The sequence below is a fragment of the Leucoraja erinacea genome, chromosome 25 (genome assembly GCF_028641065.1).
Source record: "Leucoraja erinacea ecotype New England chromosome 25, Leri_hhj_1, whole genome shotgun sequence".
Taxonomy (NCBI): Eukaryota; Metazoa; Chordata; class Chondrichthyes; order Rajiformes; family Rajidae; genus Leucoraja; species Leucoraja erinaceus.
Window position 1 is genome coordinate 7,582,185 of NC_073401.1, and position 72,089 is coordinate 7,654,273.

The window sequence follows — 72,089 nt, forward strand, 5'->3', positions numbered from 1 at the left end:
TCACACTGCCACCAAGCTTTGTGTCATCAGCAAACGTGGAGATGTCACATTTAATTCCCTCATCTAAATAATTAATATATATTGCAACAGTATATAACTGGGTCCCCACTAGTCACTGCCTGCCATTCTGAAAAGGACCTGTTAATTCCTACTCTTTGCTTCCTTTCTGCCAACCAGTTCCCTATCCATGTCAATACCCTACCCCCAATACCACATGCTCTAATTGTGCACATTAATCTCTTGTGTTGGACCTTGTCAAAGGCTTTTTGAAAGTCCAGATACACCACATCCACTGGCTCTCTCTTATCCATTCTACTTGTTACATTTTCAAACATCAATTTGGCATCAGCTCTCCCAAGCTGAGTGAGGTGAAAGAGGTAGTGAAGAAGGCAAGAACAGCCTCTGCGCCAGGCCCTAATGGTATTCTGTATTGTGTCTACAAGAATGCCCTGTATGTTCTGAAATTCCTCTGGAGGAACATGAAGGTTGCGTGGGACAAACAAGTTAACTCCAAACCTTGGCGAAGAGCGGGGGGAGTGCTGATCCCAAAAGAAAAAAAATTGCCTACCATGGAACAGTTTCGGCAAATAAACCCTCTTAACATAGAAGGCAAGATCTTTTTCCGTGTATTGGCGAAAAGACTTACAAAGTATCTGAAACAAAACCATTTAATTGATATGTCAATCCAAAATGCTGGCATAGCAGGCTTCTCGGGGATGCCTTGAACATACCAGCGCCATATGGCATCAAATCCAGATTGCTAAGAAAGAACAAAATAATCTGCATGTCTTGTCCCTCGACCTGGCCAACGCCCATAGATTAGTTCCTCATTCGCTACTGTGTTCTGCTTTTGAATTCTTTCAGGTGCCTGCAACAATAACAAATCTGGTAAAAAACGACTTCCAGGATCTGCAATTTTGTCTCACAACATCAGACTTTACCTCAGCATGGCAATCACTGGAAGTAGGCATCATGTCGGGGTGCACCATCTCCCCATTGACCTTCACTAGGGCAATGGAGCTCATTATCAAAATGGGTTGTGGGAGAAAAATGGCTACAGTGTGGTCAGTGGTTACCACCTATACGAGCCTATATGGAGGGGGGGGGAAGGGAAGAGGAGGGGGGGGGGGGAAGAGGAGAGGGGGGGAAGAGGAGAGGGGGGGAAAAAAAAAAACAAAAACCCACAAAAACGAACACAAACCAAAAGAGAGGAGAGGGGGGGAAGAGGAGAGGGGGAGAAGAGGAGAGGGGGGGGAAGAGGAGAGGGGGGGAAGAGGAGAGGGGGGGGGAGGAGAGGAGGGGGGGGGGGGAGAGGAGGGGGGAGAGAAGAGGGGGGGGGAAAAAAAACACACAAAGAGGAGAGGGGGGGAGGAGGAGAGGGGGGGAAGAGGAGAGGGGGGAAGAGGAGGGGGGGAAAGAGGAGGGGGGGAAGAGGAAGAGGAGGAGAGGGAAGAGGAGAGAGGGAGGAAGAGGAGAGGGGGGGAGAGGAGAGGGGGAAGAGGAAGAGGGGGGAGAGGAGAGGGGGGAGAGAGGAGGGGGAGGGGGGGGGAAGAAGGAGAGGAGAGGACAAAAAACCAAAAAAAAAACAACAAAAAAAACAAAACAAACCCCAACACGGGAGAGGAAGAGGGGGAGAGAGGAGAGGGGGGGAGGAGAGGAGAGGGGGAGAGGAGAGGGGGGAGAGGAGAGGGGGGGAGGAGAGGAGAGGGGGGGGGAGAGGAGAGGGGGGAGAGGAGAGGGGGGGGGGGGGGGGAAGGAGAGGGGGGGGGAGAGGAGAGGGAGGCAGCGGGGGAGGAGAGGGGGGGAGAGGATTTGGTTGTTGGGTGTGGTTGGGGTGTGGGGTGGGTGGGGGGTTGTGTGTGGTGGGTGGTTGTGGGGGTGTGGTGGTTGTGTGTTTGTTGGGTTGGGTGAGAGAAGAGGGGGGAGAGGAGAGGGGGGGAGGAGAGGAGAGGGGGGAGAGGGAGAGGGGGGAGAGGAGAGGGGGGGAGAGAGAGAGGGGGAGGGAGGGGGGAAAGAGGGGGGGAGAGGGGAGGGGGGGGGGGGAGAGGGGGGGGGGGGGGGAGAGAGGTGGGGGGAGAGAGCGAAACCCAAACCCCCCAAAAACAGTGCGTTTTTCCTTCAAACTAACCATAACCATATTATCATTTTCAAACCAAATTAAGGGTACTTACTCACAGCTGTGTAGACATTTGTTCAGTCATTCAGAGCTCAGACCTCCATGTTGTAGAGACTGATTGGGGCACACCACTTCCTGGTTTTATAGTCCCTCCCCATCCCACCAGCAGGAGCAGCAGAGAGAATGGGGAATTTTGTAAAAACATTAATATCTCCGTCATATTTCATCGACGAGAAAAATCCTCGGCACATATGCGGCGGAGGGGGGCTCTGAGCGAGGTGGCCAAAAATGACGGCCGTAGGTGGCGGCGTTCTCTTGGAAATCACAGCACAGATCGCCAAATGCGGTCAAGAACAGAGTTTTAGTAATATAGATAAGCCCAGTCGACCCATTCTTTCATATCTTAGCCCTGCCATCCCTGGAATTAACCTGGTGAACCGACGCTGCACTCCCTGTCTTGTGATATTGATATATCTTTAGATATTATGAAGACATTTGGTAATTTTCATCTGCTTGTAAATGACATGAATGATGTTAAAGCCCATTTACAGATGATATCAAACCAATGAATGCATAATTTCAGTCATATATATTAGTTTGTAGGTGTTCTTATTGCAAAGACGCTTTCCCTTACGCATTTGGAAAACAGCAAAAGAACAGAACAAATGGTCTTGATGTGTCTAACTTCATCCACCCCCTCAACAATAGGGAATAGAGAGTAGAAAAAAATAAATCTGTCAAACTGCAGGATACAGAGAGGACTAGCAATATAAATTTATTTTAAGGGATTTATGTTTCACAAAGGAGTATTAAGTAAAATTATTTGCATCTTTTCTTAAAGTCAAGATTCACTCCCCAGCAATGTACAAAAAAGACCAGTAAGCCAAATCTAGAGATGTTAACGATGTGATGTTGGTTGGTTTTAAAAGCTTAGTGTTTAGATGGCTATGTGTTTATTGCGTTACTAGATTCCACATCAGGAAGCCTGGATATAATCTAGTTGAGTACAAAAGTTGGGACATCATGATGCAGCTGTACAAGTAGTTGGTGAAACAGTTTAACAATAAGGGGTAGACCATTTAGGACTGAGATGAGGAATAACTTTTGTTCACCCAGAGAGTTGTGAATTACAACTACGGGTGCTGCCTGTACAGTGTTTGTACTTTCTCCCCGTGACCGCGTGGGTTTTTTCCGAGATCTTCAGTTTTCTCCCACACCCCAAAGGCGTACAAGTTTCTAGGTTAATTGGTTTGGGTTGGTATACTTGGTATAAGTGTAAATTGTCCCTAGTGTGTGTAGGATGGGTTAATGTGTGGGGATTGCTGGTCGGTGCAGACTTGGTGGGACGAAGGGCCTGTTTTCACGCTCTATCCCTAAACTACAAAAACTAAACTCAACTAAAGTCTATCAGCCGATCTTGCTGGGTCAGGCTTATATGTAACTCCAATCCGACACAAACGTGTTGCTTCCTAATTATTCCCTGCAGCTCCTGAGAAACTTTTCCATGCTGCTTTCACCCTCTTCACATGGACTTTGCAGTTTGAAAAGCCTATGGCCACCTGCTCAGGGCAAGGGACCATCCAGAACACATCGACACCCAGAACAGTGAACAAGGACATTACTCCCAAATTCCAAATCAAATCGATTATTTCCTCTGCTTGCAAACAAAATGCATTCCTGAAAAAACATCTAGTTGAATTCAAATCAAAGTTGCCGAGTGAAATGTTCTTTGGGAATTTTGTTACAGTGGATGGATGAGAAATGGCATTCTAAATGGCTTGGATGGAAAGTGGCATTATAATGGAAAAATAGATTTGTAAATCTTGTTAAATATTACAGGCATTCCTCAATGTATTCAAATTTATCGAATTGCCATTTGATTTTTATAGCCTGAAGAATAAATGGCATTTTGATAAATGTGAATGCATTGAGGAATGCCTGTAATATTTAACAAGAAAGGCCTTCTGCTGTCTACAGTGATGTATTGCATCATCTTTTGTTTATCTTCTACAGTCAGAGTCCACAGGCACGGCATCGTGCAATAACACCTCATAAAATCTGGTTCATTTCAAAACCAGATTGTGATGTTAGACAATACTAAATTTAATTTATTTCTGCTAGTTTTCTATTTAATTCATTATATTAATTCTTTCTTTTTTTTTGTATTGATTCTTCATGGTATCTAGTAAGTAAGTGATTAAGGAATCTATTAATTTACCATGTTTGCTACTCTGAATTTATAATGTGATTGGATTGAGGTGACAGGGACTTCTGACCCAGGGACATTGATTTCCACAAGGCTTTAGGATAAGGCCAGGTGTGTGACCAGGTAAACCTTTTTGTCAGTAGTTTGAAAGTGCTGATTAGGTTCCTGGTTACTCTGATGACGAGAAAATTAATTTGTTGAGCCATCACACAAACCAACCTCCCTTCCATTGGCTCAATTTACACTCAACGCTGCCTCGGCAAGGCCACCAGCAGAATCAACTGTGATTCTCACCTCGGTCTTTCCCCCTTCCCCCCTCTCCCATCAAGTAAGAGGTACACAAGTGTGAAAACGCAAACCTCCTGATTCAGGGATAGTTTCTTCCCAGCTGGTAGCAGGCAACCAAACCATCTCACCAACAACTAGAGAGCGGTCCTGAGATGCTATCTACCTCATTGGAGACTGCCAAACTATCTTTAATTGGGATTTACTAGATTTATTCCCTTTATTATGTGACTGCACACTGCGGATGGCTCGATTGTAACCATGTATAGTCTTTCCGCTGACTGGTTAACACGTAAAAAAACCTTTTTACTGTACCTGTACACGTGACAATAAACTAAACTAAACTAAACTAATTTTCCTGGGTGGACCAGAATGGCTATTTTATTGATTGTTTGGAGAGAAATTACTTCAGAAGTATAATACCTCTTGGTGCGTTGTTCTTGGTTCTTGGTTCTTGGGTCCTCCAAAATATTCCAACTGGAATTTAAACTGGAGGTGGTGAAGGGAGGGATTAGGCCAGAGGAAACTCTGAGGATGGCCATGGGTGTCTCGAGGGTTGGAGGACACCAGTGCGTGACTTTGTTTAACGTGGGGAGACTGGTGCACAGACAGCCACCACACAGTCCTTGACAGATCTGGGTCAGGATCCAGTGGCATGGAGTCCAAGATGACAGGTGACCCTTTTCTGCTGCAGCCTTCATCTGCCTTTCCAGCCGTTGTGACGCTCCACTAAGGTCAGCCATTATTCGCCATCTGTTCCACCGTCGAGGTCTTGGTTGGATTGCTCTTTGTCAGAGACCTCCCCCTCAACTTTACAGCCATGGGTGGCCCTACCAGGAGCATAGCTCCAGACAGCATCGCTCTCAGGATCCATGTTTAATTGTAGGATTCAAAAAAAAAAAAATCACGAAATTGTAAAATTCTTAACATCCATTTTACATCTGGAAGAAGTTTAAAAGTCAAACTACATTTGATTTATTTAAATTACACAGGTCTTTCAGAGACTTCAACCAGTGGGCTGAAGAGTTTCTCCAAATGATTTATTTAAGGAAAAAAAAAACATGCTAAAAACTATGTTCTGTTTCAGATATAATATGGACAATAATACTGGGTTCTCACTGATGAAAAATTATCAAGGGAACTCCAGAGCACAATGCAATGTATTTCTAATACTGGACTTGATTATTGAAAGAAGACCTACCATTTTTCTGGGCTATTGCAGAAGAATCATGCCAGGAAGAAGTGATATTTTAGAAAAAAACAAATGTCAAAATGTCTTTAACCTGCTGCAATGAATGAAGATAGTTTGTTACCAGCTTTACGCAATGAGCAATCTTATAGATTACATACCTGAGCACTGCTGGAAAATATATCACAAAGCGATGTAAACAGCAGAACCAAAGTCCAAAGAGCATGGGGAGTGGAGAGGATATTTCCAGTAGAGGGAGAGACTAAGTCTAAAAGGACGTTCCTATAGAATGGTGAGGATGAATTTCTTTAGCCAGAGGGTGGTGAATCTGTGGAACTCATTGCCACAGACAGTTGTGGAAGCCAAGTCTTTGGGTATTTGTAAGGCAGAGATTGATAAATTCTTGATTAATAATGGTGTCAAAGATTATGGGGTTTAGAGGGAAAATAGATCGAATGGTGGAGCAGACTTGATGGGCCGAATGGTCTAACTCTCCTCCTATACCATATGGTCTTATGGATGCAGATTTTGTGATTATTTTTTCAAATGAAGGAATTTGGAGCAACTTGTGACTAGATTTCAATTATCATTTTCTTTTTCACTACCTCCCCACATAAGCTGGTGTGAACAGGTGATCTATGGTTGGCATGGACTCGGTGGGCTGAAGGGACTGCTTCCAAGCTGTGTTTATAAAGTGGACTAAACTAATAAGCATTAACTGATATTTGAATGTAGGTCCAAGCCTTTTCATGTTGTATGCTCACTTCTCCTGGAAGTGGTTTACATAGTCTGTGCACACATGAAAGAAAATAATTTTGTCTTTAGGAAGCTGGCAACAGGATAGAGTTAGAGTTACCCCCAATTCTTTCAAGGCCCCATATTCTGGAAACGCCCAATGCTAAATTATGTAAATAAAAAAAGTCACAAGATCTGTGTGTCTTTGGACTTTGGGAATTATGCAGTTTGTTGCCATTCTGTGGTATATTTGAGTTTGAATTGAGTTTAGTTGAGTTGAGTTTAGTTTATTGTTACATGTACAGAGGTACGGTGATAAGCTTTTGTTGTATGCTAACCAGTCAGCGGAAAGACGATACTTAATTACAATTGAGCCATCCACAGTGTATAGATACATGTTATTGGGAATAACCTGAAAACGTTTATTTCAAGATAAAGTTCAGTAAAATTTGATCAAAGACAGTCCGAGAATCTCTAATGAGGTAGATAGTAGCCCAGGACTGCTCTCTAGATGTTGGTAGGATGGTTCAGTTGCCAGATAACGGCTGGGAAGAAACTGTGGCTGAATCTAGAGATGGGTGTTTTCACACTTCTATACCTTTTGCCTGATAAGAGAGTGGAGAAGAGATAGTGGCTGGGGTACGACGTCATTGATTATGCCGCTGGCCTTGCCGAGGCAACGTGAGGTGTAAAATGAGTCAATTTCCCAACAAAGGGAGATAAGTAAATAATGAGACTGGTATATGATGCTGGTAAACAAACTAATTCTGTTGATTATACTGTTGTAAGTGAAAGGCATTGTGACATTTCTCAAGCATCCCTCAATTCTGCTGAGGGAATACTAATAGAAAGATTTCAAAACATTGTCTGTCCATTTTCCTCCACAGATGCTGCCTGACCTGCTAAGTTCTTCCAATTTTTTTTGCTCAGGTTTAATCATTTGTAGTTAAACTGATCACAAAGGCTTGAAGTACATGTGAAAGTTGGCCAAGGAAGCATCACACACATGTTCTTGGCTTCTCCCATCAGGACATCTTAGAGGAGAACATTTCAAACAAGACATCTAGCTGACCTTCTCGTTCAGAATCCAAAGCTGCACTTATAAGTTGCAGCATGGAATTACCCCTCCATTCCTCTTCCCCTGGTCCCCGGCATTGACAGGCAACACCTCCACATGCTGGTGTTGAGCCCCAACTCTTTGTAAAGAAGATCAAAACCAGGATATTCCCAATTTCTTTACTTTCTAGATCCATTTGTGCAGTTATATGGATGCTTTTGCAAAGTCACCCTAGTGAATTTTAGATTTAGCTTGATTGTTGTGATTAGAAGATTCTGCTTTATGTTATTCTATAAAATCTGCTTGCAAGATTATTTCCCACTGAAATTATGACTGGGATTTAAAGATCAAAACTCTGGGAACATAACTCATCGCCTATTGTGCATGCAAAGATCAACCTCCAGATCTGAACTTCAACATGTATAAGTTACTATATGACATGTCTAACAAATGCAACAGAGGATAAATTCCACTCCGTGGAACATCATTGCAGTTAGAATATTAAAGTAAATATAAAGGGCTACATGTATGTGAAATAAGACTTAGGAGCATAATTGAACATGATTTTACAAGACTGTATGATTGTGAGTACACCTATCCCATACTGCTTATTATCCTATGTCTCCGAATCAAGAAAGAAAATAATTCACTTTTTCTACCCAGGAGTTTATCAGGAATTTTGTAAGGATTTAATCAAGATCACCGGGGTCAATTTTGGGTCAGCCAGTTAGTCAGTAAGGAGCCAGGGAACAAGCAGAGCACTAAAAAAAATCTACTGGAAAACATACAGACAAAACCCCAAGTTATCTTGCTTAAGTATGTGAGTCTGGTTCACTACCTTTACCAGCTTACAGCTTATGTCCTTATCATGTAAATGCAGGTTTAACACCATTAAAAATATTTTCTCCCCTATGGGCTTTGATATTTGTAGTTTCATGGACTTAAACATTTATGTTTGCTTTCGATCTGCTGAAGTGTAACATTTTTATCAAGTTTCTTTGGCATGGGAGTCCTGCAGAATGTACAGGGAAAAAATGATTTACAAACAAAAAGGCAAACATGGCAAATGCATGCAGGGAATGCGAAATGAAAAATGTCTCTCCGTCACCCTGTACCTGAGTTATGGCTTACTCTTTAGAAGCACAGTAGCAGAAATAATTAAAGTCAGCTGACCCCATTGCTTCATTTCACCTCAGATTTGGGCGCCAGGACAATATCACTGAGAAAATGAGCAATTCTCCCAAAAGCTCAGTGGGATTTATGAGCGACCTGGTACCTCTCAAGCAGATTAAAGACAGGCTGAAGCAAAACCTTATGGCCTTCAAAAGGCAGTCTGTGGTTCTCTGAGATACGAGAAGCATGTTTCCCCTTTACATGCCGACTCCAGGTTGCATAGAATTAATTACAGCACAAAACAAGCCATTCAGCCCAACTAGGTTACATCAGTGGTTTTGCTTCTCAGGAACCTTCTTCCTCTGACCTCATCTTACTTAATTACAGCAACATCGGCTTCAATTCCTTTATCCATTTTATATTTCTGGCGCCAAACTTTTTTGCTACTTGCTTCAGTTTATCTCTGCCATATTCAGCAATAGTTGCACTTTGAAGATAAAAGTATAAAACAAGTATTGCGTTAATCTGGCCTCCTGCTCCAAAGTGAAACTATTTGACAGGAACGATGAAATATGTGCCATCTAGTAGAGCCGCTGCCACAATGCTAGAGACCCGGGTTTGATCCTGGCCTAGGGTGCAGTCTGGGTGGAGTTTTCAAGTTCTTTCTGTGACCGCGTGGGTTTTCTTCGAGTGCTCCGGTTTCCACTCAAATCCCAAAGATGTGCGGGTTTGTAGGTTAATTGGCCTCTGTACATTGGGAGTGGATGTAAAAGTGGAATAATTTAGAACTAGTGTGAACGGGTGATCAATGGATCACATGGACTCAGTGGCCAAAGGACCCGTTTGCATTCTGTATCTTTCAATCAATCAAACATGAGCAAGATCCTTCTCCAAATGTCACCAGACAGATTCTTGACCATCTTGAAATCAATACAATTTCATCAGTGTTGCTTCAGTATTAATCTATCATTTCACTTCTCAAATGTTCTTTTGTAGTCATTCAGCCAAGAGCATAATCCATCACAACACCCACTCAAGGAACTGAGACCTCTGCGACTACAGAGCTGTTTTACTGCATATCACAGCAAGATGTAAACATCAACGCCTATATTTTCAATGAAGTGTTCACAGGGACTGCTCAGTTCAATCTAAATCATCAGGAGAAATTTCATGTACTTGTGCCTTTATTTTAACATTCTTTTCAATTAATGTATTTAATGTTTGCTTGATGCACACTTAGTTTAATTTAGGTTAGAATTACAGCACAGAAACAGGCCCTTCGGCCCTTTGAATCCGCACTGACCAGCGATCACTGTACAGTAGAACTATCCTACACTCTAGGGACAATTTAAAATCTTTACAGAAGCCAATTAACCTACAAACCTGGACTTTTTTGGAGGATGGGAGGAAACCGGAGCACCCGGGGACAACCCACGAGGTCACGGGGAGAACATACAAACTCCTTACAGACAGCACCCACAGTTAGGATCGAACCCAGGCCTCTGGCGCTGTAAGGCAACAACTCTACCACTGCTCCACCATGCCGCCCAACTTTTTAATCGGTCAGATTTAAACACACAGTTTTGAAGGCATATGGTGTGCTTGCCTTCATTGGTCAGGATTTGAAGTCCAATTGCATCTTTATAGGACTTTGGTTTGACTACTTTTTTTGTATTGTGTGCAGTTCTGGCCGCCCCATTGCAGGAAGTCTGTGGAGGCTTTGGAGAGGCTGCATAATGTTGCCTGCATTAGAGGATATTACCTATAAGTAGGGGTTGGACAAACTTAGATTGTTTTCTTTGGAATGTCAGAGGCTGAGGGAGATCTTACAAGTATACAAGTATATAAAATGATGAAAGACATTGATAGAACAGATAGTCAGAACCTTTTTCACAGATTGAAAATGACAAAGGCTAGCGGGTGTGACTTTAAGCTGAGAGGGAAACAATTTAAAGGAGATGTGTGAAGATAGTTTTTTGCACAGCGAATGATGGGTGCTTGGAACCCACTGCCGGGAGTGGTGGTGGAATCAGATGCAATAGGCACAATTAACGGTCGAACAGCCTGTTCCTGTGCTGCACAGTTCTATGTTCTGTGATACCCTGAGTGGTGTAGTCAGGACACATATTACCTTGTTGTATGGACACAAAGGACAACGCAATGACCTGGATATTGCGTTATTGCTTTTAAAGCAATTTAAACATTGCTACTGTCCCATTAACTGCACGAATTTCAACTAAACAGTTTCCAGGTCGAGCAGCATCCGTAAAAACAAAGGAATAGTCGGCGCTTCAGGTCAAGACCCTGCATCAAGACTGAGAGTGCAGAGGAGAGATAGCCAGTATATAGACGTGAGATGAGTGTGAGACAGCGGCTGAAGGTGAGAAGTGGGGTGGAATGGTGGCACAAGATAGTTGCTGCTTATAGCGCCAGAAACCCGGGCTCGATCCTGACTACGGGTGCTGTATGTACAGAGTTTGTATGTTTTCCCTGTGACTGCATGAGTTTTCTCCGGGTGCTCTGGTTTTCTCTCACATTCAAAAGACGTACTGGTTTATTTTGATACAAATACATCGATAGATGCTCCTGAACACATCATCAGTGATGTAACCTGGGGTCATTGGGTGTTTCGGGTCTTTCAACATCAGACACCCTCACCCAGGCGACCCAGCCGTGGTTGATCAGACCACGACTTGTGTTCAGGTGACATTCGCTCCTCCCCATGGATCTCCTCTCCTGATCCAGAGCCATCTTGATGCCTTCTCCGCTGCCTCGGTGGTGTTCTTGATGGCCCTTCTCCTCGCCACTCCGTTGATGCCCAGTGCATTCAAGGCTTTGTAGAGCGATTGCCCTGCAAAACCTCTGCAGCCAACCTCGATGGGCATACACCTTGCCTTCCAGCCCTGCTTACGGCAGTCCATGACCAGCTCTTCATACTTGGCCATCTTCCTCTCGTGGGCCTCCTCCAGGCGGTCCTCCCACGGCACTGTCAAGTTAATTGGCTTAATTGAAAATTTTAAATTGACTCCTGTTTGCAGGATAGTGCTAGTGTACGGGGTGATCTCTGGTCAGCGTGGACTCGGTGTGCCGAAGGGCTTGTTTCGCCGCTGTATCTTTAAAGTTTAAAATAAAGTCTAAAGTCTAAAGATGGAACCAGACATAGGGTGGGGATGATGGACAGGTGGAGACAGGTGGGGCAGAGGAGTGGGAGAGTTGAGAGAAGCATGTGGGTGGAAATATAAGAAAATATGTTTTTTTAAATAGGCAAATGGAACCAGGCGGGGTGGGGGAAGAGGGAAGGATGGAAGCAGAGGCTGGTAAGTCATAGAGTCATAGTGATACAGTGTGGAAACAGGCCTTTTTGCCCAACTTCCCCACACAAGCCAACATGTCCCACTTGCCTGTGCTTGGTCCATATCCCTCCAAACCTGTCCTAGTCATGAACCTTTCTAACTGTTTTTTAAATGTTGGGATAGTCCAAGCCTCAACTACCTCATCTTGCAGCTTGTTCCATTCACCCACCACCATTTGTGTGAAAAAGATACCCCTCAGATTCATGTTAAATCTTTTCCCCTTCACCTTGAACCCATGTCCTCTGGCCCCAGATTCCCCTACTCTGGGCAAGAGACTCTGTACATCCATCCGATCTATTCCTCTCATGATTTTTTACACCTCTATAAGATCACCCCTCATCCTCCTGTACTCCACGGAATAGAGACCCAGCCTACTCAACCTCTCCCTATAGCTCACACTGTCTAGTCCTGCAACATCCTCATAAATCTTCTCTGAACCCTTTCAAGCTTGACAATATCTTTCCTATAACATGGTACCCAGAACTGAACACAATATTCTAAATGCGATCTCACCAACGTCTTATACAACTGACATTCAACATGACCTCCCAACTTCTTTACTCTATATTCTGACTGATGAAGGCCAATGTCCCAAAAGCCTTTTCAACCACCTTATCTACCTGCAACACGACCTTCAAGGAACCATGCACCTGTACTCTTAGATCCCTTTGCTCTACAACACTCCCACAGGACTACCCTTCACTGTTTAGATCCTGCCTTATTAGATATCCCAAAATGTAACACCTCACACTTCTCTGTATTAAATTCCATCAACCATGGCTCAGCCCACTTGGCCAATTGATCCAGATCTTGTTGCAATCTTTCACAACCATCTTCACTATCTGCAAAACCCCCCACTTTTGTATCATCAGCAAACTTGCTCATTTTCTCATCCAAATCATTGATGTAGATGACAAACAGTAACGGGCCCAGCACCGAATCCTGAGGCACACCACTAGTCACAGGCCTCCAGTCCATGAAGCAACCTTCCACCATCATCCTCTGCTTCCTTCCATGGAGCCAATTTGCTATCCAATCAGCTATCTCTCCTTGGATTCCATGCAATCTAACCTTCCAGAGCAGCCTACCATGCGGAACCTTGTCAAATGCCTTACTGAAATCCATGTACACAACATCTACAGCCTTGCCCTCACCCATCTTTTTGGTCACGTCTTCAAAAAACTCAATAAGATTTGTGAGACACGACCTTCCACGTACAAAGTCATGCTGACTGTCCCTTATCAGCCCTTGCCCGTCCAAATGCCTGTATAACCTATCCCTCAGAATACTCTCTAGTAACTTTCTAACTACAGATGTTAAACTCACCAGCCTATAGTTCCCAGGATTTCCCATGCAGCCCTTCTTGAAAAGAGGCACAACATTTGCCACCCTCCAGTCTTCTGGTACCTCTCCTGTATTTAAGACCAACTTGTAAATTTCAACCAGGGCTCCCTCAATTTCCTCTCTGGTTTCCCATAATGTCCTTGGATATATATGATCAGGCTCTGGAAATTTGTCTACCTACCACCACCCAAGTGATGGGTGGAATGAGATAAGGAAGGGATGAAGGATAAGTCTGCTGGAGCAGGGCATAAGAAAGGCGAGCCAAGGGAGAAGACATCCAGGTAGATAGGTGTGTGGGTGATGGGGCAGATAGAACCAATGGACGAAGATAGACACAAAAAGCTGGAATAACTCAAGTGGGTCAGACAGCAACTCTGGAGAAAAGGAATAGGTGACATTTTGGGTCGAGGCCCATATCCGACTGAGAGTCAAGGGAGAGGGAAATGAGCGATATGAAAAGGTACAGAGAACAAATAAATGAAAGGTATGCAAAAGTACAAATCAAAGCCAGCAACAATGATTAAGGAAATGTGAAGCCCACAATGGTCCATTGTTGGTTGTGGTGAAGGTGATAACGACTGATATAATAAGTGAAATTCAGCAGGATGACAGTGAAACTAGCACGACAAATATGGTGGGGGAGGGACGGAGACAGAGGGGATGCAAGGGATACTTGAAGTTAGAGAAATCAATATTGATACTGATGGGTTGTAAGTTGCCCAAGTGAAACATGAGGTGCTCTTCCTCCAATTTGCATTTGGCCTCACTCTGACAGTGGATGAGGCCCAGGACAGAAAGGTCAGTGTGGGAATGGGAAGGGGAGTTAAAGTGGTTGGCAACCAGGAGATCGCATAGGCCAAGGCGGGCTGAGCAAAAAAGAGGATGTTGAATCCAGGAAACCAGAGGTGGGAGAGGGATGGAAGAGGTGAACGGTGGGAGAGAGACCCTGGAGGGACTGATGAGAGTGGGAACTGAATAAGGGAGCTTTGGTTTACCTGAAATTTGAGTGTAAAGCTAGGTTAGTTCAACTGGAGTTCAATGAGTGAGTATTGTTTACTTAATACACTTATGGAGATTGTCTTATCAATTATAAGTTTCATTCATTGTGCTTATTGAAAATTCTGTAATCAATTTGTAGGAGCATTGCCCCAAGCCTCCCATCAATTCCTTGTGTTTAACTGGCTTCCTGTGAGACTCACACTGAAGTACAAGTGATTTACAGACAACTATATTCTGGTTCTGATGTACATACATATGCAATAATGAAGCTTGATGAGAGCTTTAGGGGTGTAAGTGGAATGTACGGTAATTATCGAAAACTGATTACACACTGGTGCCATTTGACTTCACATGGAGGGTGACTATCGTAAATGATTAATGTGGTTATATTAATCTGATATCAAAAACATGAAAATGCTGGATATACTCGGCAGGTCAGACATTACGTCTGGAGAAAGGGGCAAAAATAAAAACACAGAAAATAGGTTGGGCCTTGGTGTCAGAATTACAAACTAGATTGGGCTAGCAATTCATAGCTGTATTGCAAAAAATAGTCGTTATGAAAAATTGCAATATTTTTGGTTGTGTGGCAGTTATGTATAGCTAATGAAGAATAATTTGAACACGGGTTGAAGAATATAGTTCATAGTTACTCATCGGGCACATCGTACAGTATATGCAAGAAATTTAACAAGTGATAACGCATTTTTCCCTTGGGTTACTAATGTTGTTACATCTCAATCAATTCAATATTGTTTAAAGGTGTTGAAAATGTGATCTGTTACATTTATTGTGACACCAGATCCACTTGGGTAAAGGCTGATCTTGATTGATTCAGCAAAATGATCCAGTTTGCTTTCTAACTAATCGGTGATCTGGGGCGCCAGTTCCAAAATGGGACACAGATAATATAAAGTGGCCAAAATCAGACAAGTTTGAAATATATCTAATTAATTTGTTAAAATAAAACCTGGGGTAGCAGAAGATAAATGAAATAGGTCTGATTTAAGGATATTATAAAAATAGAACAAAAGTTAAAGGAAGACAGATTAGAAGGTAAAAATATAGACTCATACCTCCCACCAGCATAAGCCTGCAGAAATCAGGAATATAGAGAGTACCGCACAGGAGTAGGCCCTCGGCCAACTGTGTCCTGCGAACATGATGCCAAGATACTGTAACTAATCTCATGTGCCTGCAAATGATCCATATTCCACCATTCCCTGCATATCTACATGCCTATCTGAAGGCTTCTTAAACGCTACCATTGTATCTGCCTCCACCACCACCCGTGACCACACGAACAAATAACAGCCGAACTGACCACGTGCTTACATCTGATCATGCTCTTTCTGATTATTTGTGAATAGAACTGGGAATAAATAAAAGGGTTCTCCTTAAACTTTGTTTGAATTAAGGAGTCCAAATCTCATAATGTAACAGCAGCCTTAAATTAGAATAACTTACAGACCATTACAAGATTTGCCCCCAATTAAATTTCACAAACAGGAAACAGAATGACCATCTAACTTGTTTAAAATGAGGGAGTGATAGGTCAGCCAGTCTCTTGCCCTCTGACCTGGTTTAACGAAGAAAAGTAAAGAGTGAGATCAAAGTCAGGTCTGCTATTTGAATTTACTTTACACAATTCTGTTTGAGGCAAGACATTTCGAATATAAGCGACAAATTACGTGTTATATTGTTGCTCTGCACCAGATATGCATTTTGTATGAAGCCCATGTTAATTTACTTTTTATTTTGTTACAAATTAAAACCGTGTTAGATCCTTGACCAGTGTTCGATCCTTGCCATCCCCATCCCTGACTGAAGTGTTTCCCATATTTAACATTCGGAAGTTGTCCAACTATCAAAGACCAGTCATTTCCTTGATTAATACCTTTTGTCCTCACCTTTTTTGAGGTGGCTGACCAGAGCCGAGGCAAGGCACATTCAAGAGAACCAGAACCAGAGTTATAGTCATACAACATGGAAACCTGGCCCAACTTGCCTACGCAAACCAACATAACCCATCTACACTAACCCACCTGCCCACACTTGGCCAATAACCCTCTACACCCATCCTATCCATGTACCTGTCCAAATGTATCTTAAATGTTATGTTATGATAGTACCTGTCCAAATGTATCTTAAATGTTATGATAGCACCTGCCTCAGCTACCTCTTCCATCAGTTCGGTCCATATACCCACAACCCTTTGTGTAAAAATGTTACCCCTCAGGTTCCTATAAGATCTTTCCTCTCTCACCTTAATCTTTCAAGGAATATGTACCTGCACTCCAAGATCCCTCTGCTCTACCGCACTTCCCAGTGCCCTGCCATTCACGGTGTAGGTCCCTGCCTGTGCTAGACAGCCCAAAATGCAACACTTCGCACTTCTCTGTATTAAACTCCATCAGCCCACTTTCCCATCTGATCAAGATCCCGCTGTAATTTTTGACAACCGTCTTTACTATCTACAATACCGCCTCCTTCGTGTCGACTGCAAACTTGCTAATCTTGCCTTGAACATTCAAATTTGATAACTATGCCCTGTAGGTGAACATTTTCCTCGTCGGTCTTGTCTGAATGTACTTGTTTGGCTATGGATGGACCATGTGTTCCAGTTGTACAGGCAATTAGACATGTTAACATATGCTTCTGTATGACAGAACAGAAGAGCTAAGGTGGCCATTACTTGTCTACTAACTTGCTGTGTCCATCTTATCAAAAATTGAACACTTATCCTTTGAGAACCAAATCTTTCAAATTCTTCTCATTCTTTATAAAGTTTGTCTCTGTGGTTTACTACAAGACCAGGACTCCTTAATCAAATAATTTTATTCAGACTGTATGTTATACCAGTTGGAAATATAATAAATGTTCTCTCCATTATTCCATACCTCTACTAATAATTCTACTGTTACATCTTAGTAACTGTCAATAAAAAATATTACTCAGTTAGTCAGTCCCAACAAACTGAGAACGTCTCCAACTTCAGTCTTCGTGTTCTATCTCTTGCTCCTTATCCTCATCGTCACTTGGTGAAAGAGCCTAATCAGCAGCAAGATCTGCCCATCATTGGATACATAGACCATGCTTCTGTTAGTCTTGAGTATTTGCTGCTGTGTTTCCACACTGTTACCCAGTTGCTATCTCATCTTGAATATTCCCAAGATAACAAGGTGCCTCATTCATATTGCTTTTACATGGATTGTAAAATGCCAATTGTCATAAGACAGAACTGAACAATCCGATTAGTTTTGGTAGATTTTCATACCTGGTCTGATAATTTGAGTGTTATTATTTAAGCAACGTCCAGGTTCCTCAAGTTTTTGATTAAAACATTGCAAGGATATTATCAGACCAAACCTTTGTACATTGCCATTTTTACGTCACTCATACATCTACATCTATTACACCAATGCCAAAATACTAGCTTTACCTTAGCACTTGAGAAATACAGCATGGAAATAGACCCTTCAGCTCACCGAGAGTGCCGACCAATAATCACACTGTACACTAACACTATCCTATATACTAGGAACACTTTTACAACTTTCCAAAACCAATTAACTTACAAACCTGCATGTCTTTGGAGTGTGGGAGAAAACTGGAGCTCCTGGAGAAAAAACATTGATCACAGAGAGAATGAACAAACTCCGTGCAGACAACACCCGTAGTCAGGATCGAACCCGAGTCTCTGGCGCTGTGACGCAGCAACTCTACTGCTGCACCACCGTGTCCCTCACTAACATCACCTATTTTACTTAACGTTTTTGTTTCAAGGTCAGTTTATTGTCACATGTACCAATTAAGGTACAGTGAAATTTGAGTTACCATACAGCCACATAAAATAAAAGTTAACATAAACATCCACCACAGCGGTTCCCCACATTCCACACTGTGATGGAAGGTAATAAAGTCCAATCTTTTCCCTCTTTATTCTCCCGCGGTCGGGGCTGTCGAACCATCCACAGTCGGGGCCATAAAAACTCCCACAGCCGGCGATCCGAAGCCCTCGCTTCAGGGTGATTGAAACCCCCTCGTCAGGACGGTTGAAACTCTCCGCGGCTTGGAGCTTCCGAATCAGTCTCTAACCTGGGATCATGTTGTTAAATGATGTTAAAGCCCACAGGCCCGCTGTTGGAACTCTCCACAGTCGATCCACAGCAAAGGGATCGCAAGCTCCATGATGGTACGTCCGCACGTTGGTATCCAGGAAAGGCCGCACCGCTCCACGATGATAGGCCGCAGTGGGGATGGAGGTACGATACGGAAAAACATCGCATCTCCGTCAAGGTAAGAGATTGAAAAAAGTTTCCCATGGCCCCTTCCACCCCCGACATAAAACAAACCAAGGAACACTAAAACATACTCTTTAATATGTACTTAAAATAACAAAAACAGAAGAAAGGACAGACAGATTGTTGGCGAGGCAGCCATTTGCTGACGCCACCCAAGCATAAATAGCATCCCACTTATTTTTCTGTAAGCCATGGATAGGTGAGTAGTATACTTGTGTGGTGCATATGTTACTTGCCACCTATCCAGGCTATGGGCATTTAGTTAGGTACTACTTCATTATCTGAAGAGTCATAAATGGTGTTGACTCAATGCAAACATCAGGGAATATCGTTACTTCTGCCCATAAATTTGCGGAGTACAAATATTCCTTGGATGTCCAGTATAGGCTCTTCACAAAATCTGTGAAAACCCTGGTATATTTGCTGAGTTCAAAATTATGGAATTCCTCTTTTCTTGAATTAGGAGCTTAAGTAATCAGCAGCACAGTGTGTGTGGGGCGGAGAAGCCGGGAAAGTTCCTGAGGCGAGAAAGATGGGAGTGTTGATCTAATGATCTCCATGGCCAAAGTAGTCTAGGCATGTGCATGATGTTGTATCTGAGATTGTAAGTGAGGTTGCAGCTTCCTTGAGCTGCACCCTCATTGAAGTTTCGAGGAATGTCAGATGATTTTATTGAAGCACATCAGAACTGACAGGGTTGACTCTGGGAGAATATTTCCCATCATGAGGATAGTAGAGCTAGTGGAGATGGTTTCAGAAAAAGGCGACATCCTTAAGGCCCTGTTAATCTTTGGAAATTTACATACCAGATAACTGTGAAGGCTGAAGATAGACACAAAATGCTGAAGTAACTCAGCGGGACAGGCAGCATCTCTGGAGAGAAGGAATGGGTGATGATTCGGGTCGAGACCCTTCAAACTGATGTCAGGGGAGAGGGAAATACATAGATAAGGAAGTGTAAGGTGTGAAAACAGGACAAAGGGAATGGAGATCAAGGAAAATGTAGAATAGATCATTGTTAGCTGGGAGAAGGTAACAACAAATCAAACAGAGATAAAATGTAGTTGGAGACAGTAAGATTGGTCCAAGAACTGGGAAGGGGGAGGGATGGAGAGAGAGGGAGCAAGGGTTACTTGAAGTTAGAGTAGTCAATGTTCATACTGCTGGGGTGTAATCTGCCCAAGCTAAATATGAGGTGCTGGGCCTCATTCTGACGATGGAGGAGGCCCAGGACAGAAAGGTCAGTGTGGGAATGGGAGGGCGTTAAAGTATTTAGCAACTGTGAAGGCTGAATCATCAAATCAATTCAAGGATAAGACAGGCAGATTTATGATCAAAAGGAAAATCAAGGGGTATGGGCAAAAAACAGGAAAGTGGGCAAGATCTGATCAGCCATAATTGTGGAACAACAAATGAGAGGATGGGTGGCCTGGCAGCGCTTCTATCTTTTACATTTTACATGGTCTTGTGTGTTGAACACCCTCTATAGCTTCTCTCATGTGGTCGCCATGGCTGCCTGCGATGTTCTCTGGTGTAAACATTTCCAAAGATTCACAAGGCCTTATAAGGATATTTCGTAAACAAAAGCTGTAACTCTATTGAGAGGAAAATAAAACATTAGAGATGAGCACTGAATATTGTACCTATTGCCGATGTCATTTGGGGGGGGGGTTACAATGCCAGAAAAATATTTATATTGTTCGCAAAATGTCTGGTAGAAAGTCAGATGATGAATTTCTCTTTGGCCTCTGAGAAGAATGGAACTGGACATATTTTTGCTCCTTTCCTGATTGTCAACCACTGAGCTAGACAACAATGCTGGAGAAACTCAGCGGGTGAGGCAACATCTATGGAACGAAGGAATAGGTCACCTATTCCTTCGCTCCATAGATGCTGCCTCACCCACTGAGTTTCCCCAGCATTTTTGTCTACCTTTGATTTTTCCAGCATCTGCAGTTCTTTCTTAAACATTTCAACGAAATGAGCAATTTTTAATATCAATGTTACAAGTGGAAATTTATCATCCCATGCTTCTTATCACAGATTTGTGCTTATGAAATGGTATATTACACCAACATTAATGGCATCTTAAAGAAAGAATGGGTTAATCTTGTCATGTGGACGCTGAATACTTCATCCAATAACTATCGGAAGCATAGTGATTATTCAGTTCACTGAACCTCCCATGTACGATAAGTGAATTTGGGATGTTTGCATTGTTGTTATTCTTTCTCATTTAAAACCCACAGACGTTTAATTTCTAAACAATTTTGTGACATACAATAGCTCCCATTCGGCAAATAGAGAAAAGTGAAATGTTACCATAATCCTGGCTGCAGATCACATATATTTAAAGTCAAAGAAAGACTTCAGGTCTGTAAATACAACCACATGTTTCACGGTTTTGTTTTTCCTTCTTTCACTTGCCTAAAAAAAAAATATTGCATTGAATCATACTTCGTAACACATGTTGATTTTATATTCTTTCAGGGAAACACATGACCTTCTGCCAAGCGGGCAGAGCGGCAAACAAAACAATGACTGTAAACATGGAAACCAGTGACCTTAAAACATAAGATACCTTAAGGCCACAACCATCTTTCATGAAGCTGCATTACAAATTCCAAGATTGTAAACCTTTTCAAGTACGGCTATGGAAAAGGTCACCGTGAGGAGTTAAAGCAACTGCTCATGCAGATAAATTTAATAAACCAAGATTTGATTTGGCAAGCCACTGATTACAAACAATCTAAAATTTGCAGCAAACAAATGTGTTCCGTAAAATAATTTTCATATTTAGCTTCATGGTAAAAGTGCAAAAAATAGCAAGTGATTAATTTCTGACACCAACCAATCAGGATTACTGTGAAGTTAATATTCCAACACTAAATATTTAAAATTGCAATGTCCGTTTATCAAAAGCTGCTTACTTCTCTACAAAAATAGTGTTGTCCTCTGGTTGTACTTATCTTTTAAATGTATTTGTGAACTCTGGGTAATGAAACAATGGGATTCTTGTTATAACATAGAGTGGGACATTCAACCCATCAAATCTAGGCCAGTTCTCAGAGCTCTCCTGTCGATTCATTTCCACACTATCTCGTAAAACTACCAACACTGCCTTAATTCTCCCCTCAACTGTCTACAATAACATTTATTTTGAGAGGATTAGAATATCAAAACAGGGATGTAATGCTGAGGCTTTATAAGGTGCTGGTCAGACCACATTTGGAGTATTGTGAACAGTTCTGGGCCCCATATCTGAGGAAGGATGTGCTGCCGTTGGAGAGGGTCCAGAGAAGGTTTACGACAATGATCCCAGGAATGATCGGGTTCACATATGATGAGCATTTGACGGGACTGGGCCTGTAGAAGGATGAAGGGGTAACCTCATAGAAACCTACTGAATAGTGAAAGGCCTGGATAGAGTGGACGTGGAGAGGATGTTTCCACTCGTGGGAGAGTTTAGGACCAGAGGCCACAGCCTCAGAATAAAAGGATGTAACTTTAGAAAGGAGATGAGGAGGAATTTCTTTAGTCAGAGGGTGGTGAATCTGTGGAATTCATTGTCACAGAACGCTCTAGAGGCCAAGTCAATGGATATTCTTAATGCAGAAATTGACAGATTCTTGATTAGTATGGGTGTCACAGGTTATGGGGAGAAAGTAGGAGAATGGCGTTGAGAAGGAAAGATAGATCAGTCATGATTGAATGGTGGAGAAGATTTGTTGGATTGAATGGCCTTATTCAGCTCTTATAACTTATGAACTTATGAACTTATGAATAGGGTAATTCACTGTGGTTAATTAACCTATCAATATGTCTTTACATATGGCCAGAAACTGAAGGGTGAAACGAGGAGAATGTGTAACCTCCATGCAGACAACATTGGGCATCAGGATCAACCCCAGATTGCTGGAACTATTATGTATTAGTCTGTCACTGAAAGTAGCATGGCCCACTGCCTCAATGGGTACACAACGTGCTATTCTGCTGGTTATAGAATACTATTAAAAACCTGGCCTCAGTTTCCATCTACACCTTCAGATGCTGCCTCCTTGCGCATTTTTGTTGTTGAGGTAATATTTCTATATAAAGACCCAAATTCACAGGGGGAAAATTCCCCATCTTATTTGAAATACAAACCTGGGTTGTAAACCTTTGAACCCCTTTACCCAGGGGTCTCTCGATATTAAACATATTTGAGGCTGAGATGGGTGAAGGTTTGGACAAGGAGGGGACAGGAGATACAATGTCTGGGTTGGGAATCAGCCATGATCATGGTGAATGGCGAAACAGGCTCGGTGGCTGGTAATCTCTATTCCAGCTTCTATTTCTCACACAACAGTGAGAACATTGACAATTAATATGTATTTTAATAAAACCCGTTAATTGTGTCCTGAAGGTCTGTTCTTAGAAGGAAGGCTATTGGACAGAGTTCTTTAACCTGAGACATTAATCTGTTTCTCACAAATGATGACTGACTGACTAGTTGTGTGTTTGCAACAATTCTTGTCATCTCCTGATGACTAGATTTCTGCTTCTTCATAGTTGTCCAAGGGAGTTGTTGAATTATTCAAAAGATAAGCAAGAATGGGATTTATTTTTCTGAATTAAGTGCTTGATCATGAGAAGCACAATTTTGCATTGCACTAAAACGATGCTGCTCATGATGCAGTTTTTAGTTTAGATATCGGCACGGAAACAAGTCCTTTGGCCTACTGCGCCTGCACCGACCATCAATCTCCCACACACTCGCACTATCCTACACACACTTGGAACAATTTTACATTCATACCGAGCCAATTAACCTACAAACCAGTATGTCTTTGGAGTGAGGGAGGATACCGAAGACCACGGAGATATCCCACGCAGGTCACGGGGAGAACGTTCAAACTCCGTACAGACAAGCACCCGGAGTCAGGTTCGAACCCAGGTCTCCGGCGCTGTGAGGCAGTAGCTCTACTGCTATGCCACCATGGCTCTAAGCTCTATAGACTTTGGTTAGGCTGCATTTGGAGTATTGCTCACAATATTCATCGCCCTTTTACAAGACAAATGTGGAGGCTTTAGAGAGGGTGCAGAGGAGGTTTACCAGAATGCTGCTTGAATTAGAGGGCAGGGAAAGGATACATACTGAGGCTGTTTTATCGGAAACACCTGAAGTTGGGAGAATACCTGATAGATGTATATATAATTATGAGAGGCATTGATGGGGTAGACAGACAGACCTTTTTCCCAGGGTCCAAATGTCCAACACTAGAGGGCATAGCTGTAAGGTGATAGGGTGAGAATTTAATGGAGATGTCTGAGGTAAATTGTTCATACAGAGAGTGGTGGAGGCCTGGAATGCATTGGAGACAGATACAATAGTGGTGTTTAAAAGGCTTTAGGAAAGGCACATGGAAGTGGAGGGAATAGAGGGATATGGATCATGTACAGGCAGATGAGATCAGTTTAATTTAACATTATGTTCGGCACAAACATTGTGGGACAAAGAGCCTGTTTATGTGATGTACTGTTCTATGTTCTAATGCTTTGACCATGTCATGAAAGGATCAAAATGCAATCTTGTGTTATAAGAAGATCAAGGTATGATCTAACATGCCATTCCCAGTCCACAGTATAAACTTTTGTTTAGATATTTGCAACAAACAACATGCCCTTAACCTTTGGTTCCTGGCAATGAATTGTACCCACACCAGACTCAGTCAGGCAGTAGCAGAACAGAGGCAGACCCACTAAAGCAATATCCATGTTTGCGTCCAGCAGATACATTGAACATGTATCTCAACTCTTACAGCACCACTGGATAAAAGACTGTAAACTCCCTACTGCGCCAATGTGGGTGTAACATCACAACACAGACTGCAGCTGTTTAAGAAGCCTGTTCAGCCACACCTTCTCAAGAACATACTATTTTTAGATAAATACTGAAAACAATACGTTCCAGAATTGAGAGATGATTCCATTGGTATCCGAGTTGAGTGCATCTATGTTAACTACCCAATTTTTAATTTACTTCTCTTTTATTCTGTTGGCTGAAGCAACAATATTTATAATGTAGGGATCAAAAAACCACTGTCTCATTTACTGCATTATCTCATTACAAATCAGGATGCATCACGGCATGATTTGGGAAAAGCTCCATCCAAGACTGCACAAAATTGCAAAGTATTGTGGAGGCAGCCCAGACCATCACACAAATGCCATTGATTCCCATTTACTCCTCAGGCTGCCTCGGCAAGGCCACCAACATAATCAAGTATGAGTCGCACCCTGTCCACTCCCACTTCTCCCTTCTCCCATCAGGCAAAAGCTATAGAAGTGTGAAAACGCACACCTCCAGGGACAGTTTCTTCCCAGCTCTGATCAGGCAACTAAACCATCTAAAGAGCAGTCCTGAACTACCATCTACCCCATTGGAGATCCTCAGACTATCTTTGATCAGAATTTACTGGACATTATCATGCACTAAACATTATTTACATTATTCCCTTTATCATGGATCTGTACACTGGGTGGCTCGATTGTAACCATGTATTGTCGTTTTGCTGGCTGGTTAGCACGCAAGAAAGCTTTTCACTGTACCTCAGTACACGTGACAATAAACTAAACTCAACTGAAACTGAACAAAAACACAATTACTGAAATGATCAAGGCAAAGTGACTATAATCAAGTCCAGCACAACCAACCATTCTACCTTGAAGTCTCACAACACCAGGACAATAGGAATGCGATTGAACAGTTACAGCAAATCTGGCAGTGATTTCATGTAAAGGAAGGAGATAGAAAAAGCAGGGGTTCATATTCAACAGTCAGAGATGGTAGAATATTTTAGAATTCCATAAATAAAAAGTGTGCTTAAAAAAAATTTGTCTTTGTGCAAGTTCACTGCAAGCTGCCAAAAAACATTATGCCTGATACGCACGTTCTAGAAGCAGGTCAAAGAGTGACACGGTGTAAAAGAGCAAAGGTTGGCTTGATTTTATAAACATGAGTTGCTTGCAGCCTTAAAGCTGAACTTTTATAAACTGAACTCACAACTGAGCCTGAATCTCTGGGACACATGGCAGCAGGGGGTCCTTACGCAGAACAATCAAATGAATCCAAAGGAAAAAAGTGCAGTTTGGAGGATGGCTGTTTGCTCATTGATATGCTGGCTGCCTGCCAACCACCTCATAATGTGAAGCAATGTGACAAGAAGAGCTGAAAGGATAAATGGTACAAGGCCTTGGCAAGTCTGTCAGAAACAAATACTCCAGCAGGCAAATGTTTATATTTAACTTTGCCCACATTTGACTGTGGCAGTGGCAGACTGTGGGGTGACGGTGCGAGCAGTGGGGGCTGAAAATTCAACATGTGAAATGACAAAGCAAAAATTCAAGGTCTACTTTTTCTCAAAATATTCACTAATGAGGATAAGCACAAATATTCACTTTTTGGACAGAGTGCAACTTTGGTTAAGCTAACACTTAAAACCATTGTGGGATATTTTCTTATACACAGGAGGCCATTCAGACCTATGCTGGCTCTCAGAGTAATCCCATCCAACCCATCCCTGCAACCCACTCCCTGTAACAGGCCCATCACCCAGCCACCCATCTGCACTGGGGGGTGATTACCATGGTCAGTTAACCTACCCATGGCCCAACTAAACTAAACTAAACATGTTTGAGATATGTAAGGAAACCAAAGTACCCATGGAAAACTTAGTTCCTGGCAGAACATGCAAACTCCACACAGACAGCACTGGAGGTCAGGATCAAATCCAGCTCACTGCAGTTGTGAGCCATCTCAGTGGGGAGGGGAGTCAGAGGAATCGATTTTTAGAACCAGAACACAAGGTGTTTTGCCATTTCTACACTGCAATTTAGTGAAAGCAACAGGGACATTTCTACCCCAATATATTTTGTTCAGTGTTGTTAAATATTATATAATCTAAAACAGTCCCCAGAAATCTATTTTCTATTAACTCTGAGCATTTACAAGCTATGCCATTTCCTCTTCAAGAAATTCGATTAATACTCTTCCACGTTGTTGGAAACTAAAAACTGGTTCTCTATTCTCTTGAGTACAGCTCTGTGTGCTCAGTACCGATGCTTTAATTTGAATGCCTATTGGACCCGGATCCAGAACAGAAAGCCACTTGTGTTTGCAATGGCACAAATATCAAAGGCTGTGCTCAAACACTGGAAGAAACATTTTGGATCACTGAAGTTACATGAAACGGGCTGAATGAAATCTGATGAAACCAAGCAGTCACTAAAGATTGTACCAGTGCAGCACAACGTCAGAGGCCAGAGGGCACAAATTGCTAAAGAGTGTCTGATTAGCTATTGTCTCAGTCCAACATACCTCGCATATTACGGGCACCACTTTCTCTCAGTCAGTATATGCTTTTCTGGAGAACATCAGATAACCTGTTGGTGATGTTGTTCTATGTACTAAATTGCACGGACTATACAGCACGCAGCTGCAAACATGCTTAGAAGCAAGTGTCATTTGGTCTATGCAGTCCACACCAGTGTCAACCTAGGATTTCCCAGGCGTTGTCCTGCCCCTCCTTACTTTCACCTCACTCTCCTGTCTACAATCAGTCTGCAGAATGGTCCCAACCTGACATGCCACCTATCCATGTCCTCCATAGATGCTGCTTGACCCACAAAGTTACTCCAGCACTTTGTGTCTATTATATAGACCTGTTTTTTATACAATACTTGGGCTTTCTCCCAGGCTTCTTCATCTAATTCCATATGTATAACCTTCTATTACTTGTCCCTCCTCGACTTCTCCTGTGTGCACCTCAACTTCTCTCTCTGGGAGTGAATTCTGTCCAACACTAGAGGGCACAATAACTTCTGAATTCCTCATCAAAACACTTAACCGCTGTTTATATTGATGGCCTGTTTTTTTTGCTCTTCCCCATAAGTGGAAGCATTCTTTCTATGCCTACTCAAACAACACGTCTGTTGGGTCTCTCTTTGTTGGGACACAACTCCAACACCATCTTTAAATTCACTGATGATACCATTGTGGTCGATGAATAACAGGTAACAATGAGACAGAGTACAGGAGGGAGATTGATAATCCCTCAGCAACTATGATCCACTTCAGACTTTGTTTTGGTCGTACCACTGAACGGACTTGTGTTTTACACTATAACTGTCTGGTTATCTTGTATTACTGATTATGAATAAATTGTATTATTGACCATTGTGTATCAATTGTTGTGTTACTGCATTATAGATCAGGAAAGCTGCAGCAATGGAAGAATTTCATTGTTCCATTGCCGATACGATGAAAATTAAATACTCTTGACGCACTTGCCTCTTCACTCTTCTTCGCTTGTCTTTTCAAGAGGAAAGAGAGCCAACCTGTTTTCATGACCTGGCTGCACATTACATTTCAGGAAAGGTTAAACAGAGACCGGAGGTTCAGCATAACTTCTTTATAATTCTACCTCTCCAGAAATAAACTCTGATGCTTTATTTGCTTAATTAGTTATAAAGTTATTGAGAGATGCAGCATCTGCAGTTACTTCCTAGACAAAATGATTGTAGTTTGAGCACCACAAGAGATTGAAATAGAGTTTGTTTTGTTTCAAGAGGTTAATTAAAGAAAAAATCTGAGCAAGAGCTTCAGAATAGAAAACAAAAAGCAATCCTTGTAATGTTCCATCATGTTTGGAGCAACTTAAGTCAGAATTTCTCAGCAAATTACCCTGGATTTATTACATCACGGTTGCTTTTGATATGGAGCCCAGAGCCAGTGCTTTTAGTAATTAATCGCATATAATACATAGGAATATTGCACAAAGCAGTCAAACACAGGAAGCCTTTAACTGACTCAAATTTCTGTGTAGCCATTAATTAAAACATTCCAAGGATGGAGAAACAATTCAACGCATTCCTTTAATGAAAATAACTGGTAATATTTTCCTTCCAAATGATATAATCATTTCAATGAGAAAAACATTGATTGTAAAATATTGATTGATCCAACTGAAAATTGCAAACTATTATTGAAATCCTACTTGAATGCCAACATAATAATTAAAAGTTAAAGGATGTAGTTGATGATCCGAAGGCAATGGGAGGGTCACTGCTTCATATCTAATTCAATTACTTGAGATGAAAGAAGTAGCTGTCAAAACACATAAATGATTTTCAGCCTTTAAAAGTAAATATTAATCATGGAACAGATGAGCCTGCTTAGTCAAGGAAGCCAAATTGCAAGCGGCATTGCATTTTGACCTCATAATAAACACCCAGCATGCAGATCTAAGCTCCAGAAAACTGAATACAGTATCAAAAGAATACAATACTGAAGACCAATGCAAACCTTGTGAAATTAAGGTTTGATGATTTAGAGGGATGGATCATATTTATATGATCATAAGGACAGAATTGAAAGTTAAGATTTGTTGATGCAAATTGGGCATGAGGGAGCAAGTTGATAACATTAAACTATCCTTAAAATCTGTTTCATGCAAGGTATTAATTGAAATTATTTCAGTTCATTGTTTGATCCCTTCCCAACTCTTTTATAATGCATATCAATACGGTGGCACAGCGGTAGAGTTGCTGCCTTACAACACTTGCAGCGTGGGAGATCTCGACTTCGGGTGCTGTCTGTACAGAGTTTGTACGTTCTCCCTGTGACCGTGTGGGTTTTCTCTGAGTTCTGGGGTTTCCTCCCACACTCCATAGATGTACAGGTATGTAGTATAATTGGCTTGGTGTATGTGTAAATTGTCCCTAGTGTGTGAGGATAGTGTTATTGTGCGGGGATCGCTGGTCGATGCGGACTCGTTTGGCTGAAGGGCCTGTTTCTGCACTGTATCTCCAAACTAAACTAAACTATACTAAAATATGTTTGAGATTGCACAATAACTGTTTGGCAATTGTTGCACCCATTGTTTGTTGTAACTTCAGTCATCAACTTAACATGACTAAACATGGAGGGGCTGATAATAATTGAGAGGACATGGATGGATTTGTTTTAAACCATCAGCACAGGATATATTTTCTGAACTCAACTTTGCTTGACTTCTTAAATACTGCAATCACTGCTAGACCTAAAATGGGAAATGGGTGGAGAATGTAAGGGAGGTAAATCATTGGATGGCCTTGAAGATATAATCACAACAAAGTCTACATTCCGCTACACAAATACCTGCAAGTGCGGCGTTAATCATGCAGATGTTTGGAAAAAGAATCAAAACTTGCAGATGCTGAAAATCTGAAGTAAAAACAAAAAAAAGCTGGAAACACTCAACAGGTCGGGCAGCATTTGTGAAGAGATACAAAGTTAACATTTCAGATGGAAGTTGGAAGATGGAGGCCGTTACTCCATTTTTGTGTCTATCTTCAGTTTATTTAGTTCCATGGTGAGAATGGCTGCATTTACTTTCTATTTAATTGTTTTTACTAGAATGCATGTAATTATTCTGGAACGCTTTTGTTTATTTTTAAATGAAGTTAATAGTCGATTTAACATTTAATAATTTCAACCTCAATAAACAATGTCAAACAAAAAGCCTGTAGGTGTAACTCCACTGGCCGGAAATCAAGTCTGGGAATATGGGGACTGAGCTTGCCACTTACAATGGGAAAAGGGCCAAAGGTCGTGATGTCCAAATGTTCATGCTCACGGCCTTCCATAGATTCATGCTCACATCTCTGGTTCAGGTACGAGAAGGACTTAGCTTTAAGAGAGGGGTTGGGAGGGACAAAGTTGAAAGGAGATGTGTGGAACAAGTACTTTTTTTTAACACAAAGGTGGTGAGTGTCTGGAATACACATTCCTCGGGTGGTGGTGAAGGTAGATACAAAAGTGGCATTTACGAGACTTTTGAATAGACACATGGATATGCAGAGAGTGGAGGGAAAAAGGATTATGTGCAGGCAGGTAAGCATTAGGTTTGGCTTAGATATTGTGGGCTGAAAGGCCTGTTCTTGTGCTGTATTGTTCTATGTTCTAAGATTTAATCGGTACAGGCAACTCGCCAATCTACAGATAATTGTGGCTCTAGTCTATAACATGATTGGAAGGAAGAGTGAGAGAGCAAACAGCAAAATAATAAATGGGAAACACAAAACATGAGAGGATGAGGACACAGATAAGGAATGTAGCAAAAGGAAAATAAGAACAGTTGAAGCAGACACACTGCACAATATTTTAAGGTGAAATGACCAGAGTACATGTACCATACATTCCACTATATGTTAATAACAAATGCAGAAGTGAGATATCATAGAGAGAGGTGCATTAAATTGGATGCCAATAAAATGTCTTCTGAAAAGCATATTGTTACAAAGGAGAGGGTGTCAAAGGAATTTAGTGAAGCTAAAATGAAACTCGGGGCTACTGACAAAAAGTGAAATTAAAATATAATCATAAAGTATCCTGTAGATTTACAAAAAAGCTTAAGATTGTGGCAGGGACACTGGGGAATGATAAAGTCAACCAGGGTCTGATTGTTAAGAAGCCAAAAAGATGAGTAGGCTTTGGGCATTATTGAAACATTTCATGCATTTTTGGATCTCAGTACAGGACAGGAATAAGCACTTCGTCCCTCAATGTCCAAATGAATACATTTGTCTAAAAAAGGCAATTAGAAAAGGTTCACTAGATTGATCCCTAGCAGTAAGGGACTGTCCTATCAGAGAAAGGTGAAAAGCTTAGGTCTAAATTCATTAAAGTTCACATCTGAGCAGTGATTTTACCAGAAACATACAAATGTTGATAAGATAGATGTTGTTTCCATTTGTGAAGCAAACTAGATTTAGGAGGCAGTGTAATGAAAAGGTGTTGCCATTTATGTCAACTGTCAGAGGGCTGCAAATCTGTGAAATGTTGTACGCCAGTTCAATGGAGAATAAATTATTGAATGTACTCAAGGCAGAGATTTACACAATTTGCTGAAAAGTAAGCTGGCCACAAGGCTTTGTCTTTTTAAGCATCTTCTGGTTGAAGGAACTGGTTCAGTCGTTAGAGTTTAATCACGTATTGTACTTGAATATTATAATTAGATGAAAGTGTTGTTTTACACAACTTCCCACAATTTATGGGTGACTTCAATGAGTGGACAGTTGTCAATTAAAATAAAGCTGGTTTATCTATTTACTTAATTCCCAACATATGATGTTGTACTCTTGAGAACTAAGCAGTTAAAGCAAGAATTGAGGCCCAATGCAATTGTAAATTTTTTAGCAATAATGTGTACTTTGGTGAGCTACACATTGCAATTTTACCATAAAATAGAGCATCACTGATGCATTGGTAAAACGTAGGACATTAGTCACTTAGCTATATCTGCAGAGTGGTTAACTACCGAAATAATAGGAATGTTTAAGAAGGAACTGCAGATGCTGGAAAATCGAAGGTAGTAAAAAATGCTGGAGAAACTCAGCGGATGAGGCAGCTTCTATGGAGCAAAAGAAATTGGCTAAGTTTTGGGTCGAGACCCTTCTTCAGACTGATGTTGTGGGGGGGGGGGGAAGAAGAAAGGAAGAGGCGGAGGCAGTGGGCTGTGGGAGAGCTGGGAAGGGGAGGGAAAAGAAGGAGAAAGCAGGGACTACCTAACAATGGAGAAGTCAGTGTTCATATAATGAGGGAATGGGGGCCTAGAAAATGGAAGTCATGGAGGAGGCGAAGAGCGTGTGAGGTATCTTGAACATAGGTAGGGAGGGAATTAACCAGGGGGGATAGGATGGAGTCGAGGTATGTGGAAATAAGTTCGGTGGAGCGCGGTGATTGTACATTAGAAGCAGTTTGTAGCCCATGTATTCAGAAATTGTTTAAAAGTTTAATGTTCCAGCATGTTCCTGCATGTGTTTTGAATAGGAGTGATTATGTTTTGATACGCATATAAAAATCCACTTAGATTTCTTGCGACAAAGCATAACATTTTCAAGCCATTTTACCATGAGAGTAATACCATTAGAGCTAAAGCAGCTAAAAGTAAGAGTCCCAGACAGTGAAGGAATCAAAATAGGAAATGTCCAGGAAATCTGAACATAGGGATTTGAAACGCTTGTAAAATTGGACGAGATTAAAATTAGGGAGGTGCAAGGCTTGAGGGTGATTCAAAACCATTGTAATCTAAAGGAAGAAAGAAGAGCGTTAATGGGCAAACAAGTAGCAAATTAAGATAAATGTAGTAACAATTTAGAAATGCACATTTAGAATGCTTAGAAAAAGATCTGGCGTGTGCAAACCTAAATTAGAAACAACTCTGGTTTGGTCCATCCGAGTCAAATAATTGAAGTTAATTTAGCTTTTATATAACAAATGTGCAAAAATATATTTCCTTAAGAGGACACTTAGTAAATTCCTTGTGCAATATTAATAATAACGGAGATTTGTACTTACATTTTTGGATACTCGAGGCTATACAATTCTATACAATGACAGCAGTACTCAATCATACCTGTGTAAAAACTCACTATATTAACCTATAATTATTACTTATAGCTGCATGGGTTACTTGAATGAATCAATCTATTATCAGAACCGCCACCCCAAATAAATCCTGTAGAAAAGCTTTTTTTCTCTCCTTATTTTGTACATCAGGGTGTAAGGATGTAAATGGTTTTAAATTTTACATTATGTACATCACCTGAGCCAACCATTCATATACTTAAAGTATAGAGTATATAGTTAGTAACGGGCCTGTCCCACTTAGGCGATTTTTTACGCGACTGTCATAGTCGTAGCAGGTCGTCGATAAACTGGCGACTGGACCCCACTTACGGCAATCTACGACAAGCTACAACAACCTACCATTCGTCAATGTCAAGCTACGGCAAGCTCCCGACAATCGTCGCGACTTAGGATGTCCACCTACGACCACACCTACGACAACCTATGACCACACCTACGACATCCTACGTCCACCCGTGACAAGCTATGACAAGCTATGACCCTGTCGGCGACAACTGAAGAAAATTCACGTCATTTTGGCCTCCAAAACAATGGAATCACCCAGTTTTCCTGTAAAAAGGGATTGTAGGGTGGGGTTTCCAATCATTCTGCATCATGACTGCCATAGAGCAACATCAGAGGGCATTGCTCTCACAAGAAGAAGAAGCCCTGCTGTTGCAGCAGCCCTCATGCTCATAGTTCCCAAGAAGAGGTCAGCGTGGTTGAAGGCCTTGTCCCTGAAGAGACCCAGGTTGGGCCAGTATGAAAATCTGATGACTGTGCTCCAGCAAGAAGATGAGGCTGCCTTCAGAAACTTCACTAGGTCTCCCCCCTGAGCTGTTTCGGGTTGAAGACACGGATGGGCCCTCACCTGGAGAAAAAGGAGACCTTGATGAGGAAGCCACTGGAACCAGGCCTACGCCTAGCCATCACTCTCCGCTATCTGTCATCAGGAGACTCCTATAAGAGCCTATCCTACAGCTTTCTTGTGGCGCACAACACCATCAGCAAGGTTGTCCGAGAGACCTGTGAGGCCATCGTCAATGCTTATGAAGATGAAGTCAACTGCCCGAGTTCACCAGATGAGTGGAAGAGAGTGGTGCAGGGCTTTGATACCAGATGGAATTTCCAGCACACATGTGGGGCAGTGGATGGCAAGCATGTGGCCATCAGTTGTCCACCCAAGGGAGGTTCAATGTACTTCAATTACATGACGTTCCATTCCATTGTACTCATAGCTGTGGTAGATGCAAACTACAACTTCCTGTTTGTGGATGTGGGCACACCTGGCCGTGTCGCAGATGGTAGGATCTGGAGTGAGACCTTCCTTGGGCAAGCACTGGAAGAAGGAAGAGCAGGCTTTCCTGATCCAGAACCTCTGCCAGGAGAAGACAACCCTGACATCCACTACACAGTGGTTGCTGATGATGCCTTCCCACAAAGGTCATGGATGATGAAGCCATACCCTCACAGGCAGATGTCAAGGGAGCAGAGGATATTCAACTACAGGCTATCCAGGGTTAAGAGGGTTGTGGAAAATGCCTTTGGCATCCTCGCCAGCAGATCCAGATGCTTGCTGACTATGATGGAGCAGGAGCCCAAGAATGTGGAGACCATTGTCTAAGCAGCATGTGTCCTCCACAACCTGATCCGTACCAGAAGTGCAACAGCAGCAGCCATGGTGCAGGGTGAGAGAGTGGACAACCAGACATCACACCAGGCTCATGGAGATCTGGAGGACAGGCTGCACCGATGGTGGCACTGGAGAGATTGCCAGAAAACACCTACAACAAGAGAGCCAAGGAACAGAGAGACCATCTTACTACAACTCCGAACTAGGCAATGTACCATGGCAGAACAACATGATCTGAAGACCAGCAGCAAACAGCCCACACCACAAACAGAAGTCCACCACTGCAGGAAGGGAGCCCACTACAGACCCCAAGAAAAGGCCCTTTTCAGGGCCACCCACATCCTCCCAAATGAGTTTAACTTTCAATACAGTACAATGCTTATGTTTGTCTTTGTTTTATTGATCAAAATATATGCGAATAATTTGCTTTTCATTGCAGTGCAATGCTTGTGTTTGTGTTTGTGTAATTGGTCAAAATATATGAAATTTAAATATTTGAAAGTGATGCCACTACTCTGAAATATAATATCTTCACACATCATTTGCCGTCAAAATGTCAAACATTTCCTTTATTGATATCAAAACAAACAAACGTTTTAACAAAAAAGGTTGTTAAGAACAAACAACAGTGCATACAAAAATATTATAATCATTTAAATTTGAAATTATCTATAATAAATTTATAAAGAATCATAATTTTAACAAAGGAAAAGTTTGATTTATTATTAGATTATAAAGAACATAAAATAGCGCTTAAAAATATTATAATCACATAAAATTTGAAATAAATTTGAACTTTAAAATATAATAAATCTGTAAAGAATCATCATGTTAACAGCAAAAAAAAACGAAGTCGACACTGACGACAACCTACGTCACCAGGCGACAACTTATGTAAACCTGGCGATAACCTACGTTAACCTGGCAACAATCTACGACAACACCTACATCAGGAGAAGTCAAGCTACACCCATTGGCATCAATCGCACTGTGGCCGAAAATGCTTCAACGTGTTGGAAGCCCAGCGGCGACCAGAAAGACGTTACGACTCTTTGGGCGACTACTCACGACCATACAGGCGACACCTTGGTGACTAAAAAATCACCTAAGTGGGACAGGCCCACAAGAGTATATATATATATATACACATATACATACTCTTTTATATATATATAAATAGATAGTAAAATAAATGAAATGTATGATGTATATAACACCCACGCTAGTTTTTATTTACTAGACTAAGTGGGACCTGTTGGGTCCCAGCATCACACGGGAGGGCTGGTCTCCCAACTCAATATCCCACCTCTCCACCAATTCCAATATTGGTGCCCGGGGAGGGGGGCTTTCTGGAGTGCTAGTATGGGTGTTGTGGGCCGAAGGGACTAGTTTCCAGAGGGTTGGTATGGACATTGTGGGCCGAATGGATTCTTGGGCTAGTGGCTCAGTCACTCAAACCTGTTGTGCTGGCAGCTCACTCACTCACGGCTGGTGGGCTGGCAGTTGCCTCACGGCAATTCCTTAAAATTCCATTTCAAACAGGGTGCAAGGCCACTAAATTCAAGTGCAGTTTCATACCATTTCAAGTAGGGTGCAAGGCCACTAAAGACAGCGAGTCGTGACCTCTCCCTCCTCCATCTTGCAGAGACTAAGCCACGCCCATATTTCTGGGTTTTCTAGTCCCTCCCCCTTCCACCAGAAGGGGCGTGACCTTCATGGCATGATTGATAGGAGTGAGAATCTCAACATTTTTTAAACACTAATAACTCTTTTATTTTTCATCAACGGGAAAAATCCTTTGGACCTGATAAGCCGAAAGGGGACTCTGAGTAAGATGGCCAAAAATCACAGCCGTACATGGTAGCATTTTTTCTGAAATCAATATAAAGCGCAAACAGGAAGTGGTCAAGATTAGATTTTTAATTATATAGAAGGCGAGTCAACTTTAATTAAGCGAGGCAACTTTAATTAGGCGGGGCAACTTTAATTAGGGAACACAGCTTAGCATTTGTCAACCAAAGGCAACACTGCTTTAGCATTTCCAAACCAAAGGCAACACAGCTTTAGCATTTCTAAACCAAAGGCAACACAGCTTTAGCATTTCCAAACTAAAGGCAACACAGCTTTAGCATTTCCAAACTATATTTTCAAACCACATTAAGGCCACTGACAGGTCAGTAAAACCACTCACTATTTAGTAGACATATGTTCAGTGTTATTCGCAGCTCAGACTGAGAGACGTGACCCTCTCGCTTCCCCCATTTTGCAGAGACTGACTGAGGCACTCAACACTTCCAGGTTTTATAGTCCCTCTGGAAGAGGCATGGCCTTCAGGAGAGCGAATCTCAACATTTTTTAAACAGTAGTAACTATTTTATTTTTCATCGATGGGAAAAATCTTCTTGTCCTGCGCAGTGGAGACGGATATATATATATATAACGCTGCCACTTACGGCTGTGATCTTTGGCCATCTTACTCAAAGTATATATATATATATATATATATATATATATATATATATATGTATATAAAATATATAATTAAAAGTCAAATCTTGACCAGTTCCTGCTTGTGTTGTATATTGTTTAGAAAAAACGCTACCACCTACGGCTGTGATTTTTGGCCATCTTACTCAGAGCCCCATTGATGACCGCCATGAAGGCAGCGCCCATTCTGGGGGTGGGGGAGGAGCTATAAAACTCGGAGGTCTGGACGTGGCTCTGTTGCTGCAAGATGGCGAGCGAGAGGTCACGACTCTCTGTCTGAGCTGGAAATCTACAGAACAGTTAGTGTCTACTGACAGGTGAGTGCCGTTTATGTGTTTTAAAACTGTGGCTTTTGCAACTGTGGCTGTGGAAATGCGCGGCTAATTGAAAATGCGCGGCTAATTGAAAATGCGTGGCTATTTATATAATTAAATGTCTAAACTTGACCACTTCCTGTTTGCGCTTTATATTGATTTTAGAAAAAACGCTACTACTTACGGCTGTGATTTTTGTCCATCTTACTCAGAGTCCCCCTCCGCTCATCAGGTGCAGAGGATTTTTCCCATCGATTAAAAATAAAAGAGTTATTGGTGTTTATAAAATGTTGAAATTCTCTCTCCTGTCAATCATCACCATGAAGGCCACGCCCATTCCGGGGGAGGAGCTATAAAACCCGGAAGTTGAGACGTGCCTCTGTAGCTGCAAGATGGTGAGCGAGAGGTCACGACTCTCAGTCTGAGCTGGAAATCTACAGAACACTTGGTGTCTACTGACTGGTGAGTGCCCTTTATGTGTTTTTAAACTGTGGCTTTTGCAACTGTGGCTGTGGAAATGTGTGGCTATTGAAAATGCTTGGCTATTGAAAATGCTTGGCTATTGTAACTGCATGGCTATTGTAACTGGGTGACTATCGCAACTGTGTGGCTATCGCAACTGTGGCTTTGGCAACAATAAATGCTTTATTAGGTCGGACCGTGTTTCTTGCAAAAGTCCCGCTCATTTCATGATTTCCGCTTAGTGGACAGGTCACGCTGATTGCGTCATTTCCGGTGAGGGCAGAGGTCATGCTGAATGCGGATGTGTTGCTGACTGCGGAAGGCCCACATTGGAGACGCCGTGCTCAGCCGTTTCCGTATTCAAAATGTTTACTGCTATATATATGGTGTGTCTGTGTCTGTGTGTTTGTGTATATGTCTGCGTGTCTGTCGGTCTGCGTGTGTCTGTCGTTCTGCGTGTCTGTCGGTCTGCGTGTGTCCGTCTGTCTGTCTATCTGTGCGTCAGTCTGTGCGCGTCTGTCTGTGCGTCTGTGTGAGTGTGTCTGTGTGTGTGTGTTTGTCTCTGCGAGTGTGAGTGTGTGTGTGTGTGTATGTGTCTTTGTGTTTATTGTGTGTATGTGTGTGACTGACTTGGTGTCTTTGGGTGTGTGTGTGTTTGTGTGTGTGTCGGTTGTATGAATGTCTGTGTGTGTGTATGTAAGTGTCTGTGTGTGTAAGTGTGAGTGTCTGTGTGTGAGTGTAAGTGTGAGTGTCTGTGTGTGAGTGTATGTGTGTGCACTCGGCTTGAAATGCTGTGAAACTGGATTTGCTGGCCTGCACTCTGTTTGAGGCTGGAGTGCTGTGAGGCTGGACTTGCTGCCTGCACTCTGCTTGGAGTGCAGTGAGGTTGGGCATACTGCCTGCAGTCTGCTTGGAGTGCTGTGAGGGTGGATTTGTGGCCTGCACTCTGCTTCAAGTGCTGTGAGATTGGATTTGCAGGCCTGTACTGAATGATAACTTTTGAGGTAAATTCTCAGATTTTCTTTGCTAAAATTTGACTGTTCAATCTCTCTATATTAAAATTGTTTTTTTTTTTTAAATATCAACAGCAAAGTCATCAAGAGGCAGTGAGCAGCAGGACACAACAAGAGACACAATACGAAATAACTTAATAAATCTCATCTTTAACATTTAAATTGTTGTTATATTTTAAGTCATTCACTTTCCATGCCTGTGTGTTCTTCATCACAATGGGAATCTAATAGGCAGGAATTGCTGCGCTGTCGGGGAGCCACTAAGAGTGCATGGGGGGGGGGGGTTGAGGGGGGGGGATGGAGGGGGATGCGTGAGGGGGAGGGGAATGGCAAGGAGCAGAGTGGGGGGGGGTGAAGGTAGGTGGGGTGACTGAGTGAACTGCCACCACACCAGCTTTGAGTGACTGGACTGCCAGCCCACCAGCCATGACTCACTGAACTGCAACTCCAAGAATCCATTCAGTCCAAAATATCCATGCTAGCCCTCTGGAAACCAGTCCCATCAGTGCACAACACCCATACTAGCGCTCCAGAGATCCACGCAAGGATAGACTTTCCTCCTTCATTGCTGTGATCTGTAAAACAAGATTAAAATGTCTAAAATTGATTGTCCACCCTCTCCCCCTTCTCTCTCACACAGTCTGTCACCTGTTTTTTGGCAAATTTTCTGGCAGTTTATCAGCTGCCAGCCCACCAGGCCTGAGTTACTGAGCTGCTTGGCCTGAGTGGCTGAGCTCCCTGGCCTGGCCTGAGTGACAGTAACTGAGCTGCCTGGCCTGAGTGACTGAGCTCCCTGGCCTGAGTGACTGAGCTCCCTGGCCTCAGTAACTGAGCTGCCTGGCCTGAGTGACTGAGCTTTCAAGCCTGAGTGACTGAGTTGCCAGCCCAATAATCCATTTGGCCCACAATGTCCATACTAGCCCTCTGGAAACCAGTCCCTTCGACCCACAACACCCATACTAGCGCACCAGAAAGCCCCCCCTCCCCACTGGCCAGCAATATTGGAATTGGTGGAGAGGTGGAATATTGCATTGGGGGACCAGCCCTCCAGTGTGAAGCTGGGACCCAATGGGTCCCACTTAGTCTAGTATCTTTTGATTGCTTGATTGCTCAACTGAACTCAGCTGCTGAAATCTATATTGAACATGTGGACCAAGTAAATGAGATTCATATAGAAGGTCTCTTGATGGCTGGCTTCAATATGATGGGCCGAAGGGCCCATTTCTAAATTGATTAACTCTATGAATATCTAGACGAGTAAAATAAAACCTGAGCATTGTAAAAGTGGATAGCAGCATCGAATATGGCAATGGATATTGCTTTATTTTAATAGTTTTAATCATATCTTTAGGTTCGGTACATGTACATAGTGATCATTCCTTCACAGATAATATCACCATTGAACTGATCCAAACAATAAGTTTTGTTAACAGAACTGGAACATTTTGTCTTACTGGAGGGTCTGAATTTCTTTCTCTATCAGCTTGTTCCTTAAAGCCACTGGCACCTTAAAAAGGACACGTGGCGCCTGACTTGGCGCCTCATCAAGCCTGGTTCAGTACACTCCTTTCAGGTGTCCACGTTCATCACCGGAAGATTTTTCACTGACTGGTTTATAGCCATATAATGCATATTGCAAGGCTCCAGTACAGGGTGTTCTTAATTGCATTGTTATCTTTATACTTGATAATATCCATGCTCAAACTTGTCTTTCTGCCCAGCACAGGTCTTTGGGCAACCACATGCTTACAATCCAACTTACACTCACAGTTACCAATATGACCCTTCCTCTAACAGGGAGAGGAGCTCCACCTTAAACTATAATGGTCGATAAATTATTCTACAATTGAAAATTTTAAATGTTTGGTTATGTTCTTCAATAAGCCGAATAGACTCACATGACAGCGTGTAATATTTCCATGTCTTCTCGAAATCCCAGCAGTTAGGTTTAGCTTCTTAGTTTTAGTTTAGTTTAGAGATGGCAGCATGGAAACAGGCCCTGCAGCCCACTGAGTCCAAGCCAACCCTCCATCACCTACTTTCACATCCACTCCCTACACACCAGGGGAAATTTTACAAGAGGCCAATTAATCAACAAACTCGCACGTCTTTGGGATACAGGGGAAAACTGGAGCACCCGGAGTAAACCCACGTGGTCACAGGATGAAATACAAACTCCACCCAGTCCGTTACAGAGGTCGTTATGAAACCCATGTCGCTCATCTTGGGTTTTGTCATTAGGAGGGATATCAGCTCTTATTTATAGGAACTGCATTAAACTGGAAGAGACAAGGATTTTCACAAATTATATTGTGTGCTCATCATCCAATCCATAATTAATAATTTCGGTGACAACAAAATAATTATAGTTATTCCTGGTTCCTTATCAATTGTCTGTTCTTGTGCAGAAGATTCCTCTCTGCAGCATATCTTTGTAACCTGTCTGCTCTTTTTGTGTATATTGAATGTTTAAGCAAAAGCAGAATACAGTCGTCTTTTGTGGAACTCATGGTTCTGTTCACAGTTCCAATACCCATATGTCATTAGCCTCATCTTGCAACTTTTCTGCGACCTCTGGAGAATTCCTTAGGTTTACATACTCCACTCGTATTCCGTCCACCACCTGTGAAAAATCTCAAAGGCCACCTTAGTTTCTGAAAGAATAATTTTCTCTGACTGCCAAGTCTGCAATTGCAAATGTAAGCCTGACTCGGAATATTTCTTCCAGCACGACGGCACAAAATTTATAACCTTCAGTGAGTTTTTGCAGTTCTCTCTGTTTAGCCTTCCATTAAATGTATCCCTTTCATGGGGAATGTTTCTACATGTATGACAGTACTGAGAACATGTCATCAACCTAGATTCTATCATGTAATCCTCAGACCAGGCTCTTTAAACGACATAAACATCACAGTAAGAAGTCTTGCTATCTGAATTAATTCTATTTTTCCCCAACTCCATCGCCACAAGATGGGGATGCTGAAGACCAGGAGTCAATAAGAGACCAGGAGCATTCAAAGTCCTGGTCTTTCGCACCTCCAGCTCTTCACCACCTCCCCCCCCCCCCCCCCCCCCCCCCCCCCCCCCCCCCCCCCCCCCCCCCCCCCCCCCCCCCCCCCCACCCCCCCCTGAAGGGTCCCAACCCGAAATGCCATCCACTATTTTTCTCCAGAGATGCTGCCTGACCCGCTGAGTTACTCCAGCATTTTGTGAAATGGTAAATAAAGTTACATTCCTGGTTGTTCTTAAAGTAACTAATTAATATTAAGATCCCAGAAAAGGGGACAAGGTAATGGTGAGCTGTGAAATAATTAATTAAATCCAGGTGTTTTAGTGTGGGGGGTGGGGGTGGGGGCGGGAATTGGGGGAAACAGTTTTTTTAGTCACTTACCTCGGTGGAATGCAACTTTTTCTCTTAGTTGCAATTTGCCCTCCCTCGCGGCCTAGCAGCTTGGATTGGTGCGGCCTGTCCCAGAGTCAGGTCCAGAGCTTCAGCAGCGGGCATAGCGCGGACTTTTCCATCGCGGAGCCAGGCGTTCCCGTGCCAGGGGCCGCCAGAAGAAGTGCTCCAATCACTGGCCTGCGGACTACGACATCCTGAAGCCGCGGTCTGCGGAGCTTCTAGCCACGGGCTCGGTTAGGACTTTCCATCGCGGAGCCTGGGATCCCTTGCCGGGGATCACTGGAGAAGAGCTCCGACCGCCGGCCTGCGGCCTATAACATCGTGAAGCCCTGGTGTCCGGTAGGAAGCTGCAGATTTGGGACCTCCAAGCCGCGGAGTGTCCATCCGTCCCGACATCGGAGGGCCAGAGGGCCTGTACATCGGGCCATCCGTAGCGGTAACTGCGGAGGGTTCATGGCCCCGACCACAGATGAACACAGGACTGACAAAGTTATTGCCTTACACCACTGTGAAGAATGTTGATTCCACTGTGGTGGATGTTTATGTTATATTCTATTATGTATTGTACCATAATCAGTGCATGTGGCAATAAATGTGAACTTGAACTTGAACTTGAAGTATTACCAGGCGAGCATTTCATACTGTAAGTGCCCACACAGTTGCACTAGGATTTCCAGTAATTATGCATCTCAATCTCTCCACGAACCAGTGAGATGTGCAAATAATAATACCACCAGGAACTGGTCCTAGCAACTGGACCAATCAATTATCACTGAACCCAAAGAAGGCAGAGCAAGATGTACAGGACAGGAAATATAACTAACGTTTAATCAGGTACAGCAGCAAAATAGAAATTGAAAAACAGTAATTGAATAGAGAATAGAATGTAGAAACAAGGAACTGCAGATGTTGGTTTTCACAAAAAGACATAAAGTACTGGAGTAACTCAGCAAGACAGGCAGCATCCAGGGAGAACATGGATAGGTGACATTTTGGGACAAGACCCCTTTTCCAATGGATAAGAATGATCCTGACCCGAAACGTCATCTATCCATGTTTTTCCGAGATGCTGATTGTCCCACTGGGTTACTCCAGCACTTTGCATCCTTTATTAAATAGAGGGTAATATCTAAACAAGAAATAAAAATTAAAATACGTTGAATGTTTTTAAAAAAATCTATTATTTTGAGGCAAAGGGGTTAGTTTATTTCCTATGATGGATACAACAAATTCTAGAAAGGGAAGAAATGTATGAGAAATAGACCAAATGAATTTGAGCATGGGGTAGAGGTTCATAGCAAAGATGATGAAATTGTCGAGTGTTGCAAGAGGGCAAGAAGCAACACTATTGAAGTCGCTCGGTGAAGCAGAAAAAGAGTTGGTTAGTGGTGCCAGATTAGGATTGGAACAAGGACTCTTTGAAGTAGTCAAGAAAAAGCTAGGGCCCATGGCCACACCTTTGATTTCTAACAAGTGAGAGAAATAGAGAATACAAAAAGCTGGAGTAACTCAGCGGGACAGGCAGCATTTCTGGAGAGAAAGAATGGGGGATGTTTCGGGTCGAGCCCCTTCTTCACGGAAATAGAGAAGTTATTCAATGTAAGATCAAAAAAAGCCAGGCCAATGAGATTGTTTGTTGAGGGAAGCTGGATGGATCTTTCTTCCAGATGGAAGCTGGTGTGGAGCTTTTAAAGAATCTTTAGTGTACGGGGTGATAGCTGGTTGGCGTGGGCTCAGCGGGCCGAAGGGCCTGTTTACATGCTGTATCTCTGTCCAAAGTCTCCAAAGCTGAGGGCCCCAAGATCTTCCCAATGGGGGATAGAGAAATTGTACATTTCAGTTCCTCTCAAGATCTGGCTGTTTATTTACCTAGTTGTCTTTATCTTTGGGATGCCCTTAACAAAGCCAATAGTGAGACATCTGATAGTATTTCTCTGGGCACTCCCAAGTTAGATCCAAAGAATTGGTTGCTTTAAGTGAAGAATATTTCCCCACGCTGCTCCATCCTTCTCCATGACCCACACGGTCACAGGGCGAACGTACAAACTCTTCACAGACAGCACCCATAGTCAGAATTGAACCCAGGTCTCTGGCGCTGGAAGGCAGCAACTCTACTGTTGCACCACTGTGCTGCCTTGTAGAGTCACTGAGGGAATGCTGCACTGTTGCAGGTGTTATATATTGAATGGGACAGAAAACTATGGCCTGCCGGCCTGCCTGCTGCCCTCTCAGATGACACAAGATTTTGTCCTTTAATAGACACAAAAAGCTGGAGTAACTCAGGGGAACAGGCAGGCAGCATCTCTGGATAGAAGGAATGGGTGATGTTTTGAGTCGAGCCCCTTCTTCACAATCTTCGGGTCGAGACCCTTCTTCAGAGTCGCCATTCCTTCTCTCCAGAGATGCTGCCTGTCCCGCTGAGTTACTCCAGCTTTTTGTGTCTATTTTCAGTTTAAACCAGCATCTGCAGTTCCTTCCAGCCTCCCGCAGATTCCACCATTCATCCACATACCAGTGGCAAATAACAGTGGATAGTTACTACCTACCCTTGTGTGGTTGGGAAACGGAGAAAAACCCGAGCACTTGGGAGGAAACACATGCAGCCACAGGGAGAATATGCAAACTCTGCAAAGACAACACTGGAGGTCAGCATTGAACCCGTGTTAACTGGAGCCATGAGGCAGCAGCTCTCCTGACTGCACCGTCCGCAGCTCCAGTGGTGTGCATGCTTGTGCAGCTCCATTGTCATGGCAACTGGAACAGCAGCGGGTCGACTAGTTGCTACAAAGGTCTAAATCAGCAATGGGCTAATGTGTATACCATGTTGGGGAATCAGAGTTTCACACTTCAGTCATAACATGAACATCCCAAATACTGGAAGTAAACAACCTTGAGGATGTGCGTCATGAACTTGTAGTCAATGTGATTGCAGACTACGTGTGTGAGTGAGTGAGGTGCAGTGAGTGTAGTCAATGTGGATGTAGTCAATGTCAATGCAGTCCAGAATTCCCCATGTTTTACTGTTTACACATGTTTTGCATAGAAACAGCACTCTCCCTGCTTTCCTTCTTTCAGCAGACGCCTACATGCTCTCAGCAGAGGCAACTTCATTTTTCCCAATAGTTTATTGCTAACAAAATTTGAGTAGGAACTATAAATTAAAAAATAATTCACTTTGCAATACAACTGCGATGTGCATAAAATATACCACATAATGCCTGCATCAGAGGGAGGAAACCTATTGCAACAGCACAGTGGAATACTCAGTCATAATCTAATGTACTTTGCTTCACCAAAGTCTACAGTTTAAGAACAAAGTCGAGCACAAACAAGAACAATGTCCTTAACAAAGGTCATCTTTCACTGTTCCATCCCTGAATTCACCCCTTCCTTTGGCAGGTAACACAAACAGCTGTCTTTGATCATGGGAACATGTATGAAACTCTTAGCACTAAGAATGCTGTCTGATGATCAAAGGGTGCAATTTTGACAGTAAAGCTGGCAGAATCTGAACGAAAGCATGCTTCAAATTAAAAGATTTAATGTTCATCATCATCTTCACTTGCAAAGAATTTGTACAGTCTCGATTGCCAGATTGTGCTCTCTATTGTTTTTTGAAACAGTAATAATGATTCAATATATCAACCCAGAAACATTCAAATTACATTGCATTTCCTGCATCCCAGGTTTGGCAATATAAATTGCTGCACCAGGTTCCTAGCAGTACATTTGACATTGTGTGGCATGTGTCTGCGGTTTATTCACATTGCAGCAGGGGAAGGTTAAATAAATGAATAATGCTCAAGTTCAAAAGTACACATTTATCAGAGTTAAGATCAAGAGATGGCTGGACTTACTGTATCTCATTGAAAAATAACCAAGAGAAATGCTAATTGATTAAATGTTCTCATAAACTACCTGGGGTGGCTGCATAACGTTTAGCGGAGTTACGAAACTTGTGTTTTGGTCTTGTAAAATAGTTATTAAAACTTTTTACAATATTGACAATCACATTTGACATATTATAATAAAAAATAAAATCAGTACTTTGCCATTTTCAGATGTGACATAGAGCAAAATATATATACATTAATTGGCTAAAGTTTGTTTCTGAGCAGCTTCAGATGTTTAGTCTTTGCCAAGCGACTTATTACAAGTTTATCTGTAATATTTTTTACTGAAACTGGTGGCCTATTAAAAAACAACTGGAATGAAAAATGTATGAATTTGGGGAATGAAACTCAATTAGTAGCATTGGGAAGAAAAGAAACCACAACAGACATAGTAATGACTCTTTGCCAATACCCAATCAACTAATGAGTAGCACAGTTGTCAGAAATGAAAGCCAGACCCACTTATAGAGCATGTTAAGGTGCCCTGAAGCTCTTTATAGCCGATGAAGTCCTTCTGTAGTATAGTCACCATTTACACAGGACATGCCGCAACCAATCTATACAGCAAGCTCCCATGGACCAGAACTCGATAATCTGATTTAGTGATGCTGACGAAGGCCAGAGCATGGAGTTACTGTAAATTCCTTCCTCTGGCTTCACATTTCACCCCTCCTCGTTTCTTATCTTAGACTCTTTGGTCTCCTTTTTATCACTAACCTTTTTCTGCCCAACTGCCAATCAAAACCCCTTAGACTAGGCTGCATGGTGGCGCAGTGATAGAGTTGCTGCCTTGCAGCGCCAGAGACCTGGGTTTGATCCTGATTATGGCCGCTGTCTGTACGGAGTTTGTATGTTCTCCTCGTGACCTGAGTGGGTTTTCTCCAGTTTCCTCCCACACTCCAAAATCGGGCTAAGTATAATTGGAAATTGTCCCTTGGTGTGTAGGATGGTGTTAATGTGTGGGGATCGTTGGTCGGCATAGAACCGGTGGGTCAAAAGGCTTGTTTCCGCATTGTATCTCTAAACTAAACTAAACCAAAATCCACCTATCACATGCCACCCCCACCTCTTTTCCAGCTTTCTCACCGCAATTACAATCATTCTGAAGAAAGGTCCTGACCCGTAATGTCACCTTTCCATATTATCCAGAAATGCTGCCAGACCTGCTGAGTTGCTCCAGCACTTTGTCTGTTTTTGAGTCAAATCCCCAGCTTTTCTTCAAAATAATACTGCGGCCTTCTTTAGTTGCACCCACGAGAGTAATTGGCTTCTGAGTTTAACACTTCATGTGAAAGATGGTGTCTTCAACATTGCAGCAACCCCTTATTGGAATTTTGAGTTCAATGATTCAATGATACTTTATTGTCACGTGTATCTAGTAGCAATGTTACAAAATTTTGAGATTAAAAAAATCAAGTCTGCAATCTATCCCATCAGATAAAGCATAAAAATAAGTTTAATTTGACACTTAATTCACTTTCATATCTCAAGTATTTAAAAAGTTATGGCCATTTTCATACTCGGAAATTAGAGTCTTGTTCCCTATTGATTTTCTATGGAGATAACAAAAAAGCTGTGATCGTGGACAGTCAAAAGCCCATAACTTTCGTAAAAATTAAGAGAACTGAATTAAATTTTCAGTTATCATAGATTGAAGCATGCTGAAACAAATATAAAATAATCTTACTTGGATGACCTGAAATTAAAGCATATAATTAGTTAGTTACCTAATTGTAGCTAATTTCAAACTTCAATTACTAGATCTAAACATCTATCCATTTCTTAATAAATGATTAACATTTTTAAATAGCCTAAGTGTCCAAATAATATTCACAAATAATTCACCATAAAACATGATTTTTAAATCTCATTTACATTAATTTATAGGCCGAATGGAAGGAATTTAGTGTTCAATTGCTGTAAATTAATGTCCATTTAAATCCTGTGAACGCGCTGGTTTAGAACGTTCACATTGCGGTAGATTTGTGCCCTCAAATGCCCAGAAAAATACTGCGGGATATAATGGGCCCAAAATTAGCTACTCGCAACAGTAAACTTTGTATAAAGGGATCTTAAGAAGCCCTTTTTAATGTAAAAATAAACAGCCTACCTTCTGTTGTCCCCTGTATGAGATCCGGCCCGTTGTCGGCGGTCGGGGGTTTAGAGGTTAATTTTTAACCTACTATAACAAGTAAGGAAAGCCCTTAAAACTAATAATAGCTCAAGCGAGGGAATCTTCCAGCGATTTTTCGTTAATAATTAACTAGGCTGAAAAACCGCGATTTGAACAGCCTAGGGAAAATCGCGTTTTAAACCCGCCCCCTTTAAACGGCGCCAAAATCGCTCACACGGGCTGGGACAGATTTTCAGCAACGCTTCAGGTAGGCTTTGCAACATACCTAATCTAGGTACAGTTAAATTCTTATTTTTTTGAATACAATACACAAAGTACGCAAAGAGTCACCACATATCTGGCACCGACAAAGCCTTAAATCTATATCTGGCATTAAAGCAAAAAAAGGCATAAAATGTGAGATAGTATGTGTGCCTCACTGTTGAACGTGCAAAATCCGTGACACAAAGGTTGATATCTGTTCCAAATCTCATTTGCAGTCTATATCCTATAGGGAGGAGTTACCGTGGTAACAGGCAAACATAAACAATGCATCAATGGAATTAAAGACATCCTTCTAAAACTTTTATCTATTCATCACCCACAGATGTACACATGTGCTAAAAATCAAATGGAAACAAGTTACTGAATCGCTCAGCCTCCAAGAAATATTATTACCAAACACATCGCTTTAAAGTAACTTACTGGTTCAAAGCAAATGGTTCACAATATTTATAGGTAGTCATTGATCAAGGTTATATCTCATTTCAACTTTCTTATTTGGTGTAATCCTTCCTATTCCTTACACTTTCACTGCATATTTCTTGAAATGGAATGGGCAAAACTCAGTTTGGTAGCGATTAGGCATTTGTGAAGGGTGCAGAGATGCTGCCAGAGCTGCTGAGTTGCTCCAACATTTTGGAGGAACGTCAGTCATTTCAGGAAGGTAAGGGAAACCAAAGGGGGGCCTAGCTGCTCTTGATATTCAGTCAGTTTTTGACTGAATGCAAAAGAAATTCGAAAATCTGAGGTCATTAGCTGGGAAAGATAAAGATAAAATGCTCCAAAACCTGTAAGTTACAACTAAGGAAATGGACTATTCAAAGCAGTTCCTGGACAAAGCTGACAAAATTCCTCACAGGAGCATTCTTGACTTTGATCCCTTTTATCAATGGCCATCCTTCTGAAATAAGGTCAGAGCTGAGACTTTGCTTATGGACAATGGTATTTGGTTTCATTTACAACTTCTCTGGTGCCAGATAAACCTATGGCAGCTGACCCCAGAGCACAACAATTATCAAATTTGCTCTAAAGGCAGGTATCTTTCCTGCCATAGCAACCATATGTACCAAGGAGACTTCTAAACATGACCACAGAAAACGCAACATCAAGTTCCATAATCACGTGCAAAGCTCCCTGCTATCACACCACAATTTCTGCCCACCTCCTCACTCCGAATTATCAGTGTTTGCCCAGAAATGCTTTGATTTAATGTTATACCAGTTCCATTATTATGGCCACCTGCTTCCTACTCTGATAGTGCTCTGTGGTCATCTCCTGCCAGGTCCCTTACATCTGCCTTTGTTACCTCCAATGTTGTCCTGGCTGGTCACCCACTTTATCAGCCAGTAGGGGGCGGCATGGTGGCGCAGTGGTAGTTGCTGCCTTACAGTGCCAGAGACACTTGGACTTGGCGGGCGGAAGGGCCTGCTTTTACATTGTATTTCTAAAGACTAAAGTCTGTGTTTGAAACTCTGCTGCACCATTCTGACCACACCAACTCCCAGTGTTGCATAACGCTGGTCCAACAAAGATTTAGACTGCTCATGGTTGCTTGCAAATCTTTCCAAGGCTTCACCCATCCTCTGCCAATCCTTCCATAAGCCTTTTAACACCAATGTTCCACATTACACTCAGCTTGGCTATATTGGGATAATGAGACACAGAATAGTTTGTGAACCATTGTGAATAATCTGTCGAGAGATGAACAGAGGATGGTACAGTGGATCAGCAGTCAGTGCTACTGCCTCAAGTTTTACCAACCCAAGTCCAACCCTGACCTCCAAAGCTGTCTGGCTGGAGTTTCCAGTATTCTCCATCAGAGTGAGTGAGCTACTTCAGGGTACTTTGGTTCTTTCTCACATAATGAAGACATGTTTATTAATGGATTAATCATGTATGTTGGTGGGAGGAGAGCTGCGGCAGTAAGAAAACAGGTTAAAAGGAAACAATAGCGGTCTGAAATTGAGCAGATTGCTCTGTGAACTGGCTAGACTTGATGGGCCAAATATTTTCCTACTAGGTCATGAGAAAACTCAATTAATGGGCCACTCTTCAAACGACACTAAGTGCTGAAGAAATTCAGTGCCGCCGAATCACTCCAGCACTCCGTGTTTTACTCCCAGCATCTGTAGTTCCTTGTTTCTACCCTTCAGAAGGGCTTGTTTGTATTTGATGGACTGAATGGTCCTCTCCTGCTGACCTGTTCTGTGATTCTTGGGCATCTTTGAAAGCAAGACTGAGCTCCAGCTTACAAATATTTGTATGGATTTTTTTGTTTAACATACAGAGCGGAAACAGACCATTCAGCCCACCTAGTCCACGCCAACCAGCGATCCCATCACATTAACACTGTCCTACATACACAAGGGACAATTTACATTTATACCAAGCCAATTGACTTACAAACTTGTACGCCTTTGGAGTGTGCGAGGAAACCGAAGCTCTTGGAGAAAACACACTTGGTCATGGGAGAACATACAAACTCTGTACAGACAGCACCCAAAGTCGGGATTGAACCCGGGTCTCCAGCACTGTAAGTGCTGCAAGGCAGCAACTCTACCACTGTGCCACCGTGCCGCCCAATCTATCCACGACCAGCGGATTCTACCACTACTTTTTAGAGCAGTGGAGTGTGACTTAATTTGAAATGTTTGGATGGAAAGATGTTCGATATTTAGAAAATAAATGGCAGTCAATTGACAGCATGGAGTTATGGATGACATGTCGGAGCTCAGTAAAGTCCTCATAAGATGAATGTGTTATTGACCGGAATCCACACTTATTCCTTTAATTATACAAGGTACTGTATGTCAAAGGCACTTGCTTTCATTTATCTTCACTGATATTTTATTTGCTGCAGAAAAAAAGTATTTTCAAGCCGATATTTCCATTGACTCCCATCTCCCGAGCAAAACATTATTCTGATCTGTATCCCTGCCTAGTTTCTTTGCCTTGCCCACTTCAATTGACTGATTGCAGCAGTCGACAACAACATTGACTCATGCTTTTAAAACACCAGCCCTTTAAAATCCACCCAAGTTCAGCCTGAACCTTCCTTCACCCCTCTTTGGACTGAAATAAAAGCCCCATTATCCGCTATATTGAAGAATATCTCTTGCCCCTCCCATAAGGATAATCAAAATTGGTGACAGTTCGAGACAAATGGTCTTCCGCAATTGCTACTGTAATACCTCAGGCAAGTTCAATCACATCAACAAAGGGAGCACAGTGTTGTTTTATTAGTTGATAAATAAAGTGTAATATAACTAAACATGTTGATTTGGTATCTTGTATCAGAATTTGGAAAGGAAAGGAGGCAATTGTAACCCAAAGAATTCAGTTTGACCAGTATCCAGATAAGATCTTAAAAAATGCTGCCGTGCAAGATTAGTCAGTTGAACAAAGGGGACTATGAAGGCATGAGAGAGGAGCTGGCCAAGGTCGACTGGAAAAGGATCCTAGCAGGAATGAGGGAGGAACACAATTGCAGGAATTTCTGGGCATAATCCAGAAGATGCAGGATCATTTCATTCCAAAGAGGAGGAAAGATTCTAAGGGGAGTAAGAGGCAACCATGGCTGACAAGGGAAGTTAGGGATGGAATAAAACTAAAATAAAAGGTGTATAACATAGCAAAGAGTAGCGGGAAGCCAGAGGATTGGGAAACTTTCAAAGGACAACAGAAGGTAACAAAAAGGGCAATACGGGATGAAAAGATGAAGTACGAGGGTAAACTGACCAAGAATATAAAGAAGGATATTAAAAGCTTCTTTAGGTATGTTAAGAGAAAAAGATTAGTAAAGACAAATGTGGGTCCCTTGAAGCAGAAACAGGTGAAAATATTATGAGGTTCAAGGAAATGGCCGAAGAGTTGAACAGATACTTTGGTTCTGTCTTCACTAAGGAAGACACAAACAATCTCCCAGATGTACTAGAGGACAGAGGATCTAGGGAGACAGAGGAACAAATAGAAATTTGCATTAGGCGAGAAATAGTATTGGGTAGGCTGATGGGACTGAAGGCTGATAATCCCCAGGGCCTGATGGTCTGCATCCCAGGGTACTCAAGGAGGTGGCTCTAGAAATCATGGACACATTGATGATCATTTCCTAATGTTCTATAGATTCAGGATCAGTTCCTGGGGATTGGAGGGTAGCTAATGTTAACACACTTTTCAAAAAAGTGCGAGAGAAAACGGGGAATTATAGACCAGTTAGCCTGACATCGGTGGTGGGGAAGATGCTGGAGTCAACTATTAAAGAAGTAATAAAGGCACATTTCGATATCAGTAAAAGGATTGGTCCAAGTTACCATGGATTTATGAAGGGGAAATCCTGCTTGACTAATCTTCTGGAATTTTTTGAGGCTATGACAAATAAAATGGATGAAGGAGAGCCAGTGGATGTAGTGTATCTGGACTTTCCGAAAGCCTTTGATAAAGTCCCACACAGGAGGTTAGTGGGCAAAATTAGAGCACATGGTATTGGGGATAGAATATTGACATGGATAGAGAATTGGTTGGCAGATAGGAAACAAAGAGTAGGAATAAACGGGTCCCTGACAGAATGGCAGGCAATGGCGAGTGGAGTGCCGCAAGGTTCGGTGCTGGGACTGCAACTATTTACAATATATATTAATGCTTTAGATAATGGGATTTAAAGTAACACTAGCAAATTTGCAGATAACACAAAGCTGGGTGGCAGTATGAACTGCGAAGATGATGCTAGGAGGTTGCAGTGTGACTTGGACAGGTTGAGTGAGTGGGCAGATGCATGGCAGATGCAGTATAATGTAGATAAATGTGATGTTATCCACTTTGACAGCAAGAACCTGGAGACAGATTATTATCTCAATGGTGTTAGATTAGGAAAAAGGGAAGTGCAACAAGACCTGGATGTCCTGTACACCAGTCACTGAAAGTAAACATGCAGGTACAGCAGGCAATGAAGAAAGCGAATGGCATGTTGGCCTTCATAACGAGAGAGGATTTGAGTAGAGAAATAAAGAGGTCCTTCTGCAGTTGTACAGGGCCCTAGTGAGACCACATCTGGAGTATTCTGTGCAGTTTTGGTCTCCTAATGTGAGGAAGGACATCCTTGCTATTGAGGCAGTAGAGCGTAGGTTCATGAGATTAATCCCTGAGATGGCGGGACTTGTCATATGAGGAAAGATTGGAAAGACTTGGCTTGTATTCACTGGAATTTAGAAGGATGAGAGAAGATCTTATAGAAACGTATACAATTATAAAAGGACTGGACAAGCTAGATGCAGGAAAAATGTTCCCAATATTGGGGGAGTCCAGAACCAGGGGCCACAGTCCTTGAATAAAGGGGAGGCCATTTAAAACTGAGATGATAAAAAACTTTTTCACCTAGAGAGTTGTGAATTTGTGGAATTCTCTGCCACAGAAGGCAGTAGAGGCCAATTCATTGGGTGAATTTAAAATAGAGTTAGATAGAGCTCTAGGGGCTAGCGGAATCAAAGGATATGGGGAGGAGGCAGGCACGGGTTACTGATTGTGGATGATGGCTCGAAGGGCCAAATAGCCTCCTCCTGCACCTATTTTCTATGTTTCTATGTTAGTCAATGAAATACAACCAGGGGGAAGCATCTTTTTTTGTTGAATATGTAGCCTCCTGGACTGCCATGTGAGGAACGTTCAGAACAGAGTGGATGGCTACAAATAATATTCGTAAAAACGCATCTCTTCCAATTAACCTCACTGTATGAACAGAGATATTCATCTTTCATCAACTGAACTATGGCAGTATTGTGTTCAGCTGATGGCCCCAATTTAGTTTATTTTCTTTTAGAGATACAGCGCAGAAACAGCCCTTCAGCCCACCGAGTCCATACCAATCATAGATCCCCGCACATCAACACTATCCTACACACACAAGAGACAATTTACACTTATACCAAGACAACTAACCCACAAACCTGTATGTATTTTTTTCAAGTGTGGGAGGAAACCAAAGTTCTCGGAGAAAACCCACGCAGGTTACAGGGAGAACGTACAAACTCCGTACTGACAGCACCCGTCGTCGGGATCGAACCCGGGTCTCTGTCGATCTACTGCAGCGCCACCATGCCACCTTAATTATTTACATGGGTGTTACTTGGTCAAATAGAATTCAAAATCTTTCCATCCAGAACCATAATCAAACACTCACAGGTTACATAAAGTTCACATCTCGATTAGAAATGCACTCGGTATGCTACTTCCCTTTCCTGCACTACTTAGATTGCTAATCTAAGAGTTCGTGAATCTAAGAGATTACTAATTGAATGCAGAATAATTATACCTTCCAAGCAAACTGCTTTTTAGGTTTAATCTAATAAGGGGAATAAACAGTGCAAACTTTTTATTTTCATAAAAAGATTCATAATTTGGAGAAACAAAACTTTTAATCGAATATCATGTTTCCTAAGATAGAAGGGTTCTATATTCCAATTGAATTGATGACAGCAAGTGTTGCTCCATCCATCTCTTTCATACCTGTTGAATATTTTGATGTACATCGCAGCATGTATCTTGGTGCCTGTTAACTCAGTAAAGATCAGGGATATGTACAGTGGCGGCGCCTAACGGCAGCGGCTCGACTACAGTCATCTGTCTTTTTTTATTTTTGTCTTGTTAAATGTATGTCTTGAGTTAGTTTTTATAATTTTGTTTAGCTGCGTATATGTGGAGGGTGGTGGGGAGGCTGTGGGGGAAACCGTTAATCTCTTCCCGGTGCGGAGACCCGAATATTCCCTGTCGGGTCTCGGATGTTGTTGGGCCTAACATCGTGGAGCCGGCGGCGACCTCCGGCCGGGACTAACCTGAGGGCTCCAGTTGCAGAGTCGATCGGAACTGACATCGCGGAGCTGCCAACTTCGGAATTATTTACATGGGTGTTACTTGGTCAAATAGACCCGAAAATTGGAGTTCGGAGGAACCGGCTGCAGACCCGGTCACACGGGAATATCGGGAGCTCGCAGGTCCCTGGTGGGCACTCGGCTTTTCCGAGTTCCGCAACGGCGACTTCTCCCGCTGGAATCGCGGGTTTAAGGACATGGAGCCGGGGCCTAACATCGCCCGGCGTGGCTTAAACGGCCTCAGGACTTACCATCGCCCGCCGGGGGCTTTAACATCGGAGTCCCAGTTCGCCTCGACACTGCAGTTGGACTGCTGGACCACGGGAGAAGGAACAAAGGGAAGAGATAAAGACTTTGCCTTCCATCACAGTGAGGAGATGTTGGAGACTCACTGTGATGGATGTTTATGTAAACTGTGTTAAGTGTGGGTCTTGGATTGTTTTGTAATGTAAAAAACTGTAGAAATGATATTTCGTCCAAACCTAGGTTTGAATGACAATAGATTGCATTATATTCTATTCTATTCTATATTAAATGTTGAATCAAGGATTGAACTGCAACTTTTAAATTGTAATCAGAGTAGTTGTATATTTGATAATTGGAAACTCTTCGGATAGGCAGGAGCTTCTGCATTGAAATTGCTATTATTCAATTAAGGTCAAATTTATTTGCCATGGCTCTTGTTAACATTTTAAACAATGACTTAAGTTCCATGTTTTAATGTTTTAAAAAAAAAAGCAAACTTAAAAGAGGTGCTTCTTATTAGCGACCTGCAAAAAGTTACTGAGATATCTCCACTAAATGCTGTCTCTGACAATGGTAGTGCGTGTAATGAATGTTATAGGAATGTACATCTAAAAGACCACTTCTTGGTTCACTCAATGAAATCTTCTCAAATTTGGTTTCACAGTTAATTGCCTTCCGAGTTGCTATAACCTTGCTATTAAATATCTAAATTTTTACGTGAATTTCATAATACAAGAAGTGTTAAGATGCCATATAAAACTATAATGCCATAAAAAGATGAATATTATTTCTACCGTACTCATCCAGTCCATTCTTTAAATACATTATAAATCAAATGCAAATAAGATTGTATTATTCAAAGACCCCTAATTTCACAACATACTTTCTCAAAACTCCCAAAAGGCTGATTTGCAAGGTACATGTAGTCTAGTGGAAAAGTCAAACATAGGCAAGGAGATAACATTCAATATCCAATCTTATAGTTAAATCCTCCATGATAATAGATCATGCAGACCCATCGAAGAACAATACTTGTTTTATTTTGATGAATCGGTTTGCTTTAGTGATCTTTTAAGATCAAAACTAAAGTAATTCCAACAACTCTTTACATGCATAAACATGGATAAAAAATTAAATCACAAAATGTAGTTTGCCGGTGCAATTATATAAATTATGCATGTCATACAAACTGAATATTGGCAATAAAAGTACAAGTTTGATTAAATAATTGAAAGAATTTTGTATGGAAATTAAATGGCAATATTTAACTTCTGCGGGACAGGCAGCATCTCTGGAGAGAAGGAATCAGTGACGTTTCGTGTTGAGACCCTTCTTCAGACGTGTAAAGGGGTGATCAATGGATAGCATGGACTCACTGGGCTGAGGGGCCTGTTTCCACGTTGTATCTATTGGTATACTCCCAACAGAAATGGAGTTCCCCTAGATGGATTAGAAGACAGCTAAGATTAGTGATAAGCCTGATATTTGAACTGCTGATCGGATTTTACAATTATGTAAAATGCAACAAGTGCTTATCTTTGTTTATAACGTGAACCAAGAAATGTTCCATGGACCCATAACTCACTTTCTCTATTTTATGTTGTGTCGGTCATATTAGAATAGAACAGAGAGAAAATATTTTTCCCAGGTGTTATTAAACAGAAACCATATGTCTATTACGAATGCAGCAAGGATTATTTGGTGTTCACCAGAATGAATATGGACCTTATATAATTTTAGGAACAGAAATCATATTATTTTAAGCTTCTTCACACATCAAAAATGCTCCTCATTTCTATCTACATTTCTCATCCTGGAATATAGTGGTATTTAAGTGGGTAAATGAAAGAATAATGCTTAAAGCAAAACTGCTTTCATCAAGTATTTAAGACTTTGAGAAATCTGATTCATGGATTTATTTAGCATATATTAATTTTCAGACATTCTCAGGGAACTTCAGTTCCAAGCAACAGAAGTGTCTTAAACGGAAGTTTCATGTCTTCAGACAATGTATTGTTCATGGTGTGAGGTTGACTTTCTCCCTTAAAATGGCTATTGCATACCATTTGACTCTCACTTTCCATTTAAGTACATTTTATTCTTTCCTTTGTCAGTGCTTATTCCCTGCCCTAAGGATGGTGAACTTTTTTGACGCCCTATGGTAGGTGAGATGGAAGGTAGTCCCAGACTGGGATTTTAACCAAACCTATGAGGAAGGAATGATGATATATGTCCAAGTTGGGATAGTGCATGGCTTGGAGGAAGACTTGCAGGTGGTGGCGTACTGTTACACCTGCCAAACCTGTTCATAAAACAGACGGGAAAGGTCATGGGTTTTGGAGGTGGTGTTGAAGAATAGTTGGCAGATTTCTGCAGTGAATTTAATAGATCAAGCAGACTACAATGCTGGATTGCAAAAGAATCCAAGTTCCAAGGAGGGGTATATTTACAGTAAGTGACAGATTGAATGGCCTTGCAAGTTCTGGAGGAAAATGAAACAAGCAGGCTGAGCTAACTGATTTTTATGCTGCTATTTTACAAAAACACTTCATGTGTTTGTAATGTTATCTCGTTTATTTCCTTGAGAAATGACAGGACGCGCATGAACAGTTTTGAAACTGAGCTTTTGTCAGATTGATTCCAGCGAACATGAGACTGTCATTTGAGGAGATGTTAAACAGACTAAGCCTCCACTCTCATATTTAGAAGAGGTTTCACTAGTGGATGAGTTATGAACAGGGAGACATTTTGAGCGGCTGCCTTACAGTGCCAGCGACCTAGGTTCGATGGTGCTGTCTGTACGGAGTTTGTACGTTCTCCTCATGACCACGTGGGTTTTCTCTGGGTGCTCTCATTTCGTCCCACACTCCAAAATATCTTGCTCATTTGGAATTCTCTACTTAGACTGTACTTAATGACCTACTGTAGATATCAGTCACTGAGTATATTCAAGGTAGGGACTGATAGATTTTTAGATGTTACAGGAAATGCCGCTAAAGTATAGAGTCTGCCAACATCTCATTGTACGTCACAAGGGACCAAATGGTCTATTGCGTAAGAAGGAACTGTCGATGCTCGTTTACACTAAAGATTGACACAAAATGCTGAAGTAGCTCAGCGGGACATGCAGCATCTCTGGAGAGAAGGATGGGTGACATTTCGGGTCGACACCTTTCTTCAGACTGATGAAGGTTCTCACCCTGAAGCGTCACCCATTCCTTCTCTCCAGAGATGCTGCCTGTCCCACTGAGTTACTCCATCATTTTGTGTCTATCATATGGTCTAATCCTGCTTCTATTTCCTACCTCCTTTTGTTCTTATGAATGATTTCACTGGGTGCCTTTCTCATTGCCCATTGATATATCTTTAGTGCATGGATCTACAAAAATAAAAATATTTTGTTATATTATCTTTCGTAGATAGTTACTTTTGATCAACCTGCTTCCTGAAACAGAAACTCTACACTCCATGGAAGCATTAAGCCCATTGGCATGCTCAGTTTGCTGAATTAACCTTATTACATGGAGGACTACAGTTCCCAGAATTATTTTTTTTCCAACTAACAATCGAACTCAATGATAAACATTAGAAACAATAAAACATAGAAACATAGAAAGATAGGTGCAGGAGTAGACCATTCGGCCCTTCGAGCCAACACCGCCATTCAATATGATCATGGCTGATCATCTAAAATCAGTACCCCGTTCTTGCTTTTGCCCCATATCCCTTGATTCCTTTAGCCCTAAGAACTAAATCTAACTCTCTCTTGAAAGCGATGTAGACTTGATTTATATAATTATTTCTAGGAATACATTGAACAGATAGATAACTGCACAAAACTGCTGCTCCTAGTCTTCATCTGAAAATCCTATTCCATGTCTATAGTCAGCCTGTGAACTTTTACTCTGATCCTATCTTATCATCATTTTGAACAAGATCATCGCATTGCTTATTGAGCCTGTACTTTGTATGTTCAATATGTCTATATTTTTCTAGGAATGGATTTTCAAGTCCAATCTAACACTTGCACCTCTTCAAACAGACAACATCTTTAAGATCTTTCTTATAAAACCAAATCCAGATTTCTAAACTCACTAAAATGTGGCATCGCTAACATTTTATTCAAAGAATTCTGGTGTAAGTTGATGATATTCTATAGCTTTTGCTACAAATGGCAGTATTTTGTGATGGCCATCCACGTGGAGTCTTATAGCACAGAAACGGGCACTTCGGCCTAACTCATACATGCCGACGAAGATACCCCCACCTAAGCTGGTCCTATTTGCCCACATTTGGCCCATATCCCTCTAGGCCTTTCAAATCCATGTATCCGTCCAAGTGTCTTTTAAATGGTGTACCTGCCTCAACTACCTCCTCTGACAGCTCGATCCATCTGAGTGAAAAAGCCTCCCCTCAGGTTCCTATTAAATCTTGCCCCTGGCACAATAAACGTATGTCCTCTGGTTCTTTACTCTCCTAACCTGGGTAAAAGATGTTGTGAATTCACCCCTTCTATTCCCCTTATGACTTTATACACCTCTATAAGATCACCTTTCAGCTTCCAGCGCTCCAAGAAACAAAGTCCTAGCCTCCCCAACCTCTCCCTAGAATTCATGCCCTCAAGTCCTAGCAACATCCTCGTAAATTTTTCCTGCACACTCTCCAGCTTTCCACTTGAAGTATGAAGGCCAAAATTCCTTGGCTCTTCCGCATCCCCCATGTATAACTATTAAACACCTATTTTTAACCAACTCTACGCTAGATAGGGCTTAAAAATAGCGGAGTCAGGGGATATGGGGAGAAGGCAGGAACAGGGTACTGATTGGGGATGATCAGCCATGATCACATTGAATGGCGGTGCTGGCTCGAAGGGCCAAATGGCCTACTCCTGCACCTATTGTCTATTGTCTACTCTAAATGGCTAATATTTAATCCTGATCAGCTAACTCCCCAGTTGCTGGCAGTGTCTACCTTACCAAACCATCCGAGAATCTTCTGATCCTTGAGACCATCTCCTAAATCATACATACAGATTGTATTCATTCTTTCTTGAAAGAGAACCATTCTTTATTCAGGAATCAATTGAGTGCACCTCCCATTGTGGGAAGTAAGCCACCTGATCTTTGTCCTCAAGATTGAATAGTATCTCTAACAAGCTGCCCTTGAGTAAGTATGTACTTTCTCTCAGTATGTCTCCAATAATGGAGAGTTGCACCATGCTTATTCATTGTTAATGAAGTCCACAGAGAATTTCCAGGATAACGGTTCTGTATTGTTGATAAGCACCTGCTAGGAAGTCCCAGAGAGTGTTTTTTTTTAAACTGCTTTAGAGCTCTCTACAGCTTTTAATGGCAACTAAATGTGAACTGGTGTGTACATCTTTAAGCAGAACTTGAAACCCAAATCATCATTGTGTTTCCTCCGAAACAGCTGAAAAGAAATTGGGTCCAGCACTTAATATTAAGGTTCCGCATTTGAAATATATGGCTTTTTAGCCTTCTCAAGCTGCCTAGTACCATTCATTAAGCCATATATTTCCAAAATTGCTTCTTGTAAGAAACATTGATGATGCCACTATTGCCCTTCAAGCCCACATCTAGGCAACCTTACAGGGTCATTGGCACCCCAACACTTTGCTAAGAACATTCTCCCCTACAGCACGTCTTTGATGGGAAGCTGCTTTATGAAACCCAAGATTGTTTGAAGTTTAATAGCAAAACTGACTCAACATATGGGTAAGTTCAATGGTTTGTTTCGTCTGAAAATCAATTAACTTTTATGCCTTTCTTTTTAGAAGTACTGCTATATTTATGCAGAGCCATGGTGCTGTAGCATCTTTGGAATTCAAAGCAGGTGAACCTATTTCTTCAAATCAATTTATTTTAATAGTTTTTTAAAGTACTTTATCCTGCAGGAGTTCTTCGTTGATAATTGGCTTTATCATGCTTGGGGTTTATTTTTGTATGTACATTTTGATTGGATAACGTAGTAGTTTCCAATTAGTTGCTTTTGCATTGGTGAAGAATGTGAACCACATTAAGGTTTTCCCCCTGTGCTGGGTGTGAAATGTCTGTACATGGATGCCTGTGTGCATGTACTGTACATAAGTAAAGGTGCCTAAATAATACTAAATTAATGCTTGGTTCAAAATATGTATTTTAAGCTGTTTAGTGCGTTACTTTTATCAATCTATTCTCTAAATTACTTGCCCTCCCAGTTGCCAAACATTTTAACTCCCCTTCCCACTCCCAAACTGACCTTTCTAACCTGGGCCTCCTCCACTGTCCGAATGAGGCCAAACGCAAAATGGAGGAACAGCACCTAATATTTTGCTTGTGCAGCTTATAACCCAGCAGTATGAATGTTGATTTCTCTAATTTCAAGTAATTCCTGCATTCCATCCCCTCCCCTCCCCTCACCCTAAGTCGTTCTACCAGCTCCACTATTTCTGTCTTGTATCCCTCTTCCCCAGCCAACAATGGGCCATTATGGGCTCCACTCTCCCTGAGGTCATTTTTGCCAGCCCTGATTTGTTCCTGAAGTTTTGTTCTTTCAGCCTGAAGAAGGCCTCTGACCCAAAATGTCACCTATTCCTTTTCTCCAGAGATGCTGCCTGACTTACTGAGTTACTCCAGCATTTTGTGTCTATCTCCAGTATCAACTAACAAATGCAGTTCCTTCCTCCACTATAAATTATTCTTGTGTGCTACATTCTTCTCTTTTCCTCACCTTTTGTAATACCATGCATTCAAACATTATTGCAAGGTTGGAGCCATGAAAGTTGGAGTTGTTTCTCTGTTAGTATCTGCAAGTCTGGATTTTATAATGTGCAGTCCACTGACATAAGGTAACAACCCCCTTGGCAGTTAGTTAAATTAATGGGGGGGAAGAAAAACTCACCTCTCATTCTTTAGGCAGCTGTTCAACAAGCTACTGGTGGTTTCAATTAAGAGTTCTCCAATATTAAATAATATATATGTTACTGACCATATAATCAGTAATTTGGTAAATTATGCTTGCTTGAGACACAAATTGGCTAGGGGAAGAAAATGCGTGCTCTTTCTCTGGGTAAGAGAATGTTTGAATTATGTGGAAATACCAAGTCTGTAAATTTATATGAAATTGGTAACTAATTCCATTTCTTAATACTAGCCAAATAAAAGGGAGTTCATGCAAGCGGACTGTAATTTTCTTCCTGCTTGCAGCAGAAGTGGAAATCAGTATAATTCTCCGCACATTCTTGCTGCAACATTCGACCAACCAGCACTGCTGAAAATATTCTCAGACACTCAATCTTATTCATCTCTATTGTACAAGCTTAAGTGCTGACCACCTAAAATATTTTCACAATTACTAATGGTCACATCTGGAAAACCCTCCTCTTAAAACGTTCAATGTTTCAATTTTGTAAACCCAACTGAAAACGAACTGCAGCAAAACGTTGTTGATATCTCTAACCCAACCCAGCGTCCACATTCTCTTCACAGATATGTTGTACCCTTTTGTCTTCAAAAATGTTGCATAGGAGAGCTTCCAACATCTTTGTAAGGTAAAGAAACATTCTTAATTTGTAAAGTATTTCCAAAGATCTTTGTTGGATCTTTGGAAAATATCACCAAAAACAGTAGAATTGCTGGAAATGTTTAGGTATTCTTATCTCAACCCAGTGTTTCAATGACATACAGGGTCTCAACCTGAAACACCACCCATTCATTCGCTCCGTAGATGCTGCCTCACCCGCTGAGTTTCTCCAGCATTTTTGTCTACCTTCAATTGTTCCAGCGTCTGTAGTTCCTTCTTATACAATATATGTTCAATCGCATTCCCCGATTACGCCTAAATTAATAGAATTGCAAACTTCTTGCACATGACAGAAACAATTAAAATGGCAGTGAATTTAAATACAATTGAAATTAAAGAACAGAAATGTCCTTTGGAATAATTAATTGCTATCTTGTTTCTATGTGTAAAAACTCTCTGCATGTGTAAAGACTTTTTCCCAATCCGTACCAAATACAGGTGGTGTCATGTTGTACAGGAAATAAAGAGTTAAAGATATGAAGGGCCTTAAAATCTAAGAACAACACAGCACAATAAATTGTTCAGTTTACCAGAAGCAATTAATGGAAAACAGATTAATGAACAACTGAATGAAAAACATATTGGGGAAAAACGCTGTGTTAATAGAATACAGCCTTCTGCAACAAATAATGTCCCAAAATAAAAGCCCCAGTGTCCAATAAAAAATCTTCATGTCAAAGTATAATTTTTAGCTAAGTTAGACTTCACTATGCTCCTGCTGAAATGTCTGGCCGAGCAGCAACGAGATAGTTCCTGCTAGATAGATTATTGATTAATACAGGTATCATGGGGTTATGGGGAGAAGGCAGATTGAGTGAGAAGGTTAGATCAGCCATGGGTGAATGGCAGAGTAGACTTGATGGCCCGAATGCCCCAATTCTACACCTATGACTTATGAACTCATGAACACACTGGAGATCAAATTGTTTCATATTTGAAAAATAGCATTATTTTCAACCATACAGAATTGAAAGTTTCTACATCGGCAAAATATAAATTTATGTTCTCAGCAGAGCAGGTACTGTTCCTCATGTTATTATTTCCCCCTTTCTGTTGCTTTAGCACAACCATAGGATTATCTCTGGTGATACATGGACCCCTGGAGAATTATTGGCTTTAAATTGCAGTTCTCTATAAATCAGTCAAGCTGAAATGGTTTACATTTGTGAATTCATAACAATGACAGTTCTCCTATGAAAAAGACTTAACCTGCAAATGCAGTACATAAGGCAATTTAACCAGGGCCCATCACTGAATATTAACCAGGAATTGCAATGGGTCAGAGAAGGTATCAATCTCACATGAAAATTATTCCCTCTACATCTCTTCTGAACTATTCTCTTCTACCTGTGAGGATCTTGCAAGCCACAAAGTATTCACCATGGCATATTTTATAGGCAACTTTATACTTTGCAATAGCTGGTACAACGTGGAATATGAAAAGCATTCTCTCTACATGCTTTCCATATTAAACATGCATTCTGGTTTTATTGAATGCCTCAGCAGTGTTCCCTCCCACCAGCCAAAAAGCCAAGTATACTTCTCCAGTTTGTTAAGGTTGCTATAATCTACATGTGGAAATCTCACACATATTATTCTTTCATGGAAATTTATGAAACAATTACCTGCAAGCTGTTTACGATTCTTGTCCACTGCTAATTTTCCCTTTTTGAGAATTTTGCATTTACTATCCATAAACATAATGATAAATGTAGTTATTTACATTATTTATTATCAGTAACTGTTTTCATTCTGTATTTCTCTATGACTATGACCAACTAAGCCATTGATTACCAGGTATAACATCAACTTGGGTGTCTCTTTCTCACATTGTATTTAGTGATAAAGAAGTATGTTCTGATAATGTACAGTGCGAAAGACACTTTATATGTGTAAGTTGATGCTGATGATCCAACTTCTGGGTCTTTTCTTTTCTTTTCTTGGGTCAAAAGTTCTTTCCCTCAAAATATCTGAAAAACAATGCTTGTTGGAATTTTTCCCAAAGAAGTATTTCCCTTTCAAATTATTTGTATACTACCGGGCGGCACAGTAGTATACAAATGGCACAGCGGTAGAGTTGCTGACTTACAGCGCGTGCAGAGTCAGAGACCCGGGTTCGAACCTGACTACGGGTACCATCTGTTTGTACGTTCTCCCCGTGAACGCGTGAGTTTTATCCGAGATCTTCGGTTTCCTCCGACACTCCAAAGACGTACAGATTTGTTGGTTAATTGGCTTGGTATAAGTGTAAATTATCCCTAGTGTGTGTAGGATAACGTTAATGTGCAGGGATCGCTGATCAGTGTGGACTCGGTGGGCCGAAGGGCCTGTTTCCGTGCTGTATCCCCAAACTAAACTAAATTATACCTTGCTCATTGAATTTAAACTGTGTTGAATAAACTGCACTTACTACAAAGTCGCATAATTCTCCTTTACATTAATAGCCAATTACGTATATTTGAGTCTATATTTTTATACATACAGAAGACCCATTCCACCTGCACAAAATCATTGCATTGTTAAAATTCCCAGGTTATCTTCTCTTCCTTTTGAGGAGACGATGAAAGCTAGCCAACAAAAACAGAGTCGTGGCTTCATAAAAAACGCTTTTTCTGACAAATCTGTTGAGATTATAATGAACCTGCAGAAGAGGAGGAAAGACACTGCTGGATCTCTGCTAATGTCTACACGGGAGAATGCTGTTAAATACATATCTTCCTGCAGTTAAGTCCAATGGACCCAAAGCAGACTTTGTAGTTACGCTAGCAACAGCTGGTGCCAATGAAGTACAGTTGAATACAGCAGATGTACCTGGCGGATATGTTGAACCACAACACATTGTTGTTGTCTGCCAATTTCTTTGCACCTTGTTGATACCTATTTTGGCAACCGTCCACCTTTGCAAGCTGCCGTTACTGAGAGAACAATTGTCCTGTGATGAACTCTGGCAGGGTGTTGTGGGATAATGTTAAAGCTGGACACTGGCCATCCACATGTCTATAAATAAAGTGTAGCTATTTAAAGACACGTTTATTCCAGGTGTTCCTATTTCTTGAGTGTGTTTTGTTGATGGTTTCTAATGAACTCCTTTGCCTTGGAGTTGCTGTATTCTAACCAGAGTTGGCTCCTATTCAATATGCAGAATATATGCAATCAAATAATAGTACATAAGACTTTCCAGAACAGAATATTTTTTATGATTTTAAGTAAAAGGTATAAAGTGCTGGTGAACCCGGTGGGTCAGGCAGCATCTCTGGAGAACATGGATAGGTGACATTTCGAGTCGGGACCCTTCTTCAAGTTCAAGTTCAAGTTCAAATTTATTTGTCACGCACCTAAAGGTGCAGTGAAATGTAATTTACCATGCAGCGTTACAATCAGACCTGAATAAGGGTCCCTACTAGTCCCTACATCACCTATTCATGTTCTCCAGAGATGCTGCCATAAGTTCATAAGTTCTAGGAACAGAATTAGGCCATTCGGCCCATCGGGACTACTCCGCCATTCAATCATGAGAGATGATAATACTTTATGGAGAGCTGACAGAGGACATAGTGGTCAGAGAAAAAAAATTCCGAGAGACTCTTGGAACATCCTAAAGAATTACATAATTGACACACACCACTGGGAACAAAAAGCATTGGGTCGTACTGCTTGGGTCCCTGCCTTAAAATGGTACTCGTTCATATGTGGAGGCTAGCATGGTGGAATCTTAAAAATCAGAAACCGCTTTTTCAACATGTTGGCAAAGCAAATCTTCGGCCCATCGAGTCTTCCCCAGCTTACAATCAAAGGTGTAAAGCGTATGAGGAGAAGGCCGTTAACGAATTACGAGCTTTGCTAATTCGAACTCGGAGATTTATGGAGCTCCGAGGTACTCGGGGCTACGTGGACATTCAACGTGAAAAATCTTCACGAGTTTGATTTTTTGTAAACTCGGCCGTTAGCGTTACGAGCCGCTAAAAAGAGTCCCCGAGCTCCGAATGACCCGCTACGTACATTCAACGTACAGTGGGACAGGGCTTTAACTTTGCATCACCATTGTTAGATAAGCCATGCCTGCAGGCAGAACCTTTTATGAAGCTTTACCTATTTCAACCATCTTACATTTAGGATTGCCTTTGTACCTCTGTAACTGCATTGTCTTTGTACCTTTCAGGCCTGTTGTAAAACAACTGGCACAAAACCAAAGAAGACCCTTCTTCAAATGTACACACACACACACACACTTATACATTAAAATAAACAACCAATAATAGTGCAAAAAGACAAAACCAATATCCCCAAGTCCATGTCATTCAGAGTTCATTTGGTGGTTGTAGTGTTTAATAGCCCGATGGCTGTAGGGTAGAAGCTGTTCCTGAACCTGGACATTACAATTTTCAGGCTCCTATATCTTCTTTCCGATGGCAGGAGTGAAGTCACAGTGTGGACAGGGTGATGTCTAATGATATGCCTGCTTCAATGAGGCCTTTTTGGCCATTTTGAGAAGCGAGGTTCTGTAACTTACACCAATGAAGAAAAAAACCCAAACTTCAGAAGAGAGGGCAGGACAGAAAAACATTTAAAAAACATTTGAACAAGTCCATGGATAGGAAATGTTTAGAGGGATATATGCCCAACACAGGCGAATGGGACATCTTGGTCAGCATGGACAACTTGGTCTGAAGTGCATGTTTCTGTTTTGTGTGACTATGATTCTATCACCGGCAGCACTGTATAGACAGTCAGAGTTCGACAGCTCCTGTGTAGAGAAAAGTAGAAGTAATTGTATCAGATGTTTGACTTCCACAAGAATATCCATCTTTTCTCTTTGTCCACTAATGCTGCCTAACTTGCCGAGTATTTCTAGGACACGCCTCTTTTCTTCCACATATGTTCTCTTGTTCATATTACTCCCACTAGTTAATGCTCAACAAATATAGTCCTAAAGTTCCTATCAATGAAGTGGAACTTTGGCCCGCAAGAAAGTTATTCATGCCCTGCGAAAGGTTAAAAATAAAATAGAAAGTTGAAAGATTAGTTTAGTTTTAGTTTAGTTGGGCATGTTGGAGGATTATGTGCTGCATGTCACCTTTCACCCCCATCCGCCGTCGCATACAGCACATAACCCTCCAAGATCTTTGCTACCTCCAATGGGATCCCACCACTAGTCACAGCTTCCCATCTCCACCCTTTTCCATTTCCTCTGCAACCCGCTGGTTCACTCATCCCTTCCCACTCAAACCACCCCCTCCCCAGGTACTTTCCCCTGCAACCGCAGGAGATACAACACCTGCCCCTAAACCTCCTCTCTTGACTCCATCCATGGACCACAGTCCCTTCAGGGGTTCACTTGCAACTCCTCCAACCTCATCTACTGTATCTGGTGTTCTCGGTGTGGACTCCTATAGAAGCGCAGACTGCACGTTCATTTCGCCGAACACCTACACTCAGTCCGCCCCAATACGTGATCCCCCATTTGCCAAACATTTTAACTCTCCTTCCCACTCCCATAATGATCCATCTATCCTGGGCCTCTTCCGCTGTCAGAGTGAGGTCTTGCACAAATTAGAGGAACAGCACCTCATATTTTGCTTGGGCAGCTTACAACCCAGCGGCATGAATTTGATTTCTCTAACTTCAAGTAACCCTTGCATTCCCTCTCTCTCCATCCCTCTCTCACCCCAGTCCTCTTACTAATTTCACCATTTGTATCCCTTTGTTATTACTTTGTCTGTAGCCAACAATGTAACATTGTGGGCTCTACCTTTCCTGAGTCCTCAATGCAGACTCTGTTTTGTTCTGTAACTTCTCATACCTCTAGTTTCCTTCCCCCCGATTCTCAGTCTGATGAAGGGTCTCAACCCAAACATCACCTGTTCCTTTTCTCCAGAGATGCTGCATGACCCGCTGAGTTACTGCAGCATTTTGTGTCAACCTACAAACCTGAACATCTTTGGAGTGTGGGAGGAAACTGGAGCACCCAGGGAAAACCCACACAGGTCACATGGAGAACGTACAAACTCCATACAGACAGCTCCTGTAGTCAGGATCGAACCCGGGTCTCTGGCACTGTGAGGCAGAAACTCTACCGCTGCGCCACCGTGAAATTCAAGGCAGTCAGTAAACAGAGAACGTAGATGCACGATAAAGAGAGGACATACAAAGGAACTGTTCATGTATATTTGTCATCTGCTTGTTAGTAGTTATTAAAGTAAGCATCTTCTGTCAGCTAAATACTTTCTGTAGTTTTCAGAACAACAGGCAACATCTTATGTTTGTGGGTGCCTCTGCTGACTAGCATTGAACACCAAAGATGAGTAATTTTTTGAATTAAGTAATTAGTAATTAGTTCGATCTGATTTAATTTCGAGGCATGCATTTCCTATTTGAATGCAACCAATGATCGGTCAGCCCGGTGGAGGTTCAACAGATTCCGTTTGGTAAAATATCAGACACAGCCCATAGGAAGTTTAGCATTGAATTTAGTTTTGAAACCTCCATTACAGCAGCTTCAGCTGAGCAATATCTCATTAGGTTGCTGAAATGGCTTTTGGGACTGGGCTAAATGAAACTCCTGCCTAATCCTAGCAAACACCTCAGCTGTCCAGTTTTAAAATAGCTGGGGGGCATGAAAGAAATGGTAAGGAGGCTGCTGTGATTTCAGCTCCCCCTGCCTAGTTTCTAGCATTTGGAATCTGCCTCTGACCCTAACGTACAGTTTGATGAGAAGAGGAAACATTTGTGGCACCTACACAGACTATCAACCAACTGAAAATTGTAAATCATTCCTCTCATAGTGAAGTTAGTAAACAAAATATAGTGGCAAATTCCCAAATAAAAACTTTGCAAAATGTTTTAGTGTTTTCCTATGTGAAAACTTTGCACCTGTTGCTCATTATAAAATGCATCTGCAAGGTTACTGAAGGTGTTGGAAGGAACTGCTGATGCTGGTTTAAATCGAAGGTAGACACAAAATGTTGCAGTAACTCAGCGGGACGGGCAGCGTCTCTGGAGAGAAGGAATGGGTGACATTTCGGGTTGAGACCCTTCGTCAGACTGATGAAGAGTCTCCATCCTGAAACGTCACCCATTCCTTCTCTCCAGAGACGCTGCCTGTCCCGCTGAGTTACTCCAGCATTTTGTGTCTACCTTTACTAAAGGTGTTAATCCATTTTTCCATTAAACCTCGCTTTGTTCATGGCTTCCTGGTGAATTGAATGGCTAACTCTATTGAAAACATGACAACTTCCCTGAAAAGAATGAGGCCAAATTCAGGGACATTTTCAAATGAACCACCAATGCCCCCTGGTGGTCATGAGCAGATGTCCAACAGTGGAAGGGCATAAAGTTGCTGCATTACATCTGACAGCCTGCAGCCCAAGGTGCTCTGAACGTGTCTCCTGAGTTGCTCTGTCAAGTGGAGGGACCCGGCAGAAGTGATCAGTTTGGTTGAGAACTTTCATGACACAAATGGAGTCCTGCCTTGAACAGAAAATTGCTGCATTCAACAAGTATGACTTGTTTACCCACTGGTTTGAAAAGCATCAAAATGTAATATACAAAATAACTTTTGACTGATAATTCTCATCTACATATTAGCTGAGAGTTAAAGTAAGTATCGTCAGTTGGTTAAATATTTAGTTTCTGCAGTTTTCTTTCTTGGATAATATCTTGCTTCTGATTATCTCGGGTGAGTAACAATTTAGATTTGATTTAATTCAGATTATAAGGTATGAATGTCCCAACCATTCTATTAAAAACTATCATTTTATTATAGTAAATCTTACTTGGAGCTGCTGAGTGCTTGCCATTGACGAAAATGTGTGTATCTTTCTGCGTACTTGTATATATGTTCTTGAATCAAAATAAATGTCACATACATTTTTACATCGACATTCAATTGTCCAATTGGTGATTGTTAATAATATTTCAATGGTAAAGAGATTTATGAAGAACACAGAGAGAGCATTGTATTGTCCATGTTAATATCACTTTCTTTCAACAAACAGGTTACATCCTTATTATTTAATTGAGCTTCTTTTGCACATCTTCAAATTGGTTACTCTGCCTTCCGACATTATAGCATAGCTTCATTTCAAAACTGTTCAATTGGTTATGCATGTGACATTCTTAGTGATGTTCTGAGCTTGTGAACGGCACCATATAACTCAGCTCTTCCTTCTCGCTTCTTTGACCGCTGCCTACTTTTTTTTCCACTGTAAAGAAAATGCACTACTTAGTTCATCCACTTGACTTATTGGTCCCAAAATTCCCTGGGGTTTTTCCTGGTTTCACGTTGTAAACTAACTGGCAGAACCCCCCAGAGGATTTGCTTCAAGCAGCTGAACACAACTGCACACTCCGCATCTTTCTTCAGGGATCACAGCAGGACTCTGAGAGAAACTCTGTGGAATTTCAGAGTCACTGTGTCAAACTTTGCCCCTCCTTAGACGGACTTAAACAAGCAAATTGTTCTTGTATGGGAAAGCAACCAGTTTTATGTGGGAAATATGCTGTCAGAGGAATGAGTTGGCCACCTGGTTTTATTCTACTTTGTTGGTTTACATTAACTAGTCCCAAGAGGAGTGAGGAAAAGATAATTTACATAGGAATATCGTTTATTATAGCAACAAAAGTGGAAAATGCAGGAAGTATACAACAGATTTGTCAACATCTGGTAAGGTC